Source organism: Notolabrus celidotus, chromosome 4 (assembly GCF_009762535.1).
Source record: "Notolabrus celidotus isolate fNotCel1 chromosome 4, fNotCel1.pri, whole genome shotgun sequence".
In the NCBI taxonomy this organism is placed as follows: domain Eukaryota; kingdom Metazoa; phylum Chordata; class Actinopteri; order Labriformes; family Labridae; genus Notolabrus; species Notolabrus celidotus.
Window position 1 is genome coordinate 21,103,827 of NC_048275.1, and position 72,089 is coordinate 21,175,915.

At 39.7% G+C, this 72,089-nt stretch overlaps 1 long non-coding RNA gene across 2 annotated transcripts; it reads left to right on the forward strand.

Annotated features, from left to right (window-relative positions):
• Positions 1-3,947: 3,947 nt before the first annotated feature.
• LOC117811914 lies at positions 3,948-56,409 on the forward strand. 2 transcript variants are annotated; one of them, XR_004631084.1, is made up of 6 exons: positions 3,948-4,342; positions 18,109-18,172; positions 33,560-33,681; positions 49,724-49,866; positions 53,125-53,206; positions 55,515-56,409. It is a non-coding gene; the product is annotated as an uncharacterized LOC117811914 (long non-coding RNA). The 2 variants fall into 2 exon arrangements; XR_004631083.1 differs by lacking the exon at positions 18,109-18,172.
• The last annotated feature ends 15,680 nt before the right edge of the window (positions 56,410-72,089 follow it).

A 72,089-nucleotide genomic window follows, 5' to 3' on the forward strand; every position in this document is an offset into this window, starting at 1 on the left:
TCCCCTTAGGATATTGGAAGGTCATTCATCTAAAGCTCCCTTGTGTATATAAACAGTTAATGAGTCCACACGTACACACACATAAACACACACACACACACGCACACACACACGGTCAGGCCCCCATTCATCATCAGAGTAGACCTCTGTTTACCAGCTCTTAGAGATACATTTTCTTTATATCAATTTCTCAGTTAAATCAATTATTATAGTTGCCTCATTTTTAAATTAAAAACATTAAAAAATCTTGGTCTTCAGTTTATTAAAATGTTCTTAAATAACACGATTAACATTAATACCTTCATCTGCTTCTTAAGTTTGATGAAGTACCTTGAAATCTCAATCACACACTGAAAACTTGTTTCTTAGTTAACCAGAAAACTTGAAGCAGTCATACATTTAATCAGGTTTCACAGTTTTTTAATGAGGCAGAAGAAAGGGTTTAATTTTTCTCACCTAAAATAGTTGATTTGACTCATTTGGGAAAAACACACACATCAGACACAAGTTATATTTCATACTGTAAGTTAATGTTTTGAAATGTAAGAAATCAATCGACAGGCGGGAGAAAAAGAAAGCCGATGAACTGTCATTCTCCAGACAGAACATATTTCTCCATTTGACATGGAAGTAGTCATGGAAGTTAACAGGAATGGATTGATTTAATCAAAAGAGGAAATTTTACTGAACACAATGAAGTTCCCACATCCATTTCTTTGCTTGATCACAAAAAAAACAAACAGATTCACATAAAAAATGGGGTGAAAGGGAATTATTATTAGTTGAACAAGCTGATTATGGATCATTCATGCCAGTGTGAATGCTCACAGTACATTAAGGTTAAAATGACCTCCTTGTATGTTTTATATTAGGTCACTGGCATGAACCCAAGTGTTTATCAACAAGAATATTAGGCTGCCCATGCCAACACAGAAATGATGGATGGCTCACTACATCTCAAATAATTCCTTGACACTAAGATGTAGGATCAAAATCCAATTTACACAAAAAATACATGCTCAAGGGCTGAAAGAAAGAGCTGCAATTATTAAAGGGTTTTATTTGATCTGTTTCTACATGTAGCCTACATGAGTTCACTGCACATTAAAATAATCATTATATGAAATGGTCTCTGTCTAATCTAATTTTCAGGAACAAGTCTCCTAAATGTCTTAATACAAAGGTATGGTATTTGTTAGGCCAATATGTGTCTTAACAGAGTCACATAGGCTTCCAACGTTATTTTTTTCTGTCCCAGTCATCTTATCAGTCAGAACTGTTCTGTGGAGGCTCTATAGCTTGCGATTTGACATAAATTATAATATTTCCCCTCAGTCCAGCTGTTTGTGAATCAACACTTCTCCATTTCTACTGTTTATTTTCAGCCCTTAAATCAGATGCATTACTGCCATCAGGTGGGCAGCTGTGGTACAACAAGCAGTTGTGTGTTTGCAATGTGTGTTGCTTGTTGTCATATTTCACACATGAGAAAGGCTTTTCTGCAGCAACAGGTCAGTGGTCAAGAGTGCAGGTATGTTGAGCCATTTTAAAATTTAATAGCTAGTCTGGATATGTAATTAAGACATCTTTTAATCAGTTCTTCCTCAGATTAGCATTTCAGATATCCACACTGTCACTTCCTATCCACAGTTGTCAAACCAGATATGGGCTACACAACGTCATTCTAGTACTTGTACTAATGATATCACGTTATCCATTCATGTGTAATGGGTTTTAAGTATTGGGTTTTCAGTTTCAGATATCTAAGTTGTTTAATCTTCCTACCCAGAATTACCATTAGTTATTTGCAATATAATTCTTCCTAAGATAAACTCCCTTTTCAGATATATTGTCCACTTGTTGTAAGTAATAATTTCGTACTCAGTAATTTAAAAAAAAAAAAACCATTGTCCTGTTCATTCCGTTATTTGGGATATTCAAAATACATTTTGACAAGTAGCCTAAAATGTTATTATGGATATGTGCAACTGGAATTTCACAAGGAAAAATTACATTTGTTGATATCAATAAAAGTATTGTTGATATCCGTACCTAGAATTCTTCAGATTATGGATACCTGTAATACATAGGCAGTTTAACCATTACATTTTAAAACAGCTATTTAAACATGTTAAGGATTTAAAGATACCTTTAATTGAACCTTGACAGAGATTTATCTATATATTTTTTTGATGTATCATTAAATTCAAATTCTTCAAGTGAGTATGTTCTTATGGATGACATGCCATAATACCAAGTGGGCGTGCATATAACCTATTGCTTAATTTAAAAAACCTGAGTCCTGATTTGACCACTATTTATCTTTTTACTTGAGAGCCAATAGAATGCCATAACAAAAAACTACTTTTCCACCTTTTCATTATCAATTTGGGCAACTTGTGTTTCTTCCAGGAGCTCAACTAGAAGGCTAAATGCATTTGACCCACTAGTTTACTAGTAAGATTCTGTTGCTAGTATACTAGTGAACATTTAGAGACTCACAAGTTAACTAGTAGGATTCATTATTCCATCCCTTGTGTTACTGAGAAATGTGTGCTAACTAGCTAACTAGTATTTATACCTCACTAGTAAACAAGTCAGATTAAAAAAAAAAACTTAACTTTTGTTGCTACTTTGCATATTGGAGTTTGTTAGTAATCTAGTACAACTTTTTTAGGCTTACTAGTTAACTAGTATTGTTAAAATCCCTCTCACCAGGAACACAAGTAAAGACTTTGGCCTTTACTATCAATCAGACTCAATAAGACTTCATTTATAAAGCGCTATTCATACAATGACATTGTAACACAAAGTGCTGTACATAAAAACAACCTAAAATAGAATAAATTAACCACCCCCAGCCCTGACCCCAAACCCGTCCCACAATACAATATATGAAACAATAGTAATAAAAACAATAAAAATAAAATAAAATAAAAAGAAATAAAAAAGAAGTTGCTGAACGAACTGAGGACACGCTCTCGTGATATCTTAATGAGGAAACACTGGAGGTAAGATAAGATGTTAAAACCATAGACAGTAAAAAATATGGACGTAGTATCCGTGACGTCACCCATCTGTTCCTGAGAGCTGTTTTGAAGCAAATCGACGGCGGCAGCCATATTGGTAATGCGGAACTCAACTAGGCAGAGTGTGACGTAGTGTGAGTCTCTTAGCCAATGGCTGTGTGTTCCCGACCGGGAGTCACGTCAGTCATGTCCTTATTTGGGCAAAACTCATAATCTTAATATCTTCTTAACCGTCACGTTAGAAAAAAATTCACCCCCCGTACAGTGTATGCCATTAGAGAGATTAGCGTTGTAGGGCCAAGCCGTTTTTTGAACCAGGCTGTAAACATGTTTATTAATGCTGCAAAGATCGTCTATTTCCCATTCATATCTATGTGGTTTCCGGTGTTTCTGCAGCCAGCCTCAAGCGGATTTTCGATGTATTGCAGTTTATATCACTTCCGCATTGGCTTCATCATTTGAGACCGGAGTTTGCCGCTTGGTTAAAACTCAACACCGGAAATTAAAATCACCAAAATAAAATACATTTCTAAGATAAATAACACACTACAATATTAAACCATTAAAAGATAACTAGATGCTATAATTAAAATAAATAAATGAATAAGTACAGAAATAAATAAAGTAGAATAATAAATAAAGTACAATAAATCAACATTTAGGGGGTTTAGCTGTTGACTAGGAACTAGTTCGAGTTTCAAAATGTAACTAGTGAACTAACTAACTGCTGTAAAAAATTTAACTAATGCAGGAAACAGGCGCTTGATGTCAAGGATAAGTACAAAATGCTCAAACGGCTTTCCATACTATTGTGTTTAGATTAAACGTGGAATGTTTTGAGCATGCGCGCTCCCTCGTCTTTTAAACAGTAGACACGCTGCGCAATAGTTTGCGCAACAGTAGTCAGCAATGAAACATGAAGAGTTGATGTCGCATTGGTCGGTGTAGGCTGCGCATGCTTATTGACATGACGGCGTTTTGGAAAGTCAACTTTGAATCATGTTTCACCCCCAGTCAGTTTCTTAGACGATAAAATTAATTTAAAAAAACAAACAAACCCAACAACTTTACACCCAGCTTTGCTAAAATGTATTTATCTGTAGGCTAAGTAAGGTAGCTAAGATAGGTAGCTAAGATAGGTAGCCAGCCTATGGTGGGCCAGGCAAGGAGACGCTGAACACTAATTAAGTTTACCCCTTATTTATCTCTATATTATTTATACAGTCTATGGTTTACCCCAGCTAACCGGAAATGAGCGACAGTGGAGCTGGACTTGCTCAAGTCTACATTTGATGTTCTACAGTGTTCAAAAGGTAAGAGGGTTGTACATTTTGATGCTCATAAGTAAAGTGTATAGTTCGAGTTAGTCAACTTGTTGGTAAACAATTTCTGACTTGTGAAGGCAAGGCTTTACTGTTTACCCGAAGTTTGAGTGTTACGCAGTTTTATTTAGACAATACAAGCTTGATGAAGTTTACATTATAGGCTCTGAGAACATGGTTGGATGGTTTTCACCATTTTCTTGTATGTCTCATACACTCAAAGACTAACAGATGTATGACGCAACTGACTAACAGATAATGAAAATGAATTAAAGTTGCAACCTTATAAGGTGCTACAGTATATTTTCCTTAAGATAGGCTGACTTTGTCTTGGCTCCTCGTGGTGATAAAGTCAAAAGTATGGTTTCAGTGCAATGCATATGATTTATGGTTTTATTGTTGGCTATGGTTGGTGTTACCTGTCTTTCTTCCCTCTGTAGTATTTGAGCATTGCTGACTAATGTAGCCTAATTGCAGAGGCTTCTTTGAAATATATGATGTGATCATGTTGGCTGTTTTTTGTTCTCTTGAGGGATACAGTTTAATATATGTATAAAATATGTTGTATATATATTTTTCTGATCTGTATGATGCTGAGCAGTGATCTCTCCTGAACCAAATTGTGTATGGGTGTAGTTCATGTACAATTAGTTTCTCCAATAATTTGAAGTGGCATCATTAATTTCCCTTGGCACTAATTGTTGTAACTTGGGTCTGGTGTGGTTTGGTTTGGTTGTTGAGATTTTGACATGTTATAGTAGGTGAGCATAGTAATACCATCCAAAAATGTTCTATTAGTGAACCATAACAGCGTCACAATAAGCATAAAGGAATCCAGAGGTATATTTATTAATGTCATTTACACATACTTACTTGGCATAGCCTTGAACCTCCTCTCACTCACTCATTTATGACATGTGTAAGAGCTGTCTGCTTTATAAGGCCTTTTGTTCATGTGTAAGCTTTTTGTTTCTGACTGTAGTACAGACATTTTTTTTTACTTAATCTTATGAAAGGAGATGTAAAAATAGTCATTTCCCCCTAATTTGGTATTTAGCATGCCCTAATTTACTATGGGGGAATTTTACCTTATCTCACTTTATCCTGTTTTACCTCAGGCAAGGAAATTGTAAGTATACAAAACAACATTTCTATTTACCCTCTATAGCTATTTCCTAGCAACCAGTACTACTTTTTTCATCTCCTCACACCAAGTTACATTGTGACAACAAGATTTCCTCATTTGAATAAACTGAAACACACATTTTAACATATCCGCATGTTAACATATTTATTCATAGCCATACTGAGCACAAGTTATTTAACACGGCTAAATATGGGACCATAGATTTGGCTATCAACCATGTCAAATTGGTTGGCTGAGTGTGGCTAACATTAGCAGAGCTAGCACTGCCAGCCTTCAGTCCTCCTTGTGATATACATCCACATGTCTGTGCTAGTATGATTCTCAATTTGGCAAGTATTAACTATCAAAAACTTCTATCACTGCAAATTATTGTGGGAACAACAACAACCACTCTCTTCTTCATCCAATGGGTGTGTATTTTGCAGGGCCACTCAATAAAAACAAACACATATGTTACTCATTTGTCCATTTAAAGATAGCCTCCAAGGAAGGGGACCTGCTACCATGTAAATGGAAGGCTCACTCTGAGTTTACATTAATTTGAATCAGGTGATCATACACTAATTTAAAGATACTTTTGAATTTTTTTTTCCATTTCTTCCAAGTCTGTTCTGCTAAATTATACCAATTACTACACACTGTACCTTGTGCTAAAAGCTTAGTCCAGAATTTAGTGCCCCAGTGATGATTAAAGCCTGGAAAACTTCACAGTAACAGGAGTGTGACAGGTTGTTGTGTACTCAAATGTCAGTATGTTGACTGCATTCTGTATGTGATGGGACACTGCCACAATAACACATTCTGAAGTATTCAGAAATATTATGCAGAATCTGTTGAGGAGTGATGTTTCTCTTGATTTGGTGGTGTGACATTGTCAACTCAAACTGAGGAGCTGTTGTAGGCACAGAAAACTGGTTGCTTAGAAGAACTACTGACAGTAAAGTTTTGTGTTTAGCTCTGCATGAGTGATTTTGTTTTATTCTTTTACTCGAAAGTAATAAAGACACATTAGAGTACTCACATTTGTTCTTATGTTGTGCCTCAAAAAGTCAGTTCAGATCAAGCGTGGAGAAAAGCATTACTTATCTAACCTCTATGGGTTGAAAGTGCTCCAGTCACAACATGAAATACATAGAAGTTTTAAGGGGGTCAATTTGTCTCTAATTCAAAACACACCACAGTGCTTTGCTCCCCCATCATAGAGACCTCTCATGAGTATCACCAAACATTCATCAGGCTTGACTCCTGACCTCTCTGCCCCCCCGGCCAATCAGAATCAAACCAGACAGCGTCTCTCTGTCTGTAACTTTTGTACATGTACATAAAAGCCCCCGTTCCCTTCAAGGCTGCTTATAACCCCTAAGCCCCTCTTCCTCCCCTTACCCCCTATCACAACACTCCACATCCAGGTGATAAATGAGGTTGCCCCAGTGTGTGGTATCAGGTCAAAGGTCAACCTAACAGTTCTTGTGTGGTTTAAGGGCAAATTAAAGTCACAGGGATGTTGGTTACCAGTCTGGTCAAACTGCATCACCACCACAAGTCTGTCCAGCAGAGGGAGACAGAGACACACAAAACTACTCATTTCATTACTCCCAGACAACAAAAATCTACACTTAAAAAATATTTGTCTTTACATATCATTATTGTATTATACTGTATGAGCTAAGTTCACAATGTGCTCAAAGACATACACACAAACTGTTGTGGATAACTGTGTAACATATGTCATTCAACAGTGCAGAAATTGCTATTTGGTCACATTAACATCTTTGAAGCAAAATACCAGACACTGCCAAGCACCAGCTTCTCAGTTTTGATGATTTGTTTATCACTAGTGAATTACTTATTTTTCAGCACATTTAATTGGAAAAACAAGCTGAGCAATCTGAAGAAATCAGTTTTATTGTCTAGTAAATTTTAAGGTACATTTTTCACATTTTCACAGGTTTCATAAAGCAATTGATAGAGACATAATTTGCTCACAAATCAGTAAGGAAAATGGTCAATTCAGCATTATTGTCCATGATAAATGTAATTAACTTTCATGGGTTTGGAGGTATAGAAGACCAGATTTCATGGTGTATTTATGGATATTTACTTTCAACTGTCTTGACGATTACATTTCTAACAACCATATAAAATGCTTATGTTGCTCACTGTGTTCCTTGAGTCAGAGATTAGAAATGAATGATATACACTGCCCTTCATTTTATTAAACCTTTCCCTTAGTGTTGTTTAGCTTTTAATTCAACCAAGCCTCCCATCTGAAGCACAACTCTGACAAACCACTGTACTACATCATCTGTCATTTGTTTCATATCCATGAATATACTATGGATGAGGATTGTTTTCACTGTAACATGAAAAAATGCGATACATTTAATCCTTTTTGAAAAAAATGATTTTACCCCTTTACTTTATTACAGACAACATGGTGATGCTAAAGAAAGCTGCAAAATGAATCTTAAAAAAACAGTTCTTAAGTGCATGTAAGACGTAACTGAGGTCTTTCTTGATGTGGTGTTGCTGGAAGCCTGTTAAGCCTGGTTTAGAATTCTACGTTAACTCTACACAGTAGCTACACCATATGAGCAATACTTCTGCGCTGGAGTGTCTGTGTCGCTCTGCAATACTACTCCTAAACGCAAGTTGGCAGTGTGATTTCTACACTTGTCATATCCCAGTTTTGGGCATTCTCTGCTTGTTTGTGCACTGGAAACTGTGGCAACTTTAATGGTCCTTTTCCACTACACAGTTCCAGCCCTACTTGACTCGACTCAGCTCTACTCAACTCGGTTTGTGTACCTTTTCCACCAGCCCGAGAACCTACTCACGGTGGGCGGGGTCGTAATAACACAGCTGCGCGAAACTGCGTTCACGTCATTTTGAACATGACACAAACACAACAATCACAAACAATTGATTCCTGTGTTGGGCGTCGCACTCATAACTCTTCGGTGACGACATTATCTGACCAATTAGTGGCCGGCAGTCTGTCGATGTCACCTTTTAGTATCGATCAGCTCAGCTCGTTTGGAACCAGAGCAGAGCAGGTACGAAAAACTGGTATCCGGCACGAGGTACCGCACCCATGGAAACGCGACACAAACCGAGTAGAGTCGAGTCAAGTCGAGTAGAGTAGGGCTAAGACGGGCCGGTGGAAAAGGGCCATACGTGTATTACACGTGTATTTTTACTCAACATAACTTTATTTTTATAGAACCTTTCATACGTACAAGCATGCAACCCAAAATGCTTCACAGATCAGGTGGGCAGAAAATAACAGAAATTAGTAAAATGATAAGAAACTAAAACAGGAAAGAAGATCATAATCATGAGAATATAATACAGAAGATAATCACTGATAAGTGTTGAAAAGCATTCTATCATACTGCAGTTATAGCAAAGAAGCTAAGAGAGGAGACGTCACGGGAGAAGTGATGTGTGGCGATTCTGGAATATAATGCTACACAGAGGACCAATCACAGGGCTTGCAGTCTGCGTTGGTTTGATGCGTGGTTACAACTTGGAGGAGGTGCACATCAGGCTACATGTGTAGGCTTCTACGTAGGCACATGGCTATGCTGACCCATGGTGTAGTTTGATCCAGAAGTACTAACAAGGCTTTAGGTTGCTCACCAGTTCAATTTGTTGTCCACTGGGAAACACCAAGTTTGTAAACAATGAGTGGATCAAGGAATTAATTTGAAACCAATCAGTCCCTCCAGAATTTCGCGGGATTTTTTGGTAATTGTTGCGGCCCAAAAAGCCTGATTTTGCGGCAGCTTTTTGAAAAAATTGCGGTGAAAGTTGCAATTTCTTTTTTTGCTTTTTCCCCCGATAACATCTCAGGGGCAAGTCAATACTCTAAATTACAGTTGTGTTTAGAAAACATACTTTATGTGGCCACTGTGACTGTATTTTGATTCCCTCGATTCATAGATAAATTAACATTTACATTTTACATTTACGACCGTCCCTGAATGCACCTCGCAGTGACAGGCGCTTGACAGTCAGTTCACGGCACTCTGAAATGAATCTGCATCTTTGATGACAAGGAGTTGATCAAAACTTACTAAATGTGTCTGATGTATCATCAAACTGGATTAAATCAAGCTGTACACGCAGAGCTTTTTACGGTAATGGCTGCAACAACGTCAAACATCAAATAGTAAACAGACGTCCCCCAGTTGTGTCTTTGTCACTAATGCACACCGGGGGTAAAAATCATCAATGAAGATTTTCACCCGTTCTCAGTGCGTGTTTTGTTGTGGAAAAGTGCCGATCAAGTGAGGACTTACGTTTATGTTCAAAGGAAGTGAAACTGATGACAAAACCGATGACGTATAGGGGTTGAGATTAAGGTAATTGGTCAAATTTGCGGGAAAGTTGCAGTGATTGTATACAATTGCAAGGCCGGTGAAAAAATCGTGCTGATTGGTTGAATTTGTGTTGATAGTTGCGATCGCGAAATCGCAACTTCCTGGCGGGACTAATCAATGTAATTTTCAAAGTGAATTACATGACCAAGTATTTTGGCTTTGGTTTAAGATCAACTTAGACTCTTGGGAATCGTGATGTGCATTGAATTCAGCTATTTTGTAATATTTTATTGAACATGTGATGGTTTAATATTGACAGTAAACATTATGTGTAGCCTTGTTTCTCTTTCTGCCAATCCCTTACCAAGGAAAATGTTGCTGAATCCTAACTAGTTGCACAGCAGGTCAGAAAATGCTCATAGGTGCCTTTTTCAGTGTGTGTGTTTGTGTGTGTTTGTGTGTGTGTGTGTGCGTGTGTGCGTGCGTGCGTGCGTGCGTGTGTGTGCGTGTGTGTGTGTGCAAGGTCAACATTGGGGTCATCAGTGTTTAGTCTGTATTTTGCTCCAGAGTGGCGACTCCAGCTTCCCGCTTGTTCAGCAGAGATTTATAGCTGTACCTTGTTGGTGATGTGTTCAAATGTATACACAAAAACAAAAGCATGTAGGCTGTGCTACACACACATCCATGAATTTAATATTAACCATTGGTACATAATTGACATAAAGACACAAACACACTACAAAATGAAAGATGATGTGTGTGGAATTCTGCAAAAGGGATGCATTTGTGTAATGTTGTGAAATGGATTAACAGAGGTTATGGTCAAAGACTAATTGTAAAAGAGCTTGTATGTTGTTGAGACACAGATCAAATCATTGAGGTTGTGATAAAGATGACTTCATTTTGGTGGATTCAAAACATTCCCCGTCTTTATTTTGTCATAAGAGTAAATTCTAATGATTTTCTCTAGCACACAGAGTATTCTTCTCCTGTCCAGCATGCCCCCCCCCCCCCCCCCCCCAAAGCCAGCAGTACTATCAAAACAGACCCTCACCCTCACACACAGCTTGGCCTCCATGGCTCCAGCAGGCGTAGTAATGGCTCTGGGAGCCAGACACTGTCTCCTTCGCCAGGCCTCGGCTCCAGCCCCTGTGTGTGCGACAGCAATTTCCTAAAGAATCCACCGCAAAGGCAACACTTCTGCATTTATTTTTACTTAAACAACACCCCCCCCCCCCCCCCCCCCCCCCCCACACACACACACACACACACACACACACACACATATACACACACACATGTAGCACTTCTGAGAAACACTGAACAGTCACTTGCAATTACAACTCATCCAAGAGTATGATATACAGTCCTGTCAAATAGCCTGCAGGCCCTTAAAGAGAAGCCGAGTCTATTTTTTCTTGCTTTACCATTCTGCGTCTGTCCATCTCTGCCTTGTTTTGGGGTATTTTGTTTGTATATGCTCAGTTACAGGTTAGACAGGATAATGTAGCAATGCAAAAACTCAAGACTATGTTTCATTGATCTCAGCTACCTCTTTTGGTGATAATGTTGTTCATCGCCATATTTTTTTTCAGATTGTTGTGCAGTAAAAAGTTGTACTTTATGGCAGCTTTTCAAAAAAGTTGAAATGTTTCAAGGCACAAGGGCTCTTTGACACATCAACTAAAACTAAAGTGTGTGTTCTGCCTCTGCCAAGTTTGCTTGCACTAAACAAAACAGCAAATTAAATTGGATTGTGTCCAGTTCAAGCAATGTGTGATTCTCCTCCCTGATTTTGTTAATGAATTATACCTTCTGGTCAAATGATGCCAAATTATCCACCAGTACAAGAAGGGAAAGAAGCAAAAAACAAACACAAATCTTTGTCTCCTACTGTGCATGAAAAGACTAACTGCAACAAAAACCACTCTTAGTCAGGCTTGATGTGGTCGGTGTTCTGGTCAAAGAGTCGGACGTAGCTTAGTCCAACATAAGAGGTACGAACGACTTAGTTTACGCTCAGCAGGTGCAAGTTGGGATCCAATGCTCTAAATCAAGCAGTAGAGACCCGAAGGTTAATTCTTTAACATCCCACATTTGGGCTACAACTGTAGCTGTCACATGGTTGAAATGTGTCTGTGGTCATGTTAAAATGGTAGATATAAAAAAGGGATGGGCATTTCAAGCCAAAATACTGTTCGATAATCATTGGCATCTATTCGACGTTTATTCGAATAACACACACACACACACACACACACACACACACACACACACACACACACACACACACACACACACACACACACACACACACACACACACACACACACACACACACACACACACAGAAACACCCACACAGACATGCACATGTACACTGCTTTTATACTGTGTGTAACTGAAAAAGTTAGAAGTCCTTAATCTTGGCAGATGATATGGCTGCAAAATAGAAATGCAAGGCAGTTTGGTGAGAATGAGTGTCCCCTGGTTGAATCTGTATCTGCTGTGTTGTGTATTTTCTTACTGAAACTATTTGACAATTGTGTGTGCCCTTTTGTGACCTACATTTGAAGTGGGACACCAGCCGTTTTTCCATCTTGTGGAATAAAAGTTTGGACTAAGTAATCATTTTTAAACGGTTTCATCATTTTCACTGGTGATGTTAAGGATAATCAAGAAAATGTATTCAGTACTAGACAAGAAAATAATTGATATTTGCAATCAAAATTGTAATGTGTTGGATTCATATGTTACATTTAGATTAAATGATGTGTGTGTAATGTACATTACAATTATGAAAACATAATTGACATCAGGATATTAACACACTGTATTTGCAAAGTGTGATATCAAAGTTAAATATGTATGATCTGAATGACAGATGTGGCTTTACTGTCAAAGTTGAGTATTTAAAGTAATTCACAAAAATAATATGGTTGCAGATTGCTTATCAAGACTGATGGAGAGCTGCATCACATGTTGTCTATCATGTTACCCTGATCAGAAGGCACAAACATTTGCAATTATTCATGACAGATCTGACATAAACAGCTTATTACCATCTCAGCCTGCTGTAATCAAATCCACTGGTGATCAACCAACCTGAGTAAATCTCCCACTTAGATTTCCAAACAAACCCTCACAGACCTGCACGCACACACACACACACACACACACACACACACACACACACACACACACACATGCGTCACAGATCTTAAGTCTTGCGTCCGTCAGAAGAGAACAAGCAGAAGTTTATGAGATTAGACGTTTGGCATCAACTATCAAAGCGAGCAACAGCAGAAACAGTGTTCCTCAAAAAAAGGGATCTGTGTGTCTTTACGTGTGTGTGTGTGCGTGTGTGTGTGTGTAAGAGAGAGGATGGGGGTGTGTGTGGCCTCATCTAAACAAGCTCCAACAGCCCCTTTGTTGGCGAGTTGCTCCAGGAGAGCGTGTTGATGGAACCGCATCGATGTTCGGATTAGGGCACGCCTCCGTGATCAAGTGCTCAAACACTAGATAAGAGCGACAGAAACACCCTTTAATCCTGGCTAACCCTTTTCTAAATAGGATGGGATCCTGCCGGGCTCACTGGAGGGGAGGAGGGCTTTCAAGAGTAGCCCAAAGTTTTAGCTTCCATATAGTACAGATATCCTGATTTATTTGACTTTAAAAGCAGAACAGAGGTTGTTTTCACAAGCATAAAAATACAAATAACAGATTGGTGGACATGAACATTTTTTGCTTTTGATACTTTCAAAGCCCAAGATGACGGCCTTCAATGTCTCTGTCTGTCCACAACCCAAAGATATTCACTTTAATATTAATAAGAGAGCAGAAATCAGAAAAGATGAACCTTTTCTTCATGCATTTATTGAACCACTTGATCAGTGATTTGGTTGGCAATTAAAATATTAGATCAATAACCCTCATTGGTTCAACTTGTTAATCAGATACCACTCTCTGGTGCCTGTCATCACAAATATTCCAAGTTTAAAAACTACAGCAAATCACAGCATCCTGTTCACGTTTACCTATGCTATCATCTTAAAAAGGTATATCAAACATATCTGTTATCAACACAAGGCGTCATTCAAGTTGTGTGTTTTAATTTTAAATCACCTTTGACGATGATTTCAGCCTAAATGCTTTTGCCACATCCAAAAATATATATATTTTTTGTTTTAATGGTTGAAATCAAATGGTTTCAGCAATCCTGCTAAGCTATGTTCTCCATACTACTCTTCTTTAACCCTTTTTGGAGACCCAGTTGGTGTGGCATTGGACTTGCTAACCCTAAACCACCACCATGGAAACTTGCCACAGGAACTTTTTCCTGTTAGTCAAAAGCGTTGATTTAATGTTCCCTTGATTTGGGAATTGGCAATGTTATGGCCTTGTTTTGGATGGCAACAGTTATACATCAAAAAATGTAGTACTGTATGACACGTTGAAATTCAACCCAACTACTGATCATAACTAAATAAAAGGTCATGAAGCTCATAGCCACTCGAGGTTTCCAAATTTGTTAGAAGTTTCATTTGATATTACATCAGTTAAATGTACTTCCAAAAGTTGTCTCTGAGGTTATCCTAAATATCTTAAATATTACCATCTCTCTTTTCTGAAATCTTTTTTCCTTTTCAAAGGGTGAGAAATGATAGTATGGAGAAACTCAGTGAATTTAAGCTATTTTGTATGTCATTTATTTTTTTTCCTCTTACAGGCCAAATAAATGACAAAAAAGAACTCCCTCTGTTTCCAAGTTTGTCTTTTTTTTCTCTCTCCATTTTCGTTTTCACCCCTAATTTCGCACGTTTGTGCCTCAAAACTGTTGAAATTGGATGCTAAAATACCTTTGCTTTAGCAACCTGTCAGCTTCTGTCTGAAGTGTGAAAAGGTAATACAAGCTCTGCTTCAAACCCTCCCCTTTCCTCACTGCTTCAATAACTCCAAATTCACACTATATCCTTCCAAACCAACTGAAGCCAATGAATACCACAACCCGAGTGTTTCAGGGGAGAACAATCCTCCAAATACTTTTTAGTTGTCACACTCAAGTGATGTGCTATATTTGTGTGGTGGCCATTATTACACAATATTAAAAAAACACAAAGTGAAAAATATGAAATGTGTTTATTTCCCATTGGCATCACATAGTCTGAAAGGAACCTATAGGGATTGACCACGAACAGCAACACCTTACTATGAAGTTCAGTACGATAACCCTGCTATAGATGTTTATTATGTGGACTGAAGAACTGGCCTGCATTACTTGAATGGCTTTAGAGTTGGATGAAAATGTTAAAAGCAGCAAATTAAGTCACCAGTGCTCATGAATGATAAACGGAATACTTCTTAAGTTGTGAAGATGAGGTTCATGACGATGAGGCAAATCAGTCTGCTGGTTTTTGATGAGTCTCAGAAATATGAACCAAAAAATGTAGTTGTTTGTAGCTGCAGAGTTTTATAAATGTTCCTTGAAAATAAAAGTACTAAATACTTGACCAATCGTAAATGTTAAACACAGCAAGCCCCACCCCTGAACAAGTTTTTTTGTGGTTTAAAACAATGTCTCCAACGCTTAATTTGAACCCTGGTCCCTGCGATGAAAACACTCAACTATCAAGCTTTTCTGTACTGGGAACACAACTTTACTTAACACCAATAATGGAAATTGTTCATTAGAGTTGCAGCTACCAAGGCGTAGTAATATATTCCTTGCCTTATCTTCACCCGTCGATGTGAAACAATCAATTAAGATGACATGCACTGTTGACAAGAAAAATGGCAAGTCATTACATCTCAAACATGACAACCCCTGAGTGCCCTTACAAACAAGGACTGTTAATTCCTGCGTCTAGATTAAAAACACCTGTTGGTAAACAAGACAATTATTCGGATCAGTCCAATGGGGAGCGGCACGTTAATCATACATGCATCCTCCCCTGTTAAAAGGCAACCTGATATTCCCCCGCTGAATTCTCACTGATTAACTCGATACTCCTGACTGTTTAAAATTCATCCCGCCAATGAGCAAGAAACTGATCTCCTGTGTGTGTGTGTGTGTGTCTGTGTGTCTGTGTGTGTGTGTGTATACAACTGTGATCTTTCCCCAAGATCCCGGAAAGTGTGCATAAAATACCCAAGTCCCTGGTGTCAGTACAATTAGCTGTTAAATAAAATACCTACTCCTCGATGCTTTTGCAACATTTTAATTAGACAAACCAGCTGAAGTGAGGGCCTGCTTTAGTAAAATAAACAGTGCTGTTTGCCAAGAGAATGCTCCCTGGAGGAAAAGGCACTCAGTGAGGTTGCTTGGGGCAGGAAAATGAGAGATAGCTGCAGTTTAACCAAGGAGCTAAAAGACTTTTGTTTTTTTGGAAAAAGGAAATGTCTCAACACTTCTTCTTCAAACCACTTTTCTTTCTCTTTGTTTCAGAGGGCTTCCTTATAAATCTGCCTCAATGATACAGCAACAAAGTCAATCTGCTTCATGGCTCTTAAGGTTAATGTGGTTCTATTAGATTACACATGAGGTTCTGAGGACTATGTTACATCTTGATATTAACACAACACAACACAACAATAGAAAACATAATTAGGACAACTGAGGTGAGCAATAATGAGTATAAGGCATAAACACTCAGCTCAACATGAGTGATGTCATCATTCCACCCACTTGGTTAATTCTCTTAACTTTTACCTGCTGGGTTTACACATCAACTCACATTTGATTGGTTGGTTGGTTGATACTCACACATGAGTATCCCACCTAGATAAAGTGGGACATTTTCAGGAGTTTAGTGCATGTGTGAATGGAGCTTTAGAGATCTTAATAGTTGTTGTTTTTTATTTTACAAGTTTTTTACTATTTAGATTTTCCCTTCGCAGAGATGTAAATTAGATGTTTTTTTTAACCCTCCCGTTATGTTGTGGGTCAAATTGACCCTTTTTAAAGTTAAAAAATCTAAAAGAAATTGTTAAAATATTTTTTTCGGTATGAAACCTTTTCTGATTGGCTTAATAGCTTAAATCAACATATATAATTAAGATGGTTAATTTCACATATTTGCAACCCCCCCTAGATGTTTATATTACATAGATACTGTTCGTGGGTCAATTTGACCCAGCACTCAAAGTGGGGGCATTCAAAGGTTCCTTCCATTTTAGGCAATATAATCCAATGTACATTAAAAAAAGTTGTAACATGAATTTTCATGAAAACTAGTGAGTTATCCTCATTGAACCATGGTCTGTGAGAATTAAAGAACACCATTGTACTAAATATGGATTTATGGTTAATAATGGAGTTAATGATGAGATTAAAAACAATTTATTGGGATTTTTTAGTATCTGACACTTTTGGATAATGAAATATGCCTCGGGTCAAATTGACCCAGGAACATTATTGCTGTTTCTGAGAAACGAACATAACAGCAGGGTTAAATGACACTTAACCCCAGGAATTCTGGATTTTCCCCAATTTACCCTTTCTTCTGAGCTATTACAACCAAACTTTTTTTTTAAAAAAAGTTGTTTTTCAGGGTATTTTTTGCCATTATTCCATAAAACAACGGCAGAGGGACAATAAATGTTGGAAGCAGAGAGTGGGGGAAGATGTGCAGCAAAGGGTTAAGACTGAGAGTCAAACATGCAACATTTGCTACAAGGACTGTATCGTCTTTATATGTTGTGTGCCTTTTAAGCTCTGAGTCACAGGCACCCAATAAGCAAAGCATCTTTAATTTGATAATTATTCTGGCAGAGAGAAGCAAATGACGATAAATGAGACAGCAGTTAGTTTGTGTTCATAGAAAACACATCCAGATTTACTTTTACATAGCAGGGAGTGGCTCTTCATTGTACTTTGTTGTCAGTGTGCCTCCTAATGAGGTTTCTTCTCCACATACCCTCATTTGTCCTCTTCTTTCCTACCTCACCATCTCGAGGTCCAGCTGTGTTGGTGAGAATGAATCTCTCATGTTTCTCTCTTGGCTTTTGTTGTATGCTTGTATTATAACCAGTTAATGATTGTATTCATATTCTTGTGTTCCTCCTCTGCTCCTCTGAAGCTTTTTCACCTCCACTTAAAACGTCTATTTTCTTTCTTCTCCATCATTTATTCTCACTCCTTATCTCCATTTTTCCAGATGACTTTCAGTCTCTTTAGCTTTCCCTTCGCTCTTTTTTTCCCTTGAAATATCAAATGGCAAACTGTCAGATCTGTGATCACGCTGTCTGGGCCATTTTCAAACGTTGTCAATCGTTTTGTTCCATAGAGGCTCCACAGCGAGAGATGTGTCACAGCTCTGAGAGTCAAACAAGAGTGTTGTCAACACATGGGTAAGAGAGTGATTTAGAATATCGTGAGGTGTTTGTGTGAGTGCGTTCAAGTGGTTTGCAGAAATAAGTTTATTTTTTAACTTTTTTTTTTTAAGTTTTCTGATGCACTTCAGTCTGCTAAGAACAAAAAAGTACAAATCAGACTTATCTAGGTTCCACTTAGGATAAGTGTAGTGGAAAAATATAAGATATGGAAAAATATTTGGGTTTTTAGGCTATTTCTTCTATTCTTTTTCTGGCAAACCAATCATATCTGTGGGAAAACAAACATTAGCCATGGCTGAAAACTGATGAGTTATCCAGTGATGTAGTTATCAGAAAAGTAAACAGACTGTTCTTTCTTTATGGCCGTATTCATGGCTTCATGGCTTCATTGATACAATGAATAATCAAGGCTGCACAGATACCCTTAAACTTTCATTGACTGTCTTTCCATCCCCACTCATTTATGGTTCTTATTTATGAAAGACATTAAAAAGATGATAGGGGTGACTGTGAGGGAGGTAGACATTTCAGTACATAACCTTATCATTCAATATGTTAATGGAAATGATATAAGGATAGGTAGGACTGGATATTTAAGTCCCCTTCGAGCAAAGACTTTAAAAACATCACAATCAAGCTATCATAATAAAAGCTTTTAAGATGTCTCATCATTAGAGTTTTGAAAAATGTGTCGTTTTTAAGGGGAACATGTGTAGGGTCCATGCACTAGGGATACACCGTGTCACCAATTTTGTTGCCACTCTGACATGAGTGTGTTTCTATTAGTTGTTGAACTTTTACATGCAAATAAAAGAAATAGGAGAAATATAATCCCAGGTTTTTCATCAAATTTTTCAACTGATGAATAGAATTTAGTCTAACTCATACATTGGTAGGATGGAACACAGTTTTCTGTGACCTCACAGTAAAATTATGTTTCAGGCTAAGTGGTCACATGGTCTCAAATAGTTTCCCACCTCCAAGTTGCTTTAGAAAGAGGCCTCCCTGTACTGATCCTTCAACTTTTTACATGAGAATGAATGTGCTCTTAACTATGATGCTCTGATGCTGATTATGCAGAAGATAGGGTTCACATTGTGTCCACTGGGGGGCAGTACAACCCCAGTAGTAAGCTACTGGTGAGCCGTAAGAACTCCCCCCTGGATGTCCTCAACTGAAGTGTTGGTCTCTGAGGGACAAAGTGAGAAGTCGCTTTTATTTTTCAAGCTTACATTTCTCCTTTGTATGCTTGATGACAGCAGAAATTGGTCAATACTGAATAATATTAAATCTGTGAGTTACATTAGTTCTGCAAAGTAAAACAAGTGATAACAGTTGTTTGCAATGGGCAGAATAAAGTTCAGTCAAATCAAGTTAGTTGAGCATGGGGAAGAAGGTAAAGGATAGGATTAGATTGTGATATGGCCAGCTGTTTTTTGAAAATGTCATACTCAGAGTAAGTGGAAGTTAAGCCTAGGTAGGCACAAAAATGCAAAACTCCTGTGACAGAAAAAAATGGATGAAAGTGTGCTGATCTTTTAAAGAATTATGTCATTATTTTTTATTTTTGCAACTTTTGAGGAATGCATTGCCCGGTTTTGAGTTTTAGTAAAAGACTCCTTTTTTTTTTTTGTTCCTGTCCTCACTTCCTCCCTCCGAACTTGTACTTTCTCAATTCCTCAGTGCTCAGTGAGTGTGTCTCATATCTTCGCTGCAGCTATTTACAGCCACATAATACTGGCTAGATAAACTCTTTTGAAGTGCCGCAATCTCAGATCTCGTCTCTCTGTCTTTGATGGGAATAGGTTTAGACATGGCAATCAGGATGCATTCACGTGAAGGGCATTGATTGATTCTTAGATTATCTTTCAATGCAAACTTTAGATTTCTTCTTGTAAAGGGGTTTATTTTGAACATGGTCACAATCAGCCATGTTTTCGTGGACAAAATAGTTTCCCTGATGGGAATTAGCTTCAGAGACAAAGTTGTGTGAAATCTTGGAGTTCAAAGCTGCAAAATGAAGTTGCATAGCCCTCTTGGAAAGTACATTTTTGCCACAAGACAGGTCTACAGTACAAGAGTATGGGTTTTTTGGGGGGTAGGTTTTTAGTTAGTGTTTTTGAGAGCATCAGGTGGCTTTAAGATGCATTTGGACACAATTATAAGCTGGAAAATTGGCTATCTGAGAACTACAATAACCAAAGTGCAATCTACACTAATACACACTATTGACTCTCTGTACAGACAAAAGCTGCTTATAGAGGCCAAGAAGCAAAACATATATCAGACATTACAACAGGTATATCAAAGTGCAGGTGTAGGCTCAGCAACCAGTGACAGATATTGTTTTTCGATACCATGATCCTAAGAGAGAGAGAGAGAGTCAGAGAGGAGGAGAGAGAGGGGTAGGGGTGTGTGATAGTTCGTCAGTCCAAACAGAGTCATAAAGCGCTGCATGGTTAAGCCTGATGAATTAATAACAGGGAGGCAGATGGGTCCCAGGGGCACTGTGGGAGCCGAGCAGCATGGAGAGTAGAGAGAACACACGGTGATATCACACACATGCACACGCACACATGCTTTTCTATGTCGCTGTGCATCCTCATAAACAGTCAGAGACTCATTTGCATCCCTATCAAGTGTAGTGACACATCTACTTGCTACTCTACTGTAATCCCTCAAGGTTAAGACGAATCCAACATAAAATTCATGACCTATGCCACTCTGTTGAAAATTTGACCATCCACTTTATTTTCCCTGACATCTAATTACAATGACAGTCAGTCTAGCATTGATGAAAAGTGATCGTTGCATGTTGAACGTTATCTGTTAAACTAATGAAGGCCGGTCGAGGTCAAACAATTGATGAATAAACCCATCAAAGAGCATCTATGAAGCATGGAGGTGTATATTTCACATTAATTGTTTTGTCTTTTGCATCAAGCTTTGCAGTTGAGTGCGAGTATACTCATAAGGTTTGTTACTGTACCTGCAAGCCCTTTTTATGTTAGAGAATGAGTGAGTGCAGCTTCTGCTCAAGTCTCATGATTAGCATCTGAATCACTTTAATTGTGAAGTTCAATTAAACCTGCTTGGGGCTACAATTTATTGTTGTAGAGATGCACCACTTTTATCGGGCTTAATCATAAAGTGAGGCTCCCATTGCACTCTTATTTCTACACGCTCCATTCTTTCATTACCTGGAAACGGCGGTTCTCAATCTTTCTAACTATCCCAGTACAGTACTGGTTTAGGGAAACAGGTTTTAATTTCCATTGTTAATTTTCACAGTCAAAAAGCATACAGCAGAATTTGGAACTGGTATCAGTTACAAAAACGGATAACATGGCTGGGATTTATTCAAAGTTACGACTTAACCTCCAAGAGGGACGAGTTGTCTGTAGTTAGTTTAGATTGTGTATTAGGATATCTGTTGAATTACATTTTAGATATCAGGCATCACTTCAAGTCACTCAGTACAGTATTTGAACCTGGCTGCAATTCAACTCGAGATCCTTCATGTAGCAAACGATGGTGTAACACATACTCACCACACCACTGATGTAGCATAATGGCGGTTGTGGGAGTGAGCTGATGACACACCAGAACGAGGACGCTGTGTGGCAATTTATGACGGGCAGACAGGTCAAGGTTGCCATGTAATCTTGTGTCTGATGGAAAGCAATAAGTGTGCATGTGTGGTAAGCCTGGAAGCTGATGGTTTATGTTCATGCGTGTGTGTATGCTGGGAAAGAAATTAACTTTTGGTATTAGTGGTTCAAGTCAGTGTCTTTTATTGCTGGACAGTAAAAGTCTGTGTTGCTCCAGCCTGTTTTTTATCCCCTGCTTTTCGCTGAAATGTTTGTTTTTCCTTCATAATAAAGCACTGTATGGCGCTAAATAGAGTTATTTGCATGGTATGTTTTTTTTTGTCAGTCACCTAAAACAAGGGTTCCCAAACTTTTCACCCTGCGACCCCCAAAATATAGGTGCCAAAGACTCGCGACCCCCACTATCCCTCTCAGTGATTTAATGTGAAAACTCATTACATTTTCTATTTTCAAGGTTTTATTTCAAGTTTAGCTACTATTTTTGTCGATATTTTTTACTGTACTGGGTAAAATGTATTGTTTTTAGAGAAGTTAAAAAACTAAATATTCTGGAAGACATCTCACGACCCCCCATTTGTTTCTCGCAACCCCACAGGGGGGACCGACTCACACTCTGGGAACCCCTGCCCTAAAGTTATATTTGTTAGACATTTCTGTGAACTTTGAGGAGAAAATTTAGATTAAGACCCATTTAATTCTTACCCATAGATAGTACAAACATTGATACATTAATTGACCAGGATGGTTGAAGACCTGCTACTTTTAGTGTTACATTAATAATACTTCAAAAGCTTAAAAAAACTGAGAGAGCTCTCCTCCTGCCTTTAAGAGTCCCCAACCTATCTAAATTAATTTATTCCACCTGGTTTTGTTGGAAATCTTTGCAGGTATTAATGGCATTTTTGAGGCATCTGAGCAGAAGAACAAACATCATCCCTAGACAAACATGTAACAGCAGTTAAATTTACACCTGACTTTTGTTTTAAGAGAGACTTTTAAAAAGTAAAACATTCCACACCTACTCTTTAAATACCTACTTAAACCTAACTCATGTTCCTCCTTGTTTCCTGGTTCATCATATCATAATTAGATGTTTGTCGCCTCTGTCCCTTGCCCACTCAACCCTACTTCTTCTCACTCGCCTTTTGCTAATTAACAGGAGCACATCTCAGCCTTGGAACAACTCCGTAATGACAAATTAATCCTCTCAAAAACAGAATATCCATTTTTCATCAGGCATTGGTGAGGGCCGTTTAACGTTGTCACAACAAGTTACACGTTAAAAGGCCTTTGCCGCGTCTTTGGCTTCTCAATCTGCCGGTTAAATAATTGAAAACATTTTCTCTGACTGTCAGGCTGGGAGATGTAGAGCCAAGGCACCATTTCTGTGTGTCTCACAGCTTCTTGTCTCCTGTTTTCTTAAGCTCTGACATGGCGTTGCCGCATGCCTCTAAGTTGGCGTGTGGGTGATTTCTCAGTTGGGTTATACATGGCACAAGAGTGGGAATGTACGGAGGCTGTCCGGATTTGGCTTGGCCAGCCAAATCTTTCCACACAGGCTTGGATAAATATGGATAGGCAAATAAAACGCATGCAGATGAATAGTATGAGGTAGGCAAAGCAGGGAATATATTCTGGCACACTGACAGCTAGATGTAAAGAACACCACTGACACACACACACACACACACACACACACACTCACACACACACACACTCACACACACACACACACACACACACACACACACACACACACACACACACACACACACACACAGCCTCTGCTGCACAAAAACGGCATGATTGTGAGTCTGTGTTTGGGCTGTCAGGCCGATGGCAATCATGCATGTATGCATTTGTGTGCATTGTTTATGTGCATGTGCCAGCTTCTGTATGTGTATGCATAAGCGTGTGTGTGTGTTATGTGTGTGTGTGTGTGTGTGTGTTGGCTGCCAAACATGGAGAGCAGGAAGAGGAAGAGGCTAGATGGTTGGAGGGGCTGTTTGTTTATTCATTACCCAGCGGCCTCAGTGGTTTCAGGGGGACATGGCAACACTTGTCCTGGGCCCTTTAGCACTGGTCTGTTTGAGGCCTGTGTTGGCCCTGCCAAAGCTCTCAGCCCTCACCTCCTTTGCTCTCTGCTCTCCACTGGTCTTCTGCATTTTGTTCTCTTTGCTCCTGCTAAGACTTTTACTTCTGTTTGTCATATAAAGTTTTGTGTTTCCTTGCTTTTCTTCTTTTACTTCCCTGTGCTTACTCTGTAAGATTTTTAAGTCTTTGTCAATGTAGCCTGTTGATAAATGAGCTTTAGACGTACTCTCAGGCAGAATTCATCCTCTTATCACTGCATGGTACTTTCTGGCTTGACTTATGCTACCAGATGCTGTGCTTAAATTTGATTTCAAACAGCTTTTGAGATAACCACCATGATGCAGCATAATATTTTGCCATATTGAATTGACCAGTTGTTACTGTTATGTTGTTTTCAGTCTCTGGACCCGCCAGCAATGATCACTCATCGTCTGACGGCACTATGTGATATGTGGGTATATGGAAACTGATGCCTACTTTTAAGTAACCCTGGTGTAGCAGGTATAGTGTTCAACTCCAAGCCAAGTCTTCCTTTTCCTTGTAGCGGTTGAAGATGTAAACGCTGCATGGAATATTTCCCAGAGCGAGCACCCGTTCATCTGTTTCTCAGCGCCTTACTTCAGTGGTATTAGCCCAAAAATGAAACAAATTTTCACGTTACAATTTACAGGTCTTAAGATTACTGAAATAGCAACATCTAGATAAAGACGTGAGAAAGTTATAAATGCAAACTTTGTCAGGTCAGACAGCCAACCCAAATGTGTAGTGTTGGTGAACTGGGAACATCTGGTGGAGGCCCCTGTTCATGATGTCTTCAACTCCCACCTCCAAAGGGATTTCTCACGCTTCAAGCGGGAGATTGGGACATGGGATCGGAATGGCCATGTTCAAAGCCTCCACTGCGGAAAGTGGCTGCCAGGGGCAAGTGGCTAGGTTGTGGCCTGAAGGCCATTGGTACTTGTCATTGTGTGGTGGAAGGAACACTTTGAGGAACTCCTAAATCTGGCTGACACGTCCCCTGAGGAGGAGGCAGACCCATATCTCTATATCTTTTGCAGAGGTCGCTGAGGTAGTCAAAAAGCTCCTCAGTGGCAAGGCGCTAGGTGTAGATGAGATTTGCACTGGGATGCTGGAGTCTCTCGACATTGTTGGGTTGTCGTGGCTGGCATGCCTCTTCAATGTCACCGATAGATCTGGGACAGTGCCTTTGGAGTGGCATGCCGGATAGTGTGCTCCAATTTCCGGGGTAGCACACTACTCAGCCTCCTCTGAAAGGCTTCCTCTAAGGTGCTGGAAAGGATGCCCTGGCCGATTGTCGAATTTCGGATACAGGAGGACCAATGCAGATTTGATCCTGGTTGTGGTACAGTGGATCACAGAAATACGTCTATTAAAAGTCTCGCTCTTCGAAGTGGTCTCACAAACATCCACACAAACTTGCATACTTATATTTCAGTTCTCAAGGCACTAGTACAATCCCGTAAAACTGCTTGCCGGAAGATCCAATGTGTAACGCCTTCTTCAAAAGTTGAATTTTTTTAGCCTTCTCTGCTGATGTCTTGAGCTTTAAAAAACTGAAAACTCTCTTGCCTTTAGATTTGATCACAACACATCATACAAGTAGTTTTCAAGCATTACCCATTCTTTGTAATCATGTCTTTTTATGTTATTTACCTCATTCTATCTTATTTTCACTAATAGACAAAGATTAATATATTGGGGAAAGCCTCATATACAAACACATAAGATAATGTGAGCTCATGCTGTGCTCTGCCTGACCTGACTAGGCTAATCTCCCTCATGGTGGGAGATCATCGATTCCCATAACAAAAGACCTGAGCTGGGCACACATCTTGCTCCTGACCCTTCCCTCCATGCTCGGCCCGAGCGTGTGTTCAAACCCCGACCCGATCAATGGCCATACAGGCAGATCAATTTCTCTGGCTTTGGGGTGTCAAATGTGATATGGCATTACTTTGGCTGGGTGTCATAAGAGCCTGGACTGACTGATGCTTCAAAGCTTTTGGTTCTCCTCATCAGTCGAAGCATTCAAATCGAGATTCAGATTGGTGCGAGGTGATGAAAGGGAAAGAGATGAGAGAGGTTGATTTTTTTCCTGCCCTCTTTTGTTTTTCAGAACCTTGTTTGATTGGTACAGTCACCTTTGATTGATTGGTTGATGCTTTTAGAGTTTGTTTGGCAAGGGGACAATTGGTGAAGTGTGTTTGTGCATCATGTGCTTTTAATTTGCTCTCCAACTCTGTTGTTAGTCTGTGGTGTTTCTGACCTGTACAAAACTGCTCACAGTCTATTTTGATGGACTGTTCTGTGTTGAATTATTTGCTATATTTTCTGTAATAGAGTTTGTCTCTTTAAGTGTTTTTATCTGGTCAATCATGATGGGAGTCATTCTATTTGATAAAAAAAGAACAGCTGTTGCTCCTGCAGGAAGGACTCAATATCTCTATTTTTGTTAGGAAAAACAACTACATTATTTTTCTGATAGTGCTGTGATCTGGAGATCTAAGATGAAACTAGTGTATGGCATTGCTCAAGCTTAGCCTCCCATCTCCACTAGCATAACCATATTCTAACACAGTAAAGATATGGATATTTTGGTTAAAAGGAAGATAAATTAGCCTGGAATGTTTAATCTTGGTTGGCTGTTTCAGCTTTGAAACATAATTTTACAATCTACAGGTAAAAATCGATATTCTTTTCATTGTTTGTCATACATTGATTTACAGTGCACGGGAATTCTTGTTGGTCATTCAGAAATGAAGACAAAGGGCCAAACAACAGATGCTCTGAAGCGACAATTTTCCTCATTGATAGAACTGAAATTTAAATTCAGACAAGCTGAATGTCATCTGTGCTCGTTCACATTTGGTAGTAGAACATTAGAGCATCATGGCAGTAGCCATTAACAAGAATTACAGTTTTAGCTAGTGGCAGGTGCTGGCGCTGCAGCTCAGATACAGCATATGCAGGTTTTGGTAGGGATGTATGTGTTAGGTCAACTAAAGGATTTAAGTCGTCACCCTTGATAGTTCGCACCAGAATTATTTGTTGGTTAAACAAGTTATTAAAATATTTATTGTTGTAGGTTCAAAGTACTGGTGAACTGTTGTGTCTCAGCTGTAACACAACCACCCACCACGAGCTACTGCTATGATGCCATTATGCTCTGCTCTTCGGATGTAAACAAACACAGCTAAGAGTTGATATATAGAGCGATTAGTTTTGTCAGTAGTTTGATCTAGAAAATACAGAAGATCAAGTCCTGTCGAAGTCATTCTTTTTTTCTATTTCTATATAGCTTTATGATTTATCCTGTAGTACATTTTATACAGTTTAGTTGTGTATATGTTTAGAGTTATAATTTTATCTATATATAATCTATTGTTTATTTTCTTATAGTTAAATACTTTACTTTAGACTATTTCATTTTTAGGCATCTGGAGAACTGCTCCTTACACATTTCACTGTTACACCGTAACAATGATAATAAAGATATCTTATATCGAAGATCAAGATCATAATCACTATGAATTTAATCAATACTTTTATATAAATATTTGTGAATTGATCATAGTTATGGTTTAGGAAAATAACTCTACCTGTGCAAAACTGTTTTGTTAATTTGGCAGTCGACAAATAACAAATATTGAAACATTGTAATCCACAGAAGGTTAATGAAAAAGTAACATATTTGGGACATTATTACACATAATTTTACACTGAAAAAAACAAAACCAATAATACAGCCAGGGGTAGAAAGGGTAATCTTAAACATAAATTGCAGCTCTATCAAAAGAAAAGAAAAGTAAATAAACCAAAACCAAAAAATAAAGTTAAAAGTAAAATCCAGACAAGAAGTTAAGACAGTTTGTGGACCACTAAGCAGTTCTCGTTTGTTGTGAAGTAAGTGTAAGATTATTGATGAATTTGAATGTGTGATTACTTTGAATGTGTTAAGATTTTTCATGCTGACTGTTGATGTGCAAGCTGAGAAGTGATTATGTGTTTAAAAAGATGTCATACAGTGTTAAAAAGATTGTACTCCCCTTCAATGTGAAAGCAGCCTTTAAGTGTTAGACTGTCGGGGTGATTCTTTTGAATTTACCCTCTGTGAGTTTGATTAAATGACAGCATATATAATGTTTAATGATTTAAAGTATTTTTTTTTACAATAAAACTAGCATTTTTTATGAGTCTTATTAACTACAAAGTTATCAAATACTTGGATGGTGTGTCAAAGCAATAACTCTGGTGTCAGCAAAACAGCAACATTAAAAGAATACTACAAATACATCAATCATTGGATTCTCATCTTCTTTTTGTAGTTAAACTGAGGTGTCAGTTTGAGACCAAAACTGAGCCAGCATCTAGTACTTCTCCAAGACAAAGAGAACAAAAAGAAGAAAAACAGCCCATAAGAAAATTGTAAGAGGAAAAATAGCAACCTTTAAAAGAAGAAAGGGGGAAAAAACACAAAGGTATAAAAATTTAATTGAAAAATAAAAACGATGTTATCCCATAAAAACATTCTAAATGGGCTTGGTGGGGCTGTGTATGGCGGGAAGCCGCACGATGTACCTAAGGCACTGCAAAGTGTTAACATGAAAAACACATCAGAGAAGAAGAAAAAAGGAGGAGGAGGGAGGAGGGGGGTACACGCATGGAAACACAGACATGTGGCCAATACGTCCCACTTTGCAATTAGTGTGCATGATATGACTGCACATAAATGATGGGTTTCAGTTGTTCATTAAGAGTATGCAGTCTTAGGATGAAGCAAGAAAAGTTCAGAGTAAGTTACATATCTGTTTACTGAATTACAATCGGCATCTTTTGTGTATACAGTAGGTATAGTGTAAGGTGCCTCTCACCACAGCATGTTGTATTGAAGAAGAAGAAGAGGGAGAAGCGGTGCATCATTCTTCAACAAGGAGAAAACTGCTGATCGAAAACGATCACAGCACTTTAAAGAATTTCATTAAGCAGAATATGTAAATGAATTGTCTTAATCCTCTTTTCTGGTATGGTCATGTCTTAAGGAGGTAAAGGCCAAAGCTGCTGTCATTTAGATCCTCTAATGCCCAAAGTTTTCTCATGCTGCTTTGTACTATAAATACAACTACCATTTTCTAACTGTTTAAAGTATTGGCATGTGCTATTGAACATTATTTAATGCAGAGATGTAGCTGAATAATAATAATAATATTATAAGATAAGATAGAAATAGTCCTTTACTCGTCCTACAACAGGGAAATTCAAGTGTCACAGTAGCAAAGTAGACAGTGCAAAAAAATATAAAGCAAACAAGAGCCTATAAAATATAAATTATTAAAAAGTTATTAGAAATTAAAATTGAAATTGAAATTAAAGAGGTAAAAGATAAGAACATCTTACAACACACACACACACACGCACACACACACGCACACACACACGCACACACACACACACACACACACACACACACACACACACACACACACACACACACACACACACACACACACATATATATATATAGTCTGACCACTGCAGGAAGAAAAGACCTGCAATATCTCTCCATGAGTCATTTTGTGTCTTAATTTCTTGCCAGTGAGCATTAATACCTTTCCATTGATCTCTATATGCAGACGAGGCTGCAATGACATTTCCAGAATCAAAGAGTTAAAGAGTCAGTGCCAAACAAACCTAGTAAGTTGTTATTTATAAAAGTTTAAGTTAATTTGTCAATTACTTCAGGTTTTCAGTACTAGTTTTGTCTGATATACAGTAGCAAAGCTCACTCATTTGGCACCTAAGGCTTAAACAAATTATACTAAATTAAATTATGCTGATTTATATCTGAAGGTTGAGGGTTTTAGTCATAAACTAAACTATAAACTAAAATAGGCAGCAGTTAATTAGTAATTCACAATTAACTTTTCAGTATGAATTATGATTAAAAACCGTACGTGCCAAGCAGTAGTTGTGCTGCTTTTTTTCGGTCTTCTGTGGTTTCAGATACAATTTTTAATTTCCTGTGAAGTGCAGCAAACAAAGTTAAAACTTGTCAGTTCCTTGACACGTCTAATTGTGGAAAAAAAAAAGCCTTGAGCAAAGTTTTGATAGAAACTTGTTTGTTTGTGAGGTGGAGTTATACAGTGTGTATTTATGTGTGTGTGAGCTTGCATGCCTGTCTGTCTGTAGCACACAGACACACACATTTTCTTTTGTTGTTTTGTGATGATAGAAAAAGGGCGTGTTTGCTTTGCAAATCCTTGATTCCTAGTTTCTTCTGTGATCCACAGTGGAACGATAGAGGAAAGCAAAGAAGGAGGTGAGCACAGAGGAAAGAAAAAAGGCAGAGGAATTAGTCAGTTAAACATCTCAGGGACTTTTCCCATCTTTGTCTCCTCTGAGTGTTTACAACAAACCCTTCTTGGCATTAAAGTTTGCAGGAAGCCACAGAGGACCTGCAATCATACAGTAGTCTGACAGGAATGCCCTAAAACTATTAAATCTTGGCTTCTCTTGCACACTTTCTCACTGTTATCTTCCCTCCACCATCTACACACACAAAGAATAATATAACAGTGTGTAACTAAGGCGGATGTGCACACAAACATACTGTCTAGTGTCTATGCATGCATACAGACACAGTTAAACAACAGACCACAGCTTGCACACTCTATGAAATGCTCTTTAAAAGGTTGTTTAAATAACTACTGGACAGTCAGAACATCCATTTAAAGTAGAATAGGTCAACCAATACTAACCCCAGAGACCTCCTGTTAAAAGCTCTGACCACGGCTGTTTAGTAACCACTGAGGTCACATGAACCCTTAACCCTGCATCTGAGCTCGCATTACACCACCTCTCATTCAACCCATCACTGTTACTAGATCAAATCATATCTGAGCATCTGATCAAAAACCTGTAGCTAATAGCCACCTCCGCCCACTCGACTCGTAGACTCATAATGGAAGGAAGAGCGCTGTGGACTTAACTGCTGCTCTGCCCCGGGGCTGTAATCAATTTCCCCCTTGTAAGGGGGCCGGGCTGCAGAGTTCACTGTTTGATAAGAGGAAGCCGAGCAGGGACCTTTAGTTTGGCCTAATGTCAGGTTCACCATCAGATAAACACCCTGATTTCATCTCGCTGCTGCTGCACTCAGTGGAATTCTTACTATGCTTGTGTATGTGTGCGTGTGTTTGTGAGTGTGTCATGACCTGTCAGTTACCTTTTGTGATTGTCTCTCTGTGGTATTGTGCACAGATATGTTTGTATAAGTGTATAGGGCTTAAGTATGTATGCCAAGGCATGGTAGCTATGTTCTATGTATCGCATTTTGATGCAAATCTGATACTATACTCAACAGTAAGAAAACTAACGCTCTTATAGCGACAGTTTGTAGTATCGGCAGTGAAGAAGTTCTGTTCTTGAAATGTATTCTCATAAGGCTAATTTAACTGACAGGCAAGCCCATCGTAATTGTGAGCCAGGAGGCTAACAGCCACAACCCTAACACTAACCACCGCCTCAGCTCCACCTATTTGCCTCATGTTAGGTTAACCGAAAGTTGGGTTGAGTCAGTATTTCCAATATGGCGGCCATAGTTGATAAAGAAAGACCAATGAATCAGTTGGGCAGATTAATTGGACCGATTTTTGAAGTAATTGGCATAGGACAATACCTGCGCTGACAAGGCTGATTAAAACAATAAACTAAGGATGTCTGCAGACACTGCCGGCATCCTTCAGTTTGGCTGCTGTCGAACAATGTTTACATACTCCTAAACCATAACATGTTTTTCCCATCATAAGTGCAAGCATATTAAATATATAACAGTTATTGGCTAATGTTTACTATAGATGCTGTTATTTGTCGTCCTTTTACTCTGAAAACCTCTTTTATTGCCCTTTTAATGCTTTTATTTACTTCTCCATTTTATTTGTATTTATGTATTTATTTTTATCTGTTTACCCTGAAAAACCTCTCAACAATGATTTACTGGTCCATTGTCACACCACTCCATACTGTTTAATTGACGTGTATTCCCTTTAACCTCCTGCGTTCCATTTTGTTTTGCATTGATCAAATTTTCTGCTCCCTGTCTGTCAATTTGTTTACTCTGCTATTGAACTACGCTTTGTTTGTCAAAGCACTTAGTAAACATTTGTTTTTAAAGGTGCTATATAAATAAAGTTATTATTATTATTATTATTATTATTATTATTATTACGGTGTATGGCAGCCCTATTCAATTGGCAGCCCGCGGGCCTCATGCGGCCCGAAAGCAACTGCTGAGTGATTGTGACTTGGGTCCGGAAAGAAAAACATCTTTTACTAACGCTGACATGTTCTTACAAAAATCAATTTATGCACTTTCAGATGTGACCAAAACAAAAGATGGTGTTCCTAATCTGCACTTTGTTTTTTTTTGTTCATAGGCACCTTAACATGTGCTTGTATTTACCAAAATTTGTTGAAGATAGGTGTTTGAAATGTAAAATTTAAAGAGGCATTATTTCAGTATAGGTTTAGTTTAAGTACTGCTCTTTTATTGTGTTTATGCCCTTTTGGATGTGGCAACACGTTCATAAACATCCAGTGCGTTTGTTATCTTATCTATTTGTTTGTCTTTTAAATGGTTAACTTTGCTCACTGTCTGCTAAAAATGTCCGGCCCAGCTCATGTCCTTAGTCTGAAAATCCGGCTTGACCAAATATTTAATTGAATAGCCCTGGTGTATAGAATGACACAGTTTAGTATTGCTTCTAACATAAATACAAGTAACGTTTGAAATCTGTACCATAACCCAATGTATTTTCTATTTCATTAATTAAATCCATCTTAAAATCCAATCCAACACGTTACTGGAAAAGATAACCATATACATTTGATTATAATGTGCATGGAATAATGGATGTTTCTACTAATAAATAACTGGATTTTATCAAATGCAAAGAAACAACAACAACAATGTGATATCGGCACTATATATTGGCCATCAGCCATCCTGCTCTTCTGGTCAATAAACCATCCAAAAACAAAAGCCTCTTATTTAGATTCCTAAATGACAATAATGAAGCTTTAGAGGTTTTAACCTGCAAAACCTATTTGTTTAAAAAAAGGCTTAAAATGATTTATGATTTACTTTAACAGTCTGTGTTTAATTTCTTTTGCCCATCTAATTGTCAAAATGACTTGAGGTTTCAGCTCAGCACTAAAAAATTTAACCTGGTTAAATCAAATAACTGTGATTTTTACTATGTGCCCTTTAAGACTGTTTATTGTAGCTTTCTTTCATAGTCATTTTCCCATAGCTACTTCTTGTTATGAGACTTTTTACCATAGTGCCATGAATGTGTTCAAGTGTAAAGTACAGCCATGTAAACTTTTAGTGTTTAGTCTAATGCTCTCATCCATCTATCCCACCATTACTTTCCCCTTTTAATTGCCTAAAACACTTCAACCACTAAAGCCTCAACCTGTTCACATTAGATGAGCTCTGTTTGTGCTGTGATAACCTCTCTCAGGCGGATTCTCAACAGGAAGCCTGATGAGAGGGTATATTAAGGCTGTTAAACAGTTGAGGAGAGCTGGGGGCTTCTGGGAGCCCAAAGAGACAAGAACCTTTATTGGAAATGTAATTTTTGTTTGTCTGCAATTACCTCCCCACTCATTTGTTTTACAGACGTGGTTGTTATAGTGAGGAGAGAGCATGCTGGATTCTCCCAAGGATTGCTCTTCTGAGAGGCTGCAGTTTATTACAAATGGGAAAGCTTTCATTGCAGATTGCCCCAGCGCTGCAAAGAGGTACGTGACCCATCTCAGGCGCACTGGGCTCTGCTCTATAGGGTTGAAGTCACTCTCAAAGTGCACAGGCAGGAATTTAATTGTGAGTGTTTGTTTGTTTGTGTGTTTGTGTGTGTGTGTGTGTGTGTGTGTTTGCCAGCATACACTTATAAAAATATGTGCATGAGTGTTGTGTATAGGCAGTAAAGGGAGTGTGCGTTAGATGGCATGAACAGCATACCACGAATATATGTTCATGGTTAAACAGTGTACCATGGTTTTCATCAAGCATACAATAATTTATATCAGCTGCAGTTAGGCAGGTATGGAGGTGATTTGATTTTAGTTAAATTAAAGCTGGGGTTGGTAATCAGATTTAGATACACTTTTTGTTATACTGGTTAAAATGATCTTCATGTCCCGATGGCAATCAATACATAATGTGTTCTTAAAAAAGAGCGAAGAAAAGTTGCTATCTACAGCCGGAGTAAACCTGGGAAAACACCAACCAATCACCGTTTTTTGGGTGCCAAAATTTTAAACCATTCAAATCCCGTCCTGCCGTTCTGCCCGCCTCCTGCGAGTACATTTCCCCGGCGTGTACTCTGAGTCCCCGTCCCCGTCCCCTGCCTCTGCGTCCCCTGACTCTACTGACTGCCCCTCTCGCTCGACCTCGGGCCTGTCCCCTCTGACCCGATGAGGTGCTTTGCTCAGGACTGTAGTCCGGATCAGAGTCTAAAAAGCTCTCACCACGGGGCTTGTTTTGGAGGAGCTCCGAGGGGAAGGGGGGAGGGGTTAGACAGAGTGATGAGGAAATGCTACATTCAAATTCATGCTAGTTTTCCGAGACTACCAACCCTAGCTTTAACATCAATGAAATGCATGGAACACAAGCTTGCAGGACATTCAGAGATGCTTTTTAAAAAATATTACACGATCCATCTCCAAAATGTTATACCTGATGCGTATAGTTGAGTGTGTTAGTGTGTGCATAACTACTGATCAGCACATATCAACAACAATAGATAGTTTATTCATTAGGAGTAGAAAATGTAATTGAAATGTTGGAGTGATGAGCCCAGAGGAAATTATCACCCAACATTTGGATATGCCTGAGATCCAGGAAGTCTTCATTTAGCATTTTTTAAATCCTAAAACATACTGTACCCTTACTATGATTCCTACAGTTGACTGACAGAGGGAGCAAAGCGTAACGGTAAAAGCTAGAATAAAAGAGGAGAGTGATGTTTGACTTGCTTTCAAATGTTGCCAGTACAGGTAACTTAAATGTAATGCTACTGTTGCTTTAATTCAAATGACAACAATTTGTCACCATTTTGCAATATCTGCTCACAAGAGGTCAAGTTATATTGTTGTAACAGTTTTTTGCAGTGCGACTAAATGGTAAAAAAACAAAAACAAAACAAACAACAAGCAATCCAGTTTAAATATACAGTATATAATAAATCCGTTTTAACTGTTTGTCTTTAAGAATGGGTGAATAATTGATAAATGAACTAGCCTCCTTGTTATGTGTGCTCAATAGTCTTCCCTCTAACATTTAGGTTGAATAATATTTCCATCCCATTTAAGACATGTTTAAAACAAACAAACAAATGAGACATGAAGGCTCTTGACATAAAACAAAATAAATAGCAAAGCAAATATGCGGTCTTGCTACCTCATTGTGTGCCAATTTAAACATGTTCCATAGCAAGTATCAGCTTATCAGTTTTTAATCACTGGAAATTCTCCAATAAGGTCTCTGCCCCCTGACCTATGACCTTATAAAAGACCAAGCCAGTTGTAGCTATTATTCTGCCCCACACTGGGACTGCTCCTAGGATGACAGCAGCTTGTGGGAGCTTGGGGTGGGGGGGTTGGGGAGGGGGTCTGGGGAGTAGGTAATTTGATTGGTGCAAAATTAGGGACTCCTCTGCTGAGGCATTATGGGAGAGATCCTGGTGGGTCATTTTAGCTTCACTTCCTCCATATTTCTCAGCTTGATTAAAAATTGATCGGCAACGGCTATGTGAATATATTATTGGGGCCATTATTCACCCCTGACAGATAATTGGATGGTACACACAACTCTATTTTCTTTGGGGGCAATGCCATCACTTGTGTGGCTCTGGTGTGTGTGTGCGTGCGTGTGTGCATGTGAAGTGTGTGAGGGAGAGAAAATGGAAGCAGAGTGAAGAAGAGAGTGCGTAAGTACCGACTGGATGGATGGTTTAGCTGAGGTCTTTTTTTCTCCTTTTTTTTATTGTAAGCCAATAAATCACTCTCTTCTTCTTTCAAGCCATCCTTCCATCCTTCCATCCCATTCCAACTCTGCTGTCATTCTCTATGGCACTATATGATGGATATGTTATTGAAACATCATGCAAAGCATATAATCATTTTTCTGGTAATCATTCATAACCTATTCTCAAGAGTTTGGAAGAGGGCCATGAAATACAATGTTAGATAAAACCGACATGGATTTGGATTTGCTTTTTAGTTTGTGCTTACGCTCCATCTCAAATTCACTTATTACCAAAGATTGAATTTCCCCTAAAAAGCACCCGAGCTGTGGAAAATGTCTGTGAATAAGCCCGTCTGATAGCAGTTAGCTAGCATAGCTGCAGGCTTCAGGCACACATAGATATTGGAATGAGCAAAATGCAATGTGTGCTTGGTGGCTAATGCTATTTGCTATTCGCCCAAGGCTTAGCTTGCTGCCATTTTCACGCCTTCTTAATGTCTTAAACTGCATGAAGGATGAAGTGGCTTGCACAACATGATATGAACTATGCACAGTTGTCTGTTGGTCTGCAAATAACCAAGTCTATATTGCAGTATGTTGACTCTTAAAAGCTTATTTGACATTTTGCACTGTTGGTGCTTCCTTTTGCAAGATCAATTTAGTTGTGTAAGCAAAACTTTGTGCATCGTGGCTATCATCTCACAACATTAATGGTTAAGAGGAGTTCTGCTGAATTTATCTGCTCATTATCTGACATTATCTGTCATTTCAAAAGAAATATTCTGTGCAGATCTGGTGGCCCTTATTTAGATACAATAATGCATAAGAAGAATGGATATGGAAAAGGTATAAGGATTTTTCCAATTAATTATTTCTATTAATGATTATTGACACTGGAAATTATAACTGCATACACAGAAACTGTAATCTCATGGATTGGGTGTACCTTTTTTCAGTTTAGTCACAGTGGTGTGCCTCCATTGGATAGGGCAGCTGAAGAGGGACAGGAAATAGTAGAGATTGGGGGAGGACATGCAGCAAAGGGTGGAGGCCAGGAGCCAAACCAGCAACTGCTGCAAAGACTGTAGCCTCTACACATGGAGAGGCACTGTAACCGCCAACTAGTGCTCCTAGTTATTAGTTGTAGTATTTCTAAAATCATCTACAGTATGGCTTATAAATGATGAAAATTATTTATTCAAACTTCTCTTACTCATGATCATCATTATTAGAGCAGATCTGGGTCAACTGCTAAAGTAGTAGTACACCATAAGCAGGCAATGTTTTGACATCATGGTATGTAGTTCATGAAATCTACTAACTCCTTTGTGCCTTTTCTCCTGCCAAGCAAAAAATAGAGCAATGAATGGTAAGATGAAATATTCCTGTCGGTCAATTGTCAGGCTTGATTGATCCACACCTCTGACACTGCTTGAGTCATGACTGTCAGCTGTGGCCATTTTATCCTAAGTAAACCCTTTTCTACAGGGCAGTTATACCAGCCCCCGCCCCATGAACAAATCAAATTAGTAGCCATGATCTCACTGATGGAAAGGTCTCTCAGGAAATGACATGTGTCCGTAACATTATTTGCAGTCATGCTAGCGCCTGCATTACCCATCCAGTGCTGTTCAGCTATAACCTCCCACTCTCTCTTCTTCTTTCTCATTCTTGTTTTCTTTTATCGTTTACCTTACTCTCTCTTTGTCCCCTTTTACAGCTCTTTCTTACTTTTTCTGCATGGTTCATTCATTTCTCTTCCTCCTTTTCCCCCCATAACTTTAATGGTTTTTCTTCAGCATCCCTACCTAATTCTCCCTTCTCTCCCCATCTTTCCCACTCTCTTCCCCTCCTTGTGGGTGGAAAAAACACTGCTTTCCCCCTCACAAAGACGGTTCTCCTGAGTGGAAATTACCGGCGGAGATTAATAACGACATTAGGCAGTAATGATGCTGCACCGAATGAAATATTTATTAAAGATCCCTCTGCTAGCAATTAGCGTGGCATGTAATCGTTCAGCACAAGAAATCAAGATGATTGTGCCGCAGTCCCCCAGCCCCTTATTGCTCTCATTTCAGACCCCCCCATTCCGTTAACACACAGTTGAAAACAACCCCCTGTGCAGCCTCGACTTCTGCAACAAAACCCCCTGTGCTCTCATGTCTTCTCGCCATGACAACAGCAGCTTTGGGAGAATCCTGGAGTCTGTACGTGTGTTTTGAAAGGTGGTAATGGTAATGGTGGTGGTGGTCCTTGCGCATCCAATCTTAATTACAGGCTCCTCTGCCTTAAGCTGAAGGGAGAAGACTCCACCAGGCAATTACATTGTCAGGGATGCAGACTTCAGGAATCACTGTTGATTGGTTCAGGAGGAAGTGGAAGTCAGACTGCAGGGGCGTCTAAGAGAGCCGACGTTTTTCGTCTTCGTTCCAAGTTCCTGCCAAGTTGTCCAGGGCAGGAGCGAGAGAAGTGGAAGAAAAGATTGTTATTGAATGCCTGTCTTGCGTCTTGGAGTCCACTCACTTCCAATGCCTAAAGGGACAGGTTAGCACAAGTTGCAAAGAAGTTTACCGTCCAAGAGATTTCACTCTCAAAACTGTGTGAAAAAACTTTTTTATAGATGTGTGGCGTACAACCTTCCTGTGCAGCAATGAAACACAGGGGATTTGAATAATTTCTCTCTTAATTATTTTTGATGTTTGGAATTTTATAGCCAATGTAATCAGGGAAATACAATGAATCATTTCCAAGATGAGCTACCCTTAAGGTAATCTAATGTAGAACGTAGAAGGGGCCTGTAGTTTAGTTAAAGAAATTATCTGGTTTCAGTTGGTTTCCATGGTATTAACCATTCATAAATCAGAAGCCATTAATTTATTCCTACTAACAGAAATCTGTGTGTTAACCCCCGAATCAAGAATTTCAACTTGAGGGACAAACTTAAGTGATCAATCATTTCCAGACTTATTAGAATGCTTTGGAAATGATCAATCCAATCTCCATTCAACAAACACGCACATTAAAAGCTTTTATGATTTCCTCTGGAGAACACACCTGACAAAGCTTGCATTTTTACTTATTATTTATCTGCACCATGATGTTGTCATTTCACTAAATTTGAGACCTATTTATTTGAAGTACATAACAAGAAAATGTGTTTGTTTTTTTCAGGCTCATGCTGCTGAACTAAGTCAGATTGAAGCCTCTGTTGAATTTAATATTTACAGTGAAACTGAGGCTCACTCGATACGAATGAAGGGCACTATTCAGGATATAAAGAGCTAAGAGACTATGATGTTTTAGTTTTTGCAGACGTACCTGGCTTTGCTTTTCATCTGCACACATGGTTGCTTCTAAAGTTTTTAATTGGACTTTAGACAATGGGTACAGAAAAAGAATTGGCTGAAAGTCATTCATCGCTAACTGCTGGTTACAACAGAGTCCCCGACAAGTTGGCCATTGTTCCCAGAGGCACTGGGTTCCGAGATCGCCCTTGAAGATGTGTGCCCTTTTTTGTGTTCACACAAGCATGACCTCATTTTCAAGTCGTCACCTGAGAAGGACAATGGAGAAAAGGAGGCGTGAAGGAGATGATGAGGAGCAAGAGGAGGAGAGGCGGGTTAGGGCGGGTTTTTGTTGTTACAGCAAAAGGTCAGGGGTCAGATAATCAAAAGTGTCCGTTTATTGGCTACATCATCAAACCTCAAGGAGCTCATCAATGCAGCCAGTCAGGCGTGTGGCTCCGCTAATCAGCTCTCAGGCCGGTGTTTAGCCATGCCGATGCCGTCCTCAGAGCAACAAGAAAGAGACAGAATAAGCAAAAAGAAGGGGGGAGGAAAAGGAAAGGGGTAGGGGGCATGAATCGGAGAGAGCGGGCTAATGTAATAGTAGTTCACTACACAAAGGGTGGCGAGGAGAGACGGATCAATTTGCAATATCGTGTGCTGCGGCCCCAGCAACAAAGGCAGGACATGAAAGCAAGCACATTAAGTGATGCTCTTGTATGAACTCTGGCAATCAATAAACATCAGGGTGAAGGGGGACAGGGGGGGCAGAGTGTGTATGAGGGAAAAAGAGGGAAGTAAAGGAGAACAAGAGGTTGGGTGAAAGTGAGGGATGAGAGAACAATAGACGATGGTTGAAGATAACTCCTATATCTTAACTCCTATATCTAACCACAGAGTTCTTTGTTTGATAAACTTTGCCGCTGCTCTTCACTCAGATTGTTAATTAGATAGTTATCTTTAGCCCTTTGATAGATAAGATAGGCCCTTAATTAATCTTTGAATCTAATTAACTGTCTTGCTATTAATAGGTTTGGCCACATTCTGTACCTATGACTGTCAAAGCGCTGAAATGAGTTCACAGTTCAGACGGTAGAAGAATCCTTGACAGTTTGAAAAGTCTTATAAAAGAACCACATTAAGTCAGTCAGTACATACTTTGAAAACAGAGTAAATCAATTCATGCAAGACGATGTCTGGTGGAGTAGTTGCATGTTGATGTTGTGTGTACATTTCAGATGTAATTTTGGTTTCTTGTTTTCTCTTCAGTCGTAACCTCTTAGTATGACTTTTTTTTTTTTTTGATTTTTCCTTTCAGTCAAACTGATTTTTATTATTTTGATCATTCAAGTTTCTGTTCTTTCAATACAGAATAACAGCTTTTTCCTGTAATTGCAAAACAGCGAATTAACATCATCAACTCAGAATTTTGAAGTTGTAGTATTTAACATAAGAAAGGTTAAAAGAATAACCACCAATCATCCTCTGAGTATGATGAACTATAAAGAGTTAACTGAATGCCCCTGTCTGAAAAGATGAAGTGTGTATATTTCCTTTTGCCTTTGTTCAGTATTGACTTAAGCTTGTGCCTTTAAGAAATATTAATAGTTTCCATAAGAAGACAGTATTTCCTAGAACCTCTCTGCAGAAGTAATTTCCCTTTGGGACAATAAAATCTACCTTGACCTTCATCTTAAGAATGTGGATGATACTCCAGGAGCTGAAGGAGAAGAGGAAAAAGGGGGAGATACAAGTGATAGAAAAACAGAGAAGATTTTATACCTTTATTAAAAAATGTCCTCAGTTTTTTATTTAGATGAATCCAGTTGAGGTCAAGGGTCACTTCAACAAAGCAGCATTTAAGGCTTTTTATAGAGTAGGGGGGGTGATAAGATGTCCTGACTTGAGATCTTGCTTTACTAAAGCATGACAATATTTCTGTTGAGGTGTTAAGCTGTGTCATGAGATTAGTACATAACACAGAGTTTCTTAAACTACTAGGTGATGGCCTCAGCCTCATTTCCATACCGTCCCTGAATCCATCAGAGTCTTTTGGTGTTAATATGAAGAACACTGTTTTCCAAGGCCAGCACTTGGTGAATTTGCATTAGACCGATGTGGTGGCAGTGCCCTATCAAAATCAGTCCAGTATAGCAGAAAAGAAAAAAATGTAATACGCTGATCTCTGAATGCACGTTCAATTTGTCCTCTTTTTACATGTAATGTTTGCTTACACACCTACAGAAGAAAGAAAGGATTTAAAGTGCAAACTGAGAGAGAAAAAGGGCTAAGTATAATTGATATAACTTGTTACTGCACACCCAAGCCCATCAGCGATTATTTTCTATCATCCTCTGACGAGTATAAATGCCTCTGGGAGCGGATGCCAGCTTGTGTAGCCATTGGTAAGTGTTAAAAGACTTCCAGCCAGACCTCCTCTCCATGCAGCGTTTACATCTGCAGCTTAAACGCTTTTGATTCTTGGTCCATTCCATCCCTCTAAAGGAGTGCCAGTTTATCGTTTCTGTATCAGTTCAACAGTAGATGGTAAATTACACAGAGCCATTTCACTGCAGTCAGTGGTATGAGTCCACAAAGAGTTTTTATTGTAATTTACTAAGTAACAAGTCTTAAGTTTGCCAGCATTATTTGCAGATTTGTAAATTCTAAATGCAGGCATTATGAAATCTGTCCTCATCAGAGGATGAAAGCATCTTCAAAAATGCTTATTACAGGGATGTGCATGTTAAGTCAACTAAACGATTGAATGTCAACATTCAATGGCATTTGGCCCAGAACCATTAATTGGTGAAACAACTTATCCATGTTTTTATCAAATTCAGATTCAGAGAACTTTATTAATCCCAGAGGGCAATTTGATTTGCAGTGTACCAGGTTGTTGATAAACAACACAAACACTAACAAACAGACAAACAACCCTCAACTGTCAACATGTCAGTGACAACATCAGTGCAAGATGGGGCTTGTCATAAAGAGTAAAAGAATGTTAAAATAGAATAAAACAACTTAAAGAAATCAAGACGAAAAGAAGTCCTGAAATTCATGGGGAACAACTGCAAGAAAATAAAATAAAAGAAAGAAAGAAAGAAAGACAGAAAGAAAGAAAGAAAGAAAGAAAGAAAGAAGAAGAAGAAAGAAAAGGCTGCAAGAAAAAAAGAAACACAGAAAGAGAGGAAAAGATTGAATGAAAAAATAAAGAAAGACAGAGGGGAAAAGAAAGGAACAGATGAAAAAGACTGAAAAAGGGAAGAAAGACTGAATGAGAGAAAAAAAGAAAAAAAGAAAGAAGACTGAAAGAGAGAATGAAATAAAAACAAAGTTAGACTGAAAGAATGGATGAAAAAACACAGTAGCCACGAATAAACTAAATAACACCATATAAATACACAACTTCACAATTTCACAGACAATCTATAACAAACAGTTAAAAAACTGCTATAAGCATTCAGAAGTCTGATGGCAGAAGGAATAAAATAATTTGCGTATCTGTTTGTTTTCTGTGAGAAGCGAGATAGCGCCGTCCTGAGGACATTAAAGAGAACTCCTTGGCTAGGATGCGTCCAGGTCGGCTAGTCTAGGAGTTCTCTTTAATGCCCTTTATTGTGTGCGTTCCAAAATGACGGTCATTAGTTGCATCTATACTGTAGTGTAGCCACCTGCCACTAGTGGGGTTGAAGTTTCAGTTAATGGCTATGGCCACAATGCTGTAATGCCCTTCCACCCAGATTAAAACAAACACAGATGACAGATGGCATGTGTAGCGCAGCATGGTTTGACCGTATTTTGATCCAGAAAATGGAGATAAAGTTGTATGTTGGCTGTGTGAAGTTTAACTCAAACCAGCACAGACATGTGGGCATTAACCTACCAGGAGGACTTAAGGCTGATTATACTAGCTCTGCTGGTGTTATCAACACTCTGCAAACCAGTTTGACATCGCAATTACTTGCAGGCTGTGATTTTGTAGAAATGTTAAATAGATTGATCTGAATTTTGACTGTTTTCAGAGTATTTTCTTACTGTAAAAACAACTGGGAAACTGGTTTCCTCTGAATGTCCCTATCTTCTTATTGAACAGAGGTCAGATTGATTGTTTCTGATTTATTTCAGGTTATCTGGAAATCTAAACACTGAGGGGCTTTTGTGCTACAGTGTTGAGCAGATTTGTTGCTCAAGTGGATATTTTTTATTCAGAACAGATTGTCAACTGAACTCTGTTTATAGAGATAAATACATTTTATTAAGGATCAGTAAATAGATTACATTATGCCTGAAAGGTAAAAATTAAATTTTCTCCATATAAAAGTTTGTGATTATTACTCCAACTTTAGCTTTTATGCATTAGTATGATTTTGCCTCGAGTAGAAATTTGCCTTTTTAATACATTTAGTGCATTGGTGAAACATACAGGGTAACACAGTTTTGCTGTCATTTCCTTATTTCATCTACTTGGTGTCATATTTCAGTCTGCTCCCATGGGCCTGTGTGTGTGTGTGTGTGTGTGTGTGTGTGTGTGTGTGTGTGTGTGTGTGTGTGTGTGTGTGTGTGTGTGTGTGTGTGTGTGTGTGTGTCTGTGTGTGTGTGTGTGTGGTGTGTGTGTGTGTTGCGGAACAGCCAGCCCTTGACCGAGAATGCTGGAAAACTCTTGAGGGGGCATCAAAGAGTGGGCAAAGGCTTCTGTCACACTATTACAATGGCTCAGGACCAGGTCCAGCTACACACACACTCCCGCACACACACACACAATCTCCCCGCTGGGACCAGGGAGCTTCATTTGCATTATGATGGCAGGCAGATTAAGTACATTCCAGTGCACACTAAAAGGACTCATAATAAAACACACACAACCCCACACAAATGCATGCTGTCTACACACACAAACACACAACACACACACACACACACACACACACACACACACACACACACACACACACACACACACACACACTCACACACACACGGTCTTCGGGCCAGTAAGGCAGGCTCCGAACAAAACTGGTGCCCAGTGCAGGGTACCAATCCCATTACTTGCCCCGTCCTCTGTTGCCCCCTCCTCTGCGGAGAAGAAAGGACGGTGACATGGAGAGGATCTAAACTCAGCGAATCCGGGTGGAAAGAGGAAGAGGAAAGCTGAGGATGGGAGGAGAGAGGAAAAAGATGAGAAGAAGGGCGGGCAACAGGGTGGGGCGGGTGTCGGAGAAATAACTCTGACAGGCAGCAAGAGGGACTAAGCTCATTTAGATAAATCGACATCCCCAGCTGAGATAAAACCAATGATGATTTGTACTGTATCTTCAGGGGATAAAAGCCGTTCTATTGGATTTCATTGGGCCCCAGCATCCTGGGATTTCACAGGCCCTGATTGCAGAGCGATTGTGTGGCTCTCAGCATGGTGGGACAGGCTGCTGGAGGGGGGAGGAAGGGTGACTCCTGCTAGGAAAGGGGAGAACAATTCCATCATTACTCCAAAATGTCAAACACAATACACAGGGAGGTGGAGACAGGACTGTTAGAGGTTATTCAAGGGTCTTTCTGTCTCTGTTTCACTGTGTTCGGTCACCTCCTCTTTCTGCCAAGTCCTCTTAGTGCAAACAGACTCACAGTCGGTGAGTAATCTGCTGTAAAAGCAGCTGTAGAAGTTAAGTTGAGCGTTTAATATTCTGCTGTGCAGCAATAGGTATGTGAAAGCCTATTTCTTTGAGGGAATCAGTGTTGTAATCTCTATGAAGCATCTTAGAAGATATATTGGTTCTCAATCAATCAATCAATCAATCAATCAATCAATCAATCAATCAATCAATCAATCAATCAATCAATCAATCAATCAATCAATCAAATCTTATAAGTATTTTAAACTAATATTATACTTAACAGTATCAGAATCCCAGAGTTCTCCATTGCGGTAATTATAACTTTATTTCAATGGTGCAGACTCCGGAAATATGACTTTGCCAAAACAAGACACAGGGCAAGCCTCGCAGGCTTGCCAGTGAATCGATAAGTAATATAAATTAAAGAGTTTATCCAGTTTCAATAAAATAGGATGTTGAACTAGAAGTCATTTTTTTAAATAAACAAACAATAATACATTTCACTGGACTGTTAAATTAAAGAAAAATAATGGAGAGTGCCTATTAAATATTTTGCCTTCGTTCAGTCTAATGATACACTCAAAAGTTCCTCTGGGTCTATTTGGTTTTGATGGCAGCCATGCTTAACCTATTAATAATAAAGGCAGCCTGATCGTTCTCTGCATTAAAACTTCTACATTAGATTAGATCTCCCTCCCCACCATCTTGAGCCTCAGGTAAAGAGCCCTCGGTCTGAAAATTTAAAGAGTCTGTAAAACCCTCCTTACAAATTAAAAGTAATTAATGTCTCTACCTGAATGTACAGTAGCGATCTCACTCCATCCTCACGGAAAATGTGAGTGCGCTGTAAAGTGGTCCCTTCACAATCCCGCATTTAAGGTCTGGAAAGTAGCCGTCTCCACCTTGCTTGAAAACTCCATTGCATTAAGGCAATTAGACCATCTAGGCCTAAATAATAAACTTGAAACCCCACAGTCTGTGTTCAATATTTCATCTGTTATTCAGGTACTGGGAGTGCTTCTATAGTGAATACACTTTCTCCCAGCATGGCTCTGTAATGCAGGTATTTTTCAAGGGAGGCTTTTAGGGGGGTAGTTAGGTAAAAGCCATTGGAACGGCCCTCCCCTGCCCGCTTCTGTGGCTGAATAATGAATTTCTACCTGCATCCTGTGCAAAAGTTTCTTATGCTTATCCAGCTGGCCAAATGGGTTGGAGAGTTAATATTAGAGGTCATATTCTCTAAGAGCTAACTGAAACTGAAAGAATGCCTTGACTAAAACAGTACTCTGTCATTTACACTGATAGGTGTATATCATGTTGGGTATACTTAGTATGAGCTCAAGCCATAATGTGGAATTGATACAGCAAAGATTTATTGTATGTAAGATCAGCCATTAATATGTTTAAACAACATATTATTGACTGATATTTACAGCAGTGACATGAAGTTTTAAATGTGCAGTTTTATCAAAGACTATTTGCTGTACCACATACAACTCCTCAAAGCACTTCACCAATGCATTACCTATATTTAACTCAGGTTACATTATAAAATTAAGATTTATGTTAACCCAGCTAATCTAGGTCACAATATATAGATATCACTCCCAGAACTTTTAGGCTATTGTCTGCTGAAAATGGAGCCCCAAAGAGAGATTTTCGGGGCTGAAGCAGGCATTATTCACACAAGTGATAAATAATATATTAGAAGCACTCACATGCAGATAGCTGTTTATAGGGTTTAAAAACCTCTCCTTTATTTTAAAGTGCTAAAGTTCACAAGTGCAAGGAATATCATAGACGTAGCATAAGGATTTCAAGGACAGGGGTTTCAGGTTTGTTTTAGGGGGGGGCGGGGTGCTCAAAAAACTGATCTGAATAACTTTAATACGAACACAGACTGTGTTATTCCTTACATGAGTCTTCAGACCGCAGCCGCTTAAAAAATATGTTAATTTTACATCAAGGATGTTAATGGACAAATTAAGACCTGCTTCACCTGGTAAACCCCAAACCAACACCCAAACTTTGTGTCAACCAGCAGGCCAAGAGTGAAAGAAACAGGGATCCAGCACAGTTTTACACTGACCATACTAACACGGAGCAGTAAGCGGGGTTAGCAGTAATTAGCACTGGTGGGTGCCCTGTTAAATTGAATTTAACGACAACACAGCAGTCTTACTGAGTGCAAACTAATCCTGGACTCTGGAGCATTATGGTTAATGGGCCCGAAAGAAAATGATGGCCTTTCAAAAGCAAAACCAATTAACACAGAGTGGAGATGTCTAGTGCTGAGCTTTCCAAATCTCATAAGAACTTCTGCCCTCGCATTATAACTGGATTTCTCTTCATTTTGAATAATGAAGGAGGTAGGGAAGCATGACATAATATAGCTATCATAACTCTGAGGCCAATGAAAGAGAAGTGGAATATGTTTCACACAGTGGCCGGGGCAGGCAGAGAGAAATGTTCTACGCCTGCAGATGTGCTGCTGCTGCTTCACTTGGATCTGAGTATGAAACTTCCAGGGACCACACACAGCCTCAGCATTTCAAATTCCCCCCTAATATCCCCTACATATTGTGTGTTATTGTTGGTAGGGGCCAAGCAGAACTCTTGATAAAGTATTTCAAATCTGTCATTAATTAAAAGGTACACACTGGAGTTTTCTTGTCAACAAAAAAACCCCAACAGCTTTTAAATGTCATCTTAATTACTAAGTCAATAAGCTCTAACAAATGTATGTCATGCATTTTTTCCATCAGAAATAATCAAATTTGAATTTAAAGTTTCTTAAAACCAGGATTGTTTGCATCAAAATTTCATGGCTTGCTGTCTTCTTCTTGCCTGCCTTTCTTTGCACATTGCCATGTATATTTGTGCAAAATTTCTAAGAGAGATCAGTGGCTATAAATAAATTCATGGCATACATATGCCTGATAAACTAACCACTAACAGAGAGATGAGAGCCAGAGGTCAACCCCACAAAGACCATTCAAGATTTATTTGTATAAAGTATTCAAGGTATATGTTCAGTATACTTTCTCTGTTAGGCAACTTTAACTATAAATTATTCTTTTTTTTCCCTATTTGATACTCCAAGTTGAAAATGTGTCATTATCTGTCGCTATTCGACTATAAAGTGTGATGTTTCACTCATTCCAAATCTCCTCAATGGCCTTTGGAAGACTTTCTCCCTTCCTACTCAGTAGGATAATACATTTGGAACTACACTCATGAATAGTAATGAAACACAACAGTACCTTTTTCAAGTCTGTTGTCACCCAGTTAAGTTGCTTTTTCAGTCTTGCCTAGACTTGGCCTGGATTCCCCGTCTGTCCTGAGATTCTCCCTCCCACCTGCTGTGCACAGAGGCATGCTGGGATTGAAAGCAGTGTCCACACTTTCAGTGGAGTTTTTTTTTAAGTCTAATGATGGCCCAAATGTTGTTTCCGAAGAGTTTTCTACCAGGACAAGAAGGAAATCCTGAACAAATGATGAATGCATGAAGGTTTTTGTTTTAAAAAAAATATTTTCTAAAAAGTGTTGAGACATTTTTAGATTAAATTATCAACAGCATACTTTCTGTCTGCTCTTTCAAACCAAAAACTGCTTTTTACCCCCTGAGTGTGTCTCAGAAACTTACCTACACTGAGGAAATGCACTTCTTTGTAAGACAGAGTGAAGTCTTGTAGGACCCGGTGGATTTCTGTGGTATAGAGACCATATATCAACGTAATTAAAGGCCGGTGTTAATGACGCAGGGCCTCAGCAGCATGATTTCTGTCTGATCGCCACGCTGCTTCATTAAGACCACTCAAGCTAACGAGCTGTGGCTGTAATAAAGTCCTCCCCTCGGTCTGCCGCAGTGATGAAGGAGCTACCCAAAGCAAGCTGAGCCAAGGCTGGAGATAGAATTAGTACTGGAAAAGCTTCTGCTGAACTTACTGTGGGGATGCTGATTGAGTCAAGTACTTTTTGTGTAGGACTGTCCCCTTAAAGTTTTAATTGAACTGAGCCACGCCTAAAGTAGTGAAGAAACTGAAGTATTTGAACTTTATTATGTTACCGGGTAAGATGAAAATGTTCCAGCATGATATCATAGCATAAATGTTTTCATACCATGCTCAGGTGTATACTCCATGCTGATTGGCTGCAGGATGTCTGTAATCTTTTGACAATGTATACCTAATAGGTAGATCCAGTAACACTGTGTCTTCTATATTAAACTCTATGACCGGTTGCGTCTGTCAGCGAACACAGTATTATTTGTAAAAATCTTGATGTTGATTTGAGGACATTGACATGACTGTTTAGGTTGTTAGTCTAATTGTTGAGCATAGAGTGAAATGAGGCCCACCCCCCACCCCATCCCCCTCCAAAAGAAAAAACTGTCGTCACAAGGAAAGGTTCACTTACCAATGTAGTGGACAACTTTGCAATTGAATTCGAATGTATGAGACAAAACCACTTGGGAATTTTCAGGGAAACAGGATAAATGCTTGTTGAAAACTATATTTGATAGCAGAACACATGATGGCATGACGCTGTGGTCTTAATTTCTCTTTGGCTTTATGCGTGATAATGACCTCTGAATCTTTGTCAAAAAACATTTGTTGAATCATACCTTCCTCAGGTAATATAGTCTATCGACTACCATATACAATTTAAATGAGCTTGAATGTATACAGAATGAATGTACTGGATGAAGTAAAACAGCTGTTGTCCTCTGAAGCCAATTCAACATTAGTCCAAAGACAGACTATTTAGATTCAGGATTGCCTATCTTTACTGTATAGAACCTTAGAGTTTATAATCTTGCAGTCCTCTCATCCCTTATTAAAAAGTTTGTCCACCCATACATCTATTCATCAATCCTTTCAGATTTGAAGATGCTTACCTGGCCTTTTTTGCAGCCTCTCACAGTCATGTTTGGCTGCTCCTGGGGGATCCTGAGGCATTCCCACTCTGGCCAGAATATGTCGACCTCTTCAGCATGTTATTGGTCTGCCCAAGGGTGCCCTTCCTGATGAACGTGCCGGACTACCTCCACAGTTTGGTAAGTATCTATGTGCATCTGATGTCATGTGGTTTGCAATGTATGCCACGGGATAAGACCAAATATGAATGAGAAAACGTTTTTTTAAAAGTCAGGATGTTTTCTGGCGAGGGGTTGACGTATAGTGGCACAGTGTTGAAGAATGAGTGGAAATGTTGCAATAAGCTGTTGAAAATATTGTGTTTAAGGAAATCAAAACTTTTTATTTATTTAGTGTAACTTGACTTTAAGAGGAACCAAATGCAGTCAGTGTAAAAAATATGACACACATTGAAAAAGCAGCTCATAACTTCATGATATAATAAGACAACAACATCATGACGACTGAGAGGTGAGGACTTTATCTGTTGGAAGCAGGATGATAAATGAGGAAAAGGATTGACAGCCACTTTGACAAGGGCCACACTGTGATGGCTTGACAACATGTCTGAGCATTTCCAAAACTGCTGCTAATGTTGGGGTTTCCTGGTCTGCATTGGTCATTACCTTCCAACAGTGGTCCCAAAAAGAAAAGTGGCGCAGTAGTTCTGATGCTCGGCCCCAAAATTCCTAAGATTTCAGTCCCTTTCTGATCATCTGTAAGATGTGCTGAACAACCCTGCGATGTCGATAAGTGTTTGCAGACTTTCTTGAAACCATCACTGTGAAGTTTCTCCACAACTTTGCAGTGCAGATGACATTGTTAACTGCTTTGTTTAAGCATCAGGTTTTGTTTGGTTGAACTCACTGAATATTACCCAAACATTAGTCTTGCACGTATTGCAAGTGCTAAGGAGCGTAACAAGTGTGAAATACTTCATCACCGCTGAGCCTTTCTAGTTAGCCAAGATTAGATCGGTGCATCCTCACAAACGCCTTGGTGTCAGATACCGCAGCACACTTTCAGAGGACTATGGCCCTTTTCCACCGGCCCGTCTTAGCCTACTCTACCGGTTTGTGTTGCGTTTCCAGGGCGAGGTACCTCGTGTCAGATACCAGTTTTTCGTACCTGCTCTGCTCTTGTTTCAAGCGAGCTGAGCCGATACTAAAAGGTGACGTCGACGGACTGCCGGCCACTGATTCGTCAGAGAATGTTGTCAGCGAAGCGTCATGAGTGCGACACCCAACACAGCAATCAATCCCGCCATTTTTAAAAAACAACATCAGTACTGTACAATGTCTGCACGCAAAGTTTCTCTGTGGTCCTTTGGCGAGGTCCAGACTTTTTTGGGTCTAGTGGCCTCCATGTCCTCCATTGTTTCTGATTGTTGTGTTTGTGTTGCGTTCAAAATGACGTGAATGCAGTTTCGCTCAGCAGTTCGCGCAGTACTCGGTACTCGGGCTGGTGGAAAAGAAACCCAAACCGAGTCGAGTCGAGTCGAGTAGAGCCGAGTCGAGTCGAGTAGGGCTGGAACTGTGTAGTGGAAAAGGGCCACTATTGGAGTCCATGTCTCATTAGAACAGAATGGGTCTGTCTTGACTTGATGATGGGGGGGGGGCTACATAATAATAGGCAGGTGGTCAAATGTTAAGGTGTATCAATGTATAACAGTCTTACTTAATCAACATTCAATGTATATACTGTATGTTTCACTTTAATTGAGACATTTTACAAAGTAGATAACAAGAACAATTTAAAAAAGACATGATCACATGGAAAGTGAAGACAAACCACTCAAAGATTTGAAATGAGAAGGCTTAAGAAGTGTAAATAAATCATTCATCAAACATTTGGAAAGACAAAACTTTATAAAGCTTAAATGAACTTTGTTACTTCAGGAAAATAGTGAGAAAATACTCCTGCAGTTCCACACTGCAAAACATCCTCCCACTTAATTTCTCACAGTGAATGAAGTAATCAGATTATTCAAATGGCTTCTATCAATGAGAGCCCATGTGATCACTAAAACTCACACACTGTTTGTACAGTGTATTTCCACCAGGAACAACAACACACAGCATTTCCAATTTGGTGCAGCAGCCCCTGATTTCCCCCAATTGTCTCATGGTTCATGGAAACTGTTGGCTGTGATTAGTCACACAATACAACATTAACCTGTAAATTAAATTCCTCCCTGCAATTTGATGGGCGATTTAATTCCAGCATCATGCCACCCGCTTCCCTCCGCCCTTTCTACCTGTCCCCATCCTCCAGACGCCTCCCCACACACCCTCTTGTCTCTCTCTCTTTCTCCATTCGCCGTGGGCTAATCCCATTATGAATTCTTTATATAGCCTTTTCCCTTAATGATCAGTGGGGCCTACTCCAATCCTGATTACTATTGTACACTTAGCACTACATAAAGCAGGGGATTAATATGCCCCGCTAGGATCGTTGCTATGGCTCCACTCGTTGCCTTCCGAGGGATGTTGCTGCCGCTTCAATTGGCCATAAATCGCTCTCCCCAGTGGCTTCCCACGTACCAGACAGGCCATGGAAGAATTAGGGGTGAATCTCCTTCTCTCGTGGTCGCTCCTTCTCTCCCTGGACCCAGACGAAAGTGATCTGCTCTATAATTCATGACCCAGCGTTTTCTCTTTCTTTTCCTCTCAAATTTTTTTCTCTCTTTCCCGTAGATGCTGTAGTAACCGTCCACCTCAGTGTCCTTTCCCCTGTGAATGGTACTGTAGGAGTGGGTGGGCATCTTACATGGACACACATTGTGAACGAGTGATTTTAAAGATGTAATGTATTCAGAAAAGAGCCGTGTGATGTCAAACATGGACAGGGAGGGATGGAGGGTGTTAATGGGCTCAGCTGCGTTCCCTGGTCTCAGTGAGAAGCTCTGTGAGTGCTAACAAACCGTTGCAAAGTTAACTGCAAGAACAAAAATGTATAGACAGAACTTTTTCCCATGAGTTTCAGCTGAAGAAATATCAAAATTCATTGAATTCAGAGCGTGAAGTTCTATAGGTTAGACTGTGCAGAAGACATGCCACAATTATTCCAAAAGTCTCACTAACCACATTTCAAATGTGTGAGTTCATTTGAAAAATGCAGGTCTGATCTGTGAATAGAGGTTATAAATGTTGACTCATACTCCTTAGAGTTTCACTTTCAAGTTGGCAGTTTAAAGTGTTTTGTAATGTTATTTTTACCTCACTGAGATGCAGAGTCCCAGAGTAAAAGTCTTTATAAGAGGAAGGAACAACTACAGGAAGAAAAACATAAAGCTGAAGACTCCTTGTGTCTTTATGGTGTTCTGTTGGCTCCTGTAGCGATATAGGAAGATTTCTCTTTTATTTAGTGAGAAACACATCCCTCCTCTTTCTTCTCAGGTTTACAGCAAACAGTGAAACAAGTCAACAGCGTAGTTGGAGGCAAGGCTCAGTGAGCTCAGGGGACGCCTTCTGTGAAACGGTGAGGAAGCACCTCTTTTTTGTTTCTCTTTTCTTTGTAGTTACAGTTGACCCTGCAAGTATCTTCACCATCCAGGTAGTCTTTCCTTTTCCGGTGTTTTACTGTGAGCCTGAGAGGTAATAATTTTCACGGACTCTGAACAGCACAGCACTTAGCTGTCTCTTGTTGTTCTGTGGGAAAAAGATTTGGATTTCATGACCTTTTTCTATTAATAGCTCACCTTATTGTTTCCCTCCTATGTCACACAGTGCTGGATTAAAGGTACTGTAATACTCTGATGGGCATCTCTTTTGAGGACATAAAGTCATAGTATTCATACACTGTTCTTTGATAGTAAGATAAATAAGACCTGGAAAAGAAGAATAATGTGAGATAAGTAATGTAAATTTTGCAGTGGACACATTGCTGCTGTAGAGAACCTTAACTCCCCTGCACTCAAATTTTACACTTGACTTTCAGAACTCTACAGAAAAAGGTTTAAAAAAAATATCAGCCCTTTAATGTTTTACCATAGTGATAACTCACAGTAAAGGTTCATAGTTTGTGGAACAAGGACATTCATAAAAAATAGTAGACAACCTTAAAGCTCCTGTGAGGAGTGTATAGCTGGTTTCAAAACAGGCTGAAATTATGCCCCAATATGAATGACAAAAGCAAACGAGACCATCAGGGACAAAATTATTTATTTCAGAACAGTTGTTTATAATTCAACTACTTCTTCAGGATAAGAGCTAGATAGAAAAAAAAATACAAACAGCCTTTTTTAATATTTTCCTGAAGCAGATATTCACAGTGAGTGATGTATTGGACTGTTAAAGGAAAGCAGAATGAGATGTTCTGAAAAAACACTACTTACACATGTATAGGACAAAATCAGAAATTAGATCATGCCTCAGTGACGTGGTTTCCTATCTTGACAGTGAGCATGTTATTGTATGTTGGTATGTTGAATGAAAGTATTTGTTAGCAGCACTGCACTTATGTCCACGATAAATTCCCCCCCGGGGACAATAAAGTTTATCTTAATATTGAGATAAAAGGTAAAGCTTTGTCCACACAGGACGCCACATTTAATGCGGACTAAAAGTTCCTCACAGGAGCTTTAATGTTAGCATTAACTGTGGAGAAAATGCTTTCTGTTGGCAAAACCTTCACAAGACACTGCCATCATGTCCACAATATTTCTACTTTATACTAGTGTCAGTTCAGTTGACAGTTTATTATGACACTTTTGTGTTCGTTGGACTTTGGGTTCTGCTTTACTGGCTTGTTCCTCATACCCTCGTTTTTCCTCCTCCCAGTGCCGAGTTTGGCTTTCTGGGTGTGTCGGAATCACCGAGCTACATTAGCTTTTGAGTGATAGCCAAAACAGCAGCTGTGTGTGACCGTATGGCCTCTTCTCTCTTACACGCCAGGTCACATTTTCCAACAAGATGAGCATGAATAAGAAAGTCAAGTTTCAAATATATATGCTGCACTAATATTGATGAGGTTAGTGTTTTATTGATATTAATAGTATCAATAAAACAGTCATACTCTGTTTATTAGTTTGGCTTTATATTGAAGATAAGCTCTCTACAGTGTTTCCACACTTTTCTTTTTATTGCTATGTCATAATTTGTCAGATTTTATGGTGGTTGCTCAAATAATCCCAATATAAGTCACAAGGTTCAAAGGCATGAAAAGTGAACTAGAAGGAGGGTAAATATTGCCAACACAGCTGTAACTGTAGTGAGTGTTCCACGGCTCTGTACCGCATTTCTTACAAATCATGGTTCAGTTTTACTGCTCCTGGGTTTCATACCTCAAGGCAGTACAGTCTTTTTAAAGTGCTGGTTGTTGAATATATTGTATAGAGTGTCTGAAAAAAAACTGTAGTTCAAGGCCTGGTCAGACAGCATTTGAAGAAGACCCGATCTTAGCCCTTGTTAGAAGGCAAAGCTTTCTGCTTCAAAAGTGACACAGTATCATTAATCAATTAAGATTAACGATACAGTGTCACCTCTGATGTTGTGAAAAAGTCTCTTGTGTTACGGGGATTCATATCTGGATGTAAATGACAACAACTGAGGAGAAAATGAGGTGACTGGTTATTTGTAATAAAGTTGTAGTGATGAGAAAAAGTTGTCCCCCAGAATTTAGTTGTATTGGTTTAGATTACATCAAGTGTTGCAGAGGCATCATGGCGACTTCTTGTCTGTCCTAATGAGCTGCTCTTCATTCCAAAAGAAACTGATCTGTAAATGCTATTAATTTTTAGTGTATACATTTCTGTGCAAATACAGTTTTTGCCCTCCCATCTCCCCAGCTTTCCTGCCTCCATCCACTCCTCCATCTTTCAAGCCTCATTGCCCTCCATAGGTGTGACTTCGTGTGTTGACTCCAGCGCTCACTGTTAGACCCTTAGAGTTGTGGTTATAGTGTGTGGAAAACCCCAAAGCGCACACACACACACACACACACACACACACACACACACACACACACACACACACACACACACACACGCACACGCACACGCACACACTGTCATCCCGGCCAGGACCACCACCTGCCCTGGCCTGTGCTCCCTTTCCCCCAGCCAGGGAAGCTCAAGCCTGGGCACTCTGGGCAGCAGCCCAGCCTTTCACATCCAGGTCCAGGGCCGAGAGACAGGGGCCAACAGCTGGCGGTGTGCAGAAGGAGCCTGGAGGCTTCCACAGCAGATGAATCACCACGGATTAATATTTAACTCCAGACTCCTGCTCCCCTCTAGCATCTCTCCTTCCTCCCCTCTCTCTTCTTACAACCTTCCTTCTCCCCCATCCATCTTTCCAAGCCCCGTTCCTGCAGGTAACTTGGCGTATGCTCAACAGACCTATACTGTGAATATGTGATGGGGATGCTCTTTTTCTAATGTGAAGGCAATTGGTGCAGAATGATTCCAACTCAACTATGTTACTTTCTTTTGCATGTTTGGGGGATTGACTGTTGCATCATAGCATTTTTGCATGTCAGATTCTTATACCAAGTAGTTGCAATTCTGTTAATTGTTTTGTGATAACAAATATGTAGTAATTGACAGACTTTATCAACAATAATAGCCAGTACAATTTGAAAGGGTTTACCACGGTTTAAAGATGCATAAATGAAACAAACTATTGTATTTCATGAAGAAATTAATCCAGAGCAAAGCAGCCCTCCAAATGGACGAGGGGCTTACAGAAATACCCTTTCTCTGATTTTTGTTGTTCTATTAGTGTAATTCTTTTTAATGGAAATGTAAGTGTTCAGCTAAAGTGAGAAAAGGGCAAAGTTTTACTCCTGCTGTTTTCAGGTAGCAGTTTTATTTGCAGTACCACACATTCACAGCCTGGGAATTGATGAGTGTTCACATATTAAGCAGGCACAATTTTTTTAGCAGGTACTTAAGGCAGGTCATGGCTGAAGTAGAAAGCCTCAGTGCTGCTCCTATAAGCCAAGTAGCGTTAGCTGCAACCAGAGCCAGGCCTGTAATAGCATTCTCAGATGGGATCCGTTATGATGACTGCATGCCTGCCTCGCTCCTCCAGCTCTGATTTTGTGATTAAAGCACCAGACCGCTTCTCTTCCAGTCTGTCTCTTTCCCTCTGTCTTTTTCTCTTTCTGTCAAAGCGTTCCTTCAACTCTCCTATTTTCCATCTCTGCATCTTTCCCCCTTCCTTCCTGCTTACTTTCTTGTTCCTCTTTATCTCTGTCCCTGAATTGTTCCCTTTTCTCTTCTATTTCCCCTCTTCATCTCGCTCGCTCTCTCTCTGTCTGTCTGTGTGCATATATGTTTGTAAAGATATATTGGTCCCCTGTGGTTCCCTCTCATTCGCATGCATGTTCTGTGAGCCTCAGCCATTCGAGTGTAAATAAAACCTTCTCTTTATGGCCAGACATAAAAGAGAAAGAAGGGAAACTGAAAAGAGATAGATTTCTTCTGTTCCTTAAAGAAGGGACGCTCTGATCTTGCTTGTAACGGATTAACCTTTGAAGCACCCCCTTTCATTTCGCTTTTTGTTTCTCCTTCGCTCTTGTAACTTCGGACACAAAGGCAATTTTGTCCGGGCTAAAAAGGGCAATCTACAGTTATCTGGGTCATGTTGTGACGCTGAATGAAATATAATTTTTTTCGGTCTTTCTCCACCTCCCTCCTCGCCCCCTTCTTGTCTCTTTATGGCTGTGTTCAAGGGGAGCACGGTGGCGCATCGCTGAATACGTAACCAACCAACGAGCCAGTGGAATTGTGGGAATTCATGGGAATCGCCGTGGGGACGGGGGTTCTCGCAGGACCACTTCCTGTCTGTCTGATTCAGGGACGCTCAGGGGTGCTGGAGCTTCCCTCCACGACTTCTCTGACTAGGCCTCAGCGGAAAATTTGTGTCTTTGTATCAAACAGGAGTGAATACACTCAGAGGGGCCAGCAAACTTCAGAGATACCATTGTCTTTCGATCCAAATATGAATATGCATATTCATAAGCAAGAGTTCAGTTTGCATGGCCCCTGTAACCCCTCCTTTTCCCGTCTTTATTCATTTTTCCCTCATAACTCCTTTCATCTAATTTCTTCTCTGAATGAAGTGTTTGGCATATGAAAGGTTAGTGTGAGAAAAAGGTTTTACAGTGGTAGAAAAGGAAAAAAAACTATAATTACACCCTGTGCCTGTGTTATTCTGTGATTAGTATTGAATGATTATTTCTGGAGATTGAACATGTGTGGGTTGATACCTCGAGGTGAGTCTCAGTGGGCTTTGGAGAGACAAAAGTACTTAACTGCTCAGTTTTCCAAGAGGTCAACATGATATTATTTCATCTGAACTCGCCTCTGTAGTTAAATAGTGAGAGACCAAATCCACGCTGTCTGGCACAGGAAGCCCTCACTTTCATGTCGGCACTCATTCTTATTGCAATCACCAACACCCTAATACATCCTGATCCCTCACACTGAATGTGAAATATGCACTTTTAAGAGAAAAACACAGGGTTTTAATATCTCTAACATGTTGTAGTTGAGCGTGGAGAATTGGAGCGAGCGTATGCCACTTAGTGAAAATCAATGGCGCTATTAGTAATCATAGTTAGCTTCTTCTTCTTCTCCACAGAGTGATGAGAAGCTGCTGGAAGGCCCTCACCGCTCCGAGGGATACAGTTACACATAAAGACAGGGAACATCAAACTTTCACAGTTCAGTCAACTGAAGGGAGCTGTTAGATCTTTTAAGCCGTGGACAGCATATACAGTAGATGGATTCGTGAGGACAGGTACATCTTGTTCAATTTTATTTTAACACTGAGTCGCTCCTAAACACTTTCATAAAGATGATGTTGGATGATTATCGTAGTTCAGAATGACAGGACAAGTGGTATGAATGGAGAAAAAGAATAGATTGTTAAGTTTAACTTGCATCTTGTATCATACTCTGCTCCACACCTGCAGCTTGGGAATGCCATATCAATAGTGCTGCTTTTCTTGGGTGGTATATTACTTATCCACACCATCTACAGTATGAATACATCAAGGATGTGTGACAAATGTTACCAGTCTCTCCCTTTTTGTAGTTTTCTGAGTACTAAATGGCAACTATTTTATACTCACTTGGAAGTAGCGATAAACTCAATCCTACATAAATGTAAAACTGTCACACTTACGCATCATGTAGTTATCTTTAAACTTGTTCTCCAGCTTTTCCAGTGTAAAATACAACATCATCAATAAGCGTGGCTAATGAGACCAGTTGGACGAATCTGTAGAAACTCAAACTTCACTGACAGAAAAACCAACTGAACTGAGTTGTAAGAAAAAACACAAGTAGTGCTTTTGGAGATTTCGTGTCAAAACCGCAGAATGTCTTAAAATTTAGTATTCTGCAGAGATTACACAAACACTTTCTGGAGTGCGCCAAAGCAGGAACTACAAATATGTGTACTGCAAACCAACCCGTGTTGGTGAATCTTGCTATCTGAAAAATGCACCTTGACCTCACCTTATTTTAAAATCAATATGCTAATGGCTACACAGGTGTATGCTAGTAAATCTGCTACTTCTACAAGGTATGGTAATGGTGGTATGAAGGAGCTCTGGTAAATCAATGCTGTGCCTCTTTCAGATGATTGGTAAGAGAAACAAAAGATAGACTGATTTATAACTACTTATAACAAAAGTGCTTTATACCTCAATTTTTGATTTGGTGTATAGGCCAGCATGGGAGGAGTGTGGGAGGTCGCACTCTGCCTCTATGTCTGATCCACACACTGTGACAACAGCCGGCCTCTGTTGTAGGTCTGAAATCAGCGTGTCACGCTGGAGATTTGGAAGTGATCATTACCAAGGCCTAGAGTCAAGGCCATTAGCTACTCTCCCCCCTCCAGTGAATTATCGGTCGTCTGTCACTGGGGCCCAGTGTCCGAGACCTGTCATAGTGAAAGATGAAGGGGTCCTTGCACTCTCCAATGAGCCGTCCGTGGAGATGCCCGCAACAAATGACCCATGAGCAGAGACACACCTTTCATCAGTGAGAGCGATTGGTGCATTGGGACGACTGTGTGTGTTATGTGTGTGTGGGTGTGTTTGATGTGACCCCTTAAATACCCTTCCCCCTTCTCCTGTGATCCATATCTTCTCTTCTTTTTAAAGCAAAAGACCTGGGGATGGCTCAGAACATTTTCTTGTCCCCTGCTGACAGAAGCGTAATCAGTCTCCTCACAGTATCAGTGATTCATATGGCACAAGTCTTCATTATATTGCTTCAGTCAGATAATTAAATGCACTTCTATATAGCTAAATGTATACACAGAAAACCAAATGTCTGGGTAGAAAAGAAACTGAGGTTAAATAAAAAAAAAAAATTCTCAGTATCCCCAAGAATTATTTCCACATTGGACCATACAGAAGTCCGCCCCACAGTTAATATGAAAGCCAACGTCTGATTCCAAAGCAGGAAGAAGTGTGTCCTATGTAAAGTAAGACAGAGAGTATGATTGTGAAGGTTAGGTCTAGCACTGACCAGGAGACTGATCAGCCAGTTGGTTGTCTCTTTGTATGACGGTTCATAGAGTTGACAGAGGGTGCATCTGTTGTAGCACAGGGCTGTTCAGATGGCTTTGTCCCCAGATGCCACTTGCAGAGTTGCTGAGAATAGTATAGTATGGTTTCATTCAAGAACCACTGATCTGAACTTCTTCACACTTGACACTGAACTCCCTTGGGGCCTTGGCAATACGCTGGCTGAAAGTGAGTTAACTGGATGAACTTTTTATGAGATAAACAAAGGACATGGAAACATTGTAATCATACCTAGGCCCTCAGATGTTTTCAATACAAGGTGGGATAGTAACGCCCCTGTTTCGCTTCGTCTGCAATTTGTAATGCACAGAAGCAAAATGGTGGAGCGAAGTCTTCAACCTTTGAGCCGCTGTTGGAGGTAGTAACAGCTGGTGGCACTAACAGCTCTATGTATTACAAAGGTGTGGTGACAGCAGAACTTCAGCGCTGTTGCAGAATTGCAATGTGTAAGCGGCTACTGACAACTAGACAATCCTTCATTAGTTACATTTTTGTTACTAAAGTTTCTAGGCCAAATTGACCTTCACCACATTGTTGCTATGTGCAGATGTTGTTGAAAACAGTTACCTTATTATAATAATTTAAGTAAAGCCAGTATGTAAGACGTAGTCTGTTTATGAAGGGCCTATGAGGGAAATGGTTAAACTTCTTTTCTATAGGCTGTGAGTGAGATCGAGACAGTTCACCTTTCCTCCTTAACCTTTTTCTTTCCATCTCTCCTTCCAGTTTTTAACTACTGCCTCCATCTTTCCTTACTCCTGCACCTTCTCCCTAACTTCCCCCATCATCTCCCCTCATTCCTCATCCAACCCTTGTGCACCTCCTATCCCTCTTCTGCAGCAGTACAGTGTGTCTAGTTGGTGCTGTGGTATGCTTCGGGCAGAAAAGTAGGCCAGGATTACTCTTGCTGGCTTGTCCCCAGTGAAGCGTGTGTTGCATATGTGTGTGTTTGTGTATTTGTGTGTGTAGGTGTGCGTTCAGGCCTGGGAGAGAGTGGGCATACAGGCTGGCCAGCCAGCAGTCAGGGTAGAGCTGGGCATATGGAGCTTCAGTATTGGGCCAGCAGGTATTTTTCAACGTCTGCTCTCTCCTCCTTTGTTTAATATTTCCCTGCTTCTTGGCGTCCTGGCTGCAGAAACCTGTTTGTGCTGCCAGCACAGACCTACACTGTGCTATAAGCTCAGATGGAATATCACTTCTGTCAGATGAACATCACAGTGTGCTCAAACGTCAAAAAACGCTGCTTTTTTCAGCAAGAGTAAGATAGGTCTGTAGAGTTTTGACAGGACCCTACGGTATGTTCATGGAAGTTCTCTAAAGTAGACATGACAACACAAACTCAAACAATGAAAACTTTCAGGACTTGGAGTCATGGGGATTTTCTCTGTGGTATCAACAACACTATGGCAGAGGTAGGAGAAGTGATAGAAAACTTACACAGGCGGTGACCCTGTGGATTTTAGCTTACAGTAGAGATGTTCCAATATCTATATATTCCTCCAATTACTGACTCTAGTACCTAATTATGTGAACCCAAGTGTTCCATACCTGCAGGAATTTGACAAAAACGTATTATTTTGTGAGAATTACTAACTGCACATATTAACTTACTTTGACTAACACTGCCATCTTTGCTACGACTGCACTATTGATGTTGTTACTGTGAAATGGTAATGTAATGGAAACCAGTTGATTTGCTGGGGCAAATACACTGTAAATAAAACACTGTTTACCTGAGTAGCATACTGACCAATGTGTAGTGGAGATATTGTTAATAACTCTGTCTGGACCCTAGTTCGTGAAGTTATATCAGGTTCACACAGGGGGTGTCGGCCAGAACACCACTTAAGTCCAAATTCTAAAGAGCATGAAAAACACAGAGAGTTGGAAGTTGGTTGATTTGGGTTTTTCTTTGTGTGTGTTTTTTTCTACAAAGAAAAGGGACAACAAATATATGTTAAAAAAGCTACAGCAATAAACAGACAGACTGAACAGAAAAGCAATATTTGAAAAAATAGCTGTGGCAGACCAAAACTCAAAAGGGAGGGATGAACACCAGCCATCAGGGCAACAGGCTTCATTCTTCTGTCAGACCATATCTTGATAACTGCAAAGACACAGACACACAGACACACAGACACACACACACACACACACACACACACACACACACACACACACACAGACACACACACACACACACACACACACACACGCACGCACACACACACACACACACACAAACTCTCTCTCTGAACACTCACTTTCAGTCCTCATATCCTCAAACTTAATTGTTCTCTTAATTAGGTTGCAGAGCAGTGCTTATGGCTGGAGGGAACAAGTGTACGTACAGTAAGTGTGTGATTGTGTGTATCTCTGTATGTGTATTCCTATATGGATACAAACATGAATCTGTGTGTATACATATCTTTCTTATTCCTTTATGTGTTGCATGTTGTGCCCGAGGGAAATGGAGCTCCGATGTATGAGCACCAGTAGCTCCATAGGGAGTGGTGCATGCCAAAACCCAAATTCACCCACCTTCCTGAGACTGAATCGGTCTGTAATGCCCTTTTCTCAAATTGGGAGTTTTAAATTTCAATGTCTATAATTTATCTTGCAGGCCTTATTAGAGATTGTACTGAGCAACAGAAAAATTCAGGGTCTTGGGATGGGGGCATGCATCATAACAATAGGTGACAGTTGACAATGAGACGACATGACAAGCTGAAATAAAAGTGCTTGGCTTGTCATTTTATACTGAACCAGTAGACCCCATACAAGAAGTAGACTTTGTTACCCATCAGTTTATATACTACCATTTTTTAGGACTACAGTTTTGTATTTTGCCCATTGACATTTTGTTTTTTGGAAACAAGGCTTTTTTTCTGAGTAGATGCTCATCATGGTTGAAAGGTTGCCTTCCAAAAAGCATTCACTGTTAATACTTTCTAATTTACCCACAATGGGACCATATTTTATAAATTTAACATCATGCTTTTAAAATTAAACTATGGGGTGCTGGTGGCCTAGCGGTCTAAGCGCCCCACATATAGAGGCTATAGTCCTCGTCGCAGGGGTTGCCGGTTCGATTCCCGGCTGGTCGACCATTTCCTGCATGTCTTCCCCCACTCTCTGCTCCCCACATTTCCTGTCTCTCTTCACTATCCTATCAAATAAAGGCAAAAAGCCCAAAAAATATAACTTAAAAAAAAAAAAATTAAACTAAACGTCTGTCATTTCACTCTATCCTGCCAGATGAGTTCATGGCCCACTGCAGCTGCGGTACGATTTGTTATGATAAACCATTTTTGGTAAACTCAGAAAAACTATAAATAGCCCAGTGTTGTAGAGAGTATGGCCAGAGGAACGGTGGGCTGAAGCCGTTTACAATTTTATCTAATCACTGCTTAGTTGTGAGAACATTTAAACCTTAAAATCAAGAGCAAATCCAGTGAGAATGAGCTGAATTAAACTATTTTAAAGAGGACCAAAAGTGAAAACCATTAGTGAGGATCCTGTTTTGATGATTTTTGATCATCAAGTGACGTTTGAGAAAAACACCAACAGTCACTTATAGTATAACCATATGTGTGCTTTCAAAGAGAGATACTACTTTGAACAAACCAATGAAACAATGATGTATGGCTACACTTATTTGGCATTTTTGTTGCCATAGTGAGCGCACACAATGGACAAGGCTAGGCAAGTGTCATTCAGGTGTTTAGAAAATGCCATGTGCCTTTAGATTTGGTTGAAGCATGAGCATTATGTGAAATTGAACAAGTCGTTTTAACGTTCCATACTGCTTTCCAACTCTGCAAGTGAAACAGGTTATTGAACCAATAACTAATGTCTGTTGCTCTTTGAGAATTACCTCTCAACGTTACCCCCTAATTGTCTTTCATACCACCATTGTGAGTCAACTACAAAGTAAGTCTGACACAGTAATTCAGCTCCCTGGTGGAAATATGATTAAAAGTGGAAAACATGGCTCCGACCAGGTGACAGCGTTTAACGTTGGGTAGCATAGCTGTGCAGGTGAAAGTGTTTAGTGCAGGGTAATGCAACCTCTCTTGGCCCCCTGCTTTTGCAGCTGCGCATAATTATAGTCTCTTTATCTACCTCTTTTGATTGCTTCCCTATGTATAAGCAGATTAGCCAGGAAAAGAACATGTTAGACTGTACAGTGTGCTTTATTAATACTTTCACTCTTAAAAAAGTCTATGCAGCCATTGTAAAAACTCATAAAACAGCAGTTTTTATGAGTCATTGTTATTTTATTATTTTGTTATTCATTTGACTTGGTAAAATCTCTTTTAAACTTCAGTTATTTTATTATAAAAGCACAATCGTAATATAACCTACCTAACCACATATTCCTATGTACCCTTCAGTATTTACGATATTTCTGCTTCCTCTCTTCTCTGTGTGTACAGTAAACACAAACACACACTCATACAGATCTGAGTGTACAACAGAGGGCAGGAGGTTGGGAAGGGGGTGGGGTTGTATCCTCCCCCAGCCTGTGGCTTTCTGCTGCCTAATTAACCATCATTTTAGGCAGAGCCTGAGCTGCACTGATGGGGGGATAAGTTACCCTTTGACGGGGTAAGGCAAGCGTGGCGGGTTCTAATCAGGGGCCTGCAAGTGGGGCGGAAAACACCTGTTCTCTGTACAGGTGTGCAGCCCAGCACATGGCTGCACTCTTGCCCTCCCTGCCTTCCTCCCAGCTCTTCTTCTCTCACTCTCTTTCTTCTTTTACATGATTGCTGACTCACATTCCTGCACTCTGTTTGACTCGTATTCATTTTCAGCTCTTCCCATGTGCACTCAGTAACCTAATTCTTAAGGCTGTGCTGCTATGTCATAAAACGGCTTTTGTTCAAGAGTTTCTGTGGTGTTTTCTTCCAAACTAAAGACACACAATGTGATGCAGTAGCTTAGCAGAACAAATCTTGAGCAATTTAAAAAGCTTACTGAAGTCATCACCTTTTGTAAACCAGTTAAACTGTAAGAGATACAATACAGCGTAGTCTCATTAAACCCTGAATTTAATGTGGTCAGAACCATCATGACTACAGTCACTCTCCCAAAGAGAGCCAAACCCCTGGTACTCGCCGTTGGATGTATCAAGTTTTTCCCCCTTCTCACTAAATCTTTGGTCTTTCTTGAGCAATAACTCAAGATACGCAGGTTATGTCAAGGAAATCAGTCCACACAAAATAAAGGGAAATTAGTGTTTTGCGTTAATTATAATTTCTCATTAGTGATGTGTCAGAAAATGACAGCAGAAGAAACCTGAAAGTATGTATCAGCTGATACACATGAATAAACGGCATTATGGAGATGCCATAGTTTTTTTGATGTCAGGTAGAAACAGTTTCATCCATAAATGTTTTTCCCATGAAAGAACACTGGTTTGTTTATCTACAAACTACAAAATGCCCCTGTTGGCATCCTAATTGTTTCTCTGTGTGGAGTCTATGTAATTTGTGACTAAAAACAGTGGGTATTGGTTGATATCAGATTTTAATACCTTCAAATGTAAAGTTATTACAAATTCAATAAAAGTAAATCGCTTTAAGACTTCTGTATTTTTATGTTAGGACCACTTAGGGTTCGGCAATAACATGATGTTATTATCTCGAACTGTCTTTCTGTAGTAAAATGGTAATATTAATGTCCAACAGTAATCAAAGGATAATGAACACTTTTATTTATGTTGCACTAATTTAAATATGATGATCAAAAAGTTTTGTTCTAGTAGGCATCAAAACAACATTAGCATAAGATATTAAATACAAACAAAAGTAGGAATAAAAAAGAAAAAAAAATGGGTTAACTTAAAGACTTTAAAATATCAGGCTTTTTATGTTGCTGTGGTTAGAAACAATACTCCAGCAAACTGTTTACAAATTGAACGGCCATTAATCATTTAGTATTTCAGAAAATAATTGATCTGTTAAACTGAAAGATGAAAGTTTTCAGCCTTCAAAGTTAAGGCTTGTACCAACAAAGTCACGTGAATGAAAGGCTGATTTTAAACTTGTAGGATACAGTTTTTCTTGCTCTGAAATTAGTTGGTAATTGAAGAAGTGGTACCGCAGATGTTTCAGGGTCCTGATGACAAGGCACAAGTATTTTCAGGGAACGTGTACGCTTGCACATCGACACCATCTCCATCCTGAGTTTTCTTCCTCTCCTCCTTTGTCTTCATTGGAAACAGCCCTCGTCTTCCTCTTCACTGAAGGAAGCAGTGCATGGATAATATGGTTACGCCGTTACTGATGCATAAAGCTGCGTGTCTGGTTCTTGTCAAGACCTTGCCACCAAAGTCAATTTGCCCGTGCCCTGGCAGAATGTAATATTTCTCTAATCAGATCAACACGGAAATTACGTCGGTGGACTGTATTGATACGAGAGGAAATAATTAAACTCAGGGCTCCAGGAATAATTTCACCCTCTGAGCATTACTGTAAACCCCATAAAAAAACACAAATCCGCCCTCTCCTCCCCTCACTGCAGGATGAGATAAAGAGGAAACCAGAAACGTAGATAGACGGATGAGATTTCATTTGCTCTGCCTCTGTTTCACTTCCAGTCTTTCAGCAGATTCCTCTCACCCAGACTTCCATTTCTGCATCACCATCATCCAGCATGATGTCCAGAAATCACTATCAGTTTCAGCTCCTAGAGGTCAGTCTGAGGCAACAATTACAGTGACACACAGTGAATGCATCAAACAGAAGTTTAGGTAGTTATTACAAGTACATTGTGTACAAGTTGTGAAAATAATCTGCCTTTTGCTCCTTGGACACTGTCTCGCTCTGTGTAATGTTGTTAACTGTGACACTCAAATGAACCACACCAGACCTCTCTAATGGCTCTTATTGGATCAGTGGGAGAAAAATTGCCCCCACCTACGGTACCACCAATGCATCCCTTACCCATCATGCCCTCCACCCTGGCTGATACCAGAAGGCTGGAGTAGCAGTAATGACAGAAAACCCATTTCATGTCTTCTGCAAGGTTACTGATAAAAAAAGTGTTTGCATAGGGAAATATCTCCCTAAATCTAACAGAAAAGCAGCAGTTCTAGTAACAGTGATGTTGTTTGGGATTTATCTGGGATTCTGATTTTTTTTCAACCTGGAGTTGACCAATGTGAATCATGGATACCTGAAAAAACATTTGAAAAGAAGGGGGGTAATAAGCTGTTTACTGAGTATAAGGACATATACGGCTGAATTGTGTGATGATACCCTTCATTCCCAAACATGCCAATTTTTGTGTTGAGCTTGAACTCAACCTGTTGTTTTAAATTGAGAGTAGTGAGCCATGTTACTTGTTTATTTGGAGGCTGTGCAAGTACTTCAAAGTACACTGTTAGCTGGCAGCTAATAGCACAGCAAAGTTGTGCTAATAGAGTGGGATTGGGTTTTGTTCTGCGCTTTGTTTCAGATTGTGTTCACAATGAAGGTTGTTCCCAGTTTGAAGACACCAGGATCGGAACTCCAAGTTTTTATGGTGTGTGCTCCTCAGAGTGTTAAGTTAAGCCCCATTTCCACCATGCGGTTCAGTTTGGTTAGTCTCGGTACGGCACGAATTTGTGGCGTTTCCATTGACTAAAACCGGGACAGGTCCCCATATTACCGAGCCGTACCGTCCCACTTTTTGATACGCTTCTGTTGGGGTGCCAGACACACCAATCCGACCCCAGAAGGTGGAGCTAGAAACACTGCAGTCCGTTGATTGGTCAAAAGAATCGTCACTTCCCGTGCAACAGCAGTAATAAAGAACAACACATAACCCCGCCATGTTTAAATCTCCAGTGGACTTTGGGAAGCTAACTTTTTTTGTTTGGAAAATGGCGTCAAGAAACAGCATTCAATGGTTGACCACGGAGGTGCAGACTTTCCTCGCGTTTTTCTCCTTTGTTGCGTTTATTAGCTTTACCCTGTCTCTCTCTCTTTCTCTCTTTCTCTCTCTCTGTCTGTCTCTCTCTCTCTCTCTCTCTCTCTTTCTCTCTGTCTCTCTCTCTCTCTCTCTCTCTCTCTCTCTCTCTCTCTCTCTCAATTCAATTCAATTCAATTCAATGTTGCTTTATTGGCATGAACAAAGACATGTTATTGCCAAAGCACATACAATTCATACACATACATTACATTACATTACATTACATCTCTCTCTCTCTCTCTCTCTCTCTCTCTGTCTGTCTCCGTCTACGTCTCTCTCTCTCTCTCTGTCTCTCTCTCTGTCTGTCTCTCTGTCTGTCTCTCTCTCTGTCTGTCTCCGTCTCTCTCTCTGTCTGTCTCTCTGTCTGTCTCTCTGTCTGTCTCTCTGTCTGTCTCCGTCTCTCTCTGTCTGTCTCCGTCTCCGTCTCTCTCTCTCACATTTGACAGTAGGTTGTAGTCTTTGAAATTGAGCTTTTTGTGGTAAAATCTTGTTTTTGCTGATCTTTATCAGTTTATCTTCTCACCTTGGTGAAGTGACTGACTAGGGCCCTGAAATGTTAAAACAGGTGGTAAGGCCCAATGCAATATTTTTTAATGTGGCCCAAAATCCTTGTCACGGGTCCTGCAGAACCCACTTCAGACTGCACCTAGCAATAGTTTTGCTCAAAGAGGGGGCAGTGAAATGTACTCTAGAAACAGTGATCATGATCACTTATTTTCTCACACACACATACACACACTAGCCGCTATAATTCTAGTGTTTAATGTCGGGCCTCGCTGAAGAGGCTCTTGATGGCATTCGTGAAAGTAGAAAAAAAACTTGCTTATTCAGTCTCCCATCAGTTCTTAATGGATTTGGTTACGACCTGTTTGTGTTGTGTCAAGGTGACTGCAGTAACAGTGACACTCAGCTACACTTGATACCTCTTGTTAGCAATTGAAGATGAAGTGTTAGCAGGAATAAAACACAATGCACCTTGATCAGGCTCCTGAGTGGAGGACCAATTCACTGCTCTCTTGAATGAGCAATCCTCGAGGTCCATAATTATTTAAGTTCCATTTTGGGTTAATTATAGTCATTAGCATTATGTGTTTTAAGTGAGGAGTAATTTTGAGAGGAGTGGCTCTGGTTCTGACAAAAAAAAGGAAAAAAAAATCCCACTGGAGCCTTTGAAATGAACAGACCGTTTAGTTTTGAAGGGCGGAAATTGATAGAAATAGCAGGGAAACAGCTGAGGAGGGAACGCTTACTCTGATTCTAAATGCGACAAATGCAGATGCTGCAAATTAGATTTAGTTAGAAAATGTGCTCCCTTACCTGGTACTACTGGGAGGCTAAAAAGAATTAATTGGCATTTTGATACCTACTTTTGATCGAGGTGTTATAAAGCAATGCAAATTAAGTCAGTGAAGCAGCAAGTCTGGTCCTCAGAATTAAAGATGTGATCCAAAATATAAGCTCAGCTGAGAAAAAAAATATGTAAAAAACATATTCACCCATTGCTTATTGCTGATCTGTGTTCCCTGATGTGTTAGGTTTGGGAGTCCTGGTGCAAACTGAAGGTGAAATAGAGTGTGTTGTGCAGTGAAAGGAAGGTTTGGAGGGCTGGTATGATGAAGGCTTGTTTGGTTCCCCTCGTTTCTCCTCAGCAGAGCAGCCCAGCGTGAGGAAAAGCTTGTTAAAACCCTAATAGTAGCTATCAAAGGCTATTGATTATCTTTCCCGCCCTGTTTGGGTGACAAAGTGAGCATTAGCTGGAGCCACAGAGAGCTTTTTAAGACACGTTTTCCTCAGGGGCCGCCCACTCCCCTGGGCTGTCCACTACAGAGATCACACGCACATATACGCATACATACACACACACAAGCACACATTCGCTCTGGCTTGTTTCTCTTTTTTCAAAGCTAACACACTGCTATCCTTTCACCCTCCTGCCACCAGATAATCCATTTTACAGCCAAGGATCAAACACTGAGCCCTCTGGCTGTGTGCTGCACTGACTACTGTAATACACATGCACACACACCAACACACATACACACAAGCATAAAACCTACCTAGCACACAGTACTCTCATAAAACTTGCTTAAAGAAGTCACCCTGTGCAGTTAATTTGCTGCCATTGTCGCTGTTTCAGCCTTGATGCCTAGAGAACATCGTCCTTGTAGAACCTTAAAGTGAACATTGCACTGATATAGAAAACAATGAGCACTCTATCGTTGGTCTTGGCGAGTGATGTACAGAGCCAAAGCTGCATAGCTAATGAGCTCCTTCTCCAATCCTTCCTGTTTTAAGTGCATGCGGTGTCAGAATACTCTGGGAAATGCAGTAAAGTATGGTAGAAACAGGAAAGAGGTTATATGAGGCAAGTTATACATAAGGCATTATTACAACCAAATTAATGGATGTCTGTTGAAATATTTATACCATTAACCCCTGGATTTCAAGCAGGCTACATGGAAATTCAGAAATTTCAAAATGGTATGTTTGTGTCTTTTTTCGCTCTACTGACCGGGCATCTAGTTTGCAGACCTGGAGATGTCAGGCAGATTTTAACACACTTTCTTTCTTTGCACGGCTTCATCTATAAAGACTTGGACTCCCAAATAAAGAGTGTTTATTGAAGTGTATATGAAGGCTGCATATTTTAGCTCAAGACTTCATTTATTGCTTTGAGACAGGGGATATAGTTGAAATGACAATTGTCAGGCTCAACTCTATCTATTACAGTAGACTTCTGAAAAATCTATTCTTCTCCTGGTGCCATCATCAGTTGATGTAGTTGGTGGCCTGGAAAACCATCAAGCTATTTTAGATTTAAATTCAGACATACTATTTGCTTTTATTACAATTAAGCTACAAATCAGCAACAGTAACGGAAATGTATAAAAATATCTTTATTTACACCAGTGTTCATGGCAGTGCTTACATGTACATCCTGGTACATGGAGGCACTGGTGGTGAATGCTGCTCCCCTGGCAAATTTAGCTGTCTTGATCAGTAATACATGTGCTGAGGAATTAGGGCCTGTGTCTACTTATGGCATTATTTGTAAACTGCTGAGTCCTGAGCCTAAAAAGGACCTTGATTTTGTCAATACACTTAAAGCGATCTCAGTTGAAAATCAACATTTGAACACTGCTGTCCTTTCAATGTCAACTGTCCATCAATGATCAATCAACTCCAAGAAGGGGCGGGACCTCAAGGGACCTCAAGGGACCTCAACATCAACAGCAATAAAAAAGTCTGTACACTTAGGAGACACTAACCACACTTGTTTTTAGTAAGGGTACAATTTCCAAGTCTAGGTCTGAGGATCAGTGCTTACGGTCTGCAATGAGTATGTATGCTGTACAAGCGGCAACCTCCGGTCTAAAAACATGAGTCCAATGCTGAAGTGTTAAAAACTGCAGTTCATCGATGATCCACTTGAGGCTGGCTCCGGAAGTACCGGAAACCACATACACACCAATTCAAAAAATACGATCTTTACAGCAGAAATAAACATGTTTACAGCCTGGTGCAAAAGACGAGTGTAGTCTGAATAGCTCATTTCTTGATCAGCTCACACTGTATGGGGGGTGAAATTTTTTCTAACGCGGCAATTTCGAAGATATTGAGATTACGAGTCTTCCAATGAGAGGCACAGCTGACTGCGGGAACACTGTAGCTGTTGGCTAGGAGGCTCAAACTCCGCTGCTTTACGTCACACTGGCTCGACAGAAGCAATATGGCTGCCATCAACGATTGGCCTCAAAACAGCGTTTCAGAAACAGATGGGTGACGTCACGGATACTACGTACATATTTTATAGTCTATGATGCTGTATTGACTTTGACACCTCTCATATAGACAGTTG